Raw genomic sequence first — 71,130 nt, forward strand, 5'->3', positions numbered from 1 at the left:
CATGTATGCTACCATGTGTATAATGGGAAGTTGCTGTATAACAGGGAGCTCAGTCCAGTGTTCTGTGACAACACAGAAGGGGGGTGGGGAGGGTAGTTCCAGAGGCGGGGGTATATGTATACTTATTGCTGACTCATGTTGTACGGCAGAAACCAACACAATATTGTAAAGCATTTATCCTTCAATTAAATTTTTAAGAAAATGAATCCTGAATATTCACTGGAAGGGCTGAAGCTCCAATATTTTGGCCACCTGATGCAAAAATCCAACTCATTGGAAAAGACCCTGATGCCGGGAAAGATTGAAGGCAGGAGGAGAAGGGGACAACAGAGGGTAAGATGGTTGGATGGCATCACAACTGAACCACAACAGCCTCTAACCCACAGAAACTGAAAGAAGAAATATGTACTGTTACAAGCCTCTATATTTGTGATACTTGTTATACTGCAATAGAAACCTGATATATTAAGGATCCCTACCACTTCCATCTGGTTTGCTTTTTTCTGATTCACTCACTGTGGGTTCCCTTTCAGGGGGTCTGATCCAATTTCCCACCTTGATGCAGCCTTTGACTAGGTTTCCTGACCTCATACAAGGCCTGTAGACCCAATCTTCAGGTCACCAAAAATTGGTGGCTCTTCCTAGAATAAACAGCAGCTCCAGGTCTCAACTGTGATTTTTGAGGATTTCCAACATCTAGTTCAGCCATGCATTTTATATATATATATATTTTTTTTTTTTTGAGGATAACTGCTTTATAATATTGTACTGGTTTCTGCCATACATCAACATGAATCAGCCACATGTATACAATATGTCCCCTCTCTCTTGAACTTCGCTGCCATCTTTCACTCCTTCCCACCCCTCTAGATTGTCACAGAGCACTGGATTAAGTTCCGTGTCACACAGTAAATTCCCACTGGCTATTTTACTTATCAGTCGTGCATTTTTAAATTGTGTGCTCTAAGTCGCTTCAATAGTGTCCAACCCTGTGCAATCCTCTGGACTGTAGCCTGCCAGGCTCCTATGTCTATGAGATTCTCCAGGCAAGAATACTTGGGTGGGTTGCCATGCCCTCCTCCAGAGCATCTTCCCGACCCAGGGATTGAACCCATGTCTCTTATGTCTCCTGTATTGGCAGGCGGATTCTTTACCAGCTGATGTTTCAAATGTTTTATCCAGCCTTTGTTGGTGTTCTTTAACAGGAGGACTTCTTTAAAGATCTAATCTGCTGTACATCTCGGGATTTCCATTCACTCTTTAACTCACTGAAGTGTTACTCTCCACAAGTATCATACCCCAAGCTGCATTAGCAAAGAGATCAGGATCTCTTCATTTCTAAATCCGATCAACTCTTTCCAGTCCTCATCTTAATCAACCTGTCTCTCTGCAGCATCTGGCACTGTTCAGTTGAGTTCAGTCGCTCAGTCGTGTCGGACTCTTTGCAACTCCATGGAATGCAGCACGCCCGGCCTCCCTGTCCATCATCAACTCCAGGAGTTTACTGAAACTCGTGTCAATAGAGTCAGTGATGCCATACAACCATCTCATCCTCTGTCGTCCCCTTCTCCTCTTGCCTCCAATCTTTCCTAGCATCAGGGTATTTTCCAATGAGTCAGTTCTTCATATCAGGTGGCCAAAGTGTTGGAGTTTCAGCATCAGTCCCTCCAGTGAATATTCAGTACTGATTTCCTTTAGATGGACTGTTGGATCTTGCAGTCCAAGGGACTCTCAAGAGTCTTCTGGAACTCCACAGTTCAAAAGCATCAATTCTTCAGTGCTCACAGCTTTTCCTTCTTTTCTTCCCTGGTCCCTACATTTGCTATTACTGCTGTCTCTGTGTCTTCTCAATTTCCGTAACTGAGTCCAGGTTTTATTTCTTAAAAAAATTTTTTTGTTAATTTATTTTTAAATTTTTGGCTGTGTGGGTCTGTGTTGCTGTGCTGGCTTTTCTCTGGTTTCGGAGAGTGGGGGCTGCTCTCAAGTTGTGGTGCTCGGGTTTCTCATTTCAGTGGCTTCTGTTGTGGAGCAGGGGCGCTCGCGTGTGTGGGCTTCAGTAGTTGCAGCACATGGGCTCTAGTGCACAGACTTAATAATAGTGGCATATTAGTTGCTCCACAGCACGTGGGATCCTCCCAGATCAGGGACTGAACCTGTGTCTCCTGCATTGGCGGGTAGATTCTTTACCAGCAAATCACCAGGGAAGCTCCTCCACTTTTTCTGACTCGCTCTTAAGTAAGTGGTGTTCCTCAGAGTTCTAGGAATGTTTTATTCTCATTCTACAAACTGTTCCTGGATAATCTGATCCATCCCCGTGGCTTCTACTGTCACATGTATGCTGATGGCTTCCTAATCTATATTCCAAGTTGTATTAGGCAGGATAAGTTAGGTCAACTGAGGAAAGAAACTGCCCCAAAATCTCAGTAGTGTAATGTGGAAAAGTTTATTTCTTGCTCATGCAGAATCCACTGTAGGTCCACGTGACCCACTGGAGAAACTATCCTCCTTATAGTGGCTCAGCGATCCACTTTAGAGCTTTCAACCTTATCTTCTCATCTCAAAAATCTCTGATCACCCTAAAGGGGAAGGGGTCAGAGGAGGTCTTCCTTCAGTAATTAAACGCTTCAACTAACAGGGAACTACATCACTTTCATTGGTCCATTGGCCAGAGCTTATCACACGGCACTACTAAACCATAAGAGCGTCTGTGCCAGGAAAGGAGATCTGGTTTGGGGTGAGAACTAGTACTCTCTACCACACAGCTCTGACTCTTTCATGAGCCCCTGACCTGTGTATCTGACTACCCTCTTGACATCTCTCGGTAGTACAATCCACAGGCACCCTAGACTCAATGTGTTCAACAGCAAGCTCATTATACATGTCCAATCCTACACTCACCTTCTTCTATATTCTCACCATTAATTGCTGATTCAAGACAGAAACCTGGGAGTTATCTTGAGCTCTCTCCCCCTTACCTTTCTCTCACAACTAGAAAAAGAGATTCATCACCTTTCTGCCCTGCCTCCTCTTCCCCAAGGCCAGTGTCTCTGATTAGATCATCCTTGTTTCTCACCTGGAACTCTGCCATACTAAAGGGCTCCCTGCCCCTGTCTGGCATGCACAAGTCCCTCCTACACTCTGTTGCCCAAACCAGAATGTGATCATGTTTCATCCTTCAGCAGTCTCTCCATTGTCTCCAAGGAAAATCTGTTTAAGGTCCTCTATCATGTGACCTTGCTCTTCCTCTACCATCTTTCTTTTTCCATTAACCCACTGGAAAAAGATTCCACCCACTCTTAATCTCTGTAGCATCAGCAATGATGAAATACTTGCATTTCGCTGAACATTACAAACATGACAAAGCATGTCTTTGCTCACATGGTCCCTCTGCCTGGAATACGCTTCCTTCCTCTTTCTGCCTAGAAAATGTGATTCATCTTTCAAGAAGCAACTCAAACATCATCTCCTCTATGATGTTTTTCTTGACACCCACTCCCTTATTGTGTGACGTGATCCTTTTTCTCTTGAGTCCTACTCCATCCTGTGTGTCTGACACAGCTTATTTCCTTGTCTCTTTCTTTACCCACAGTTTATTTTATTTGATGTGATACAATCTTCCTTACAGGTCATGTTTGGAATTCACACAAGAATTCCAAAATCTTTAGTTGTTCTTTATTAATACTTAAAATATACTTTTTGCTTTGATTTAAAGACCTCCACAGTATATCTCAAATCTATCTACACAACTATTTTCTGACCTTTACCAAGGCCTCTCTCTTGAACCTTGCTGATGTCCCAGAAATCCATTGCTCAAAGCCCAGCAAGCAGTCCTCGCGTTGGGAACTTCCTCACACAGTCCATTTCTTCTTCCCCAAGCATACTCCAGGTCTCCCTGCTTGCAGCCTTGCCTGATCCTGCCTGCCCTGCCAGCTCTTCCCTTCTCCCAGGCCTGCGAGTTACTCTGCCCTCTTCTGGAACTGTCTTCCCCAGGCTCTCTGCCCAACCAGCTCGTCCCCATCCTCTGGTTCTCAGGGTAAATATCACTCCTTGGACAGGAATTCCTGGGGTCATCCGTTTTATCTAAAGACATCCTCCCATCATTGACTTTCCAGCATTGCACTTGTTTCTTTCTTTCATGTCCCTGAACACAATCTGTAATCAATCTGTTATTTCCTTTTCTATTGTTACTCTTCTCAGTTAGACAGTAGGCCTCATGAGCTTTCCTGCCTTCTCTCTAAAATACCCATAGCACATACCCCATTGCGTCTATTTAATATGTATACTTCTTATTTTATGGGTAAATGTTTACAGGTAAATGTTTACACGTAAATGATCCACCTTCCCTTTGAAGCAATCTCCATGCTATATATATATATATATAATTGTTACTTATTAATTTTGGCCTGTACTGGATTCTCATTGTTGCACACAGGCCATTTCTAGCTGTGTTGAGCAGGGGCTACACTTCCCTGTGGTGTGTGTACGTCTCACTGTGGTGGCTGCTCTTGTTACGGAGCATGAGGCTCTAGTGTGTGTGAGCTTCAGTAGTTGGTGGCACTTGGGCTCAGTAGTTGCAGTTCCCAGGCTCTAGAGTGCAGGCTCAGCAGTTGTGATGCACAAGCTTAGTTGCCACGCAGCATGTGGGATTTTCCCAACCCAAGGATCGAACCCATGTCTCCTGTATTGGCTGGCAGATTCTTTGTCACTAAGTCACTGGGAAAGCTGGCGATTTCCATAGCCTCAAAACACTTAAAGACTGTTTAGTCCGCACTTAACACCATTTGCTTTTCATTTTTCTCTATCAACCTTACTTCCTTGGCTGGAATAAACGAGATTATGACATGCTTGATGACAATGATAATGTCACACCACTGTGATCCCCACATCTGACGTGGTAGTTCCATATTCAATTAATACTTAATTGGAAATAAACTTGTCTTATCCCCGCAATGTTCTGGCATTCACATGTCAAAAGATATAAAAGATCTCTGCTTGCGGAATGAAAAAAAAAAAAAAATACAGAGTTTGCCACAAACAGGAAGTTGGCCCCAGAGTTTAGACAAGATCTTTGCGACACACAGCTTGATGGTGGCAGTGGCAGTAATCACTGTTTCATCATTCTGAGAAATAGCAATGATAACAGAAGCAGCAAGTGAAAAGCTCCGTCTCTGACAATGAAATCTCACAACTGGACTTTGTCTTAAAAGGTAAAGACATTTACCCCATCTTTTAATATAGATGAAATAATGACCAAAACAAAATGTTAATCTAATTTTTAGTGGTTTCACTTACTTTTTTTAACCTTATCTGGTCGGGGAAAGGTTGTATGTGAATGGCTGCATTTAGTTGGTGGCCATAAAGGCAATCAGTAAGTTTCTTTCTCCAATGCTAGACAAAATGTGAAAAAGTATGTATATAGAGTACTGTTTCTATTTTGTGTTTCTGTCAAATGTTTGGAGGGTTGTTTTCAAAGGGTATATGCTTCCTGTTTTTCTCAGCATGGATTCGTAACTAGTGTGGATTCATTAACTATTTCCCTGTGGCACCTTGTGAAAGTTTTGTCTTTCAGGATGGGGGGATCCAGCTTTTGTTTTAGGTGACTGTGCTAACATTTATTTGGGGTGGTTGTAAATTCAGAACCACTCATGGGAAGGTTAAAATTTTATGGAAACCTATGATCCTCCCCTCCGCCACTTCCCCAGTGATACGGTTTAGTACAAATTCATAGGATAAATTCAAACCGTGATTAGTGCAGGCACATATTTCAATATTTAAGAAATACTGCATAAATATTTTACAGTACTCTACTTTGTTTATTTCTACAAAGTCAGCTCTTCTGTTGACTTTTTATTATCCTATGTTTAATTATGTTGCCTTTTAATTTTTATGGGAATATAATTGTTTTACAATGTTGTGATGGTTTCTGCTGTACAACGTGGTGAATCAGCAATATGTACACATATATCCCCTCCTTCTTGATTATTGACTTTTAAATTAGAAAAGGAGCAAAAAGTGCTGGAAAAATTGTTACCCCTATGGATTCTGCTATGGATGATGGACTTTCTATCCCTATGGCTCAGAATTCTCACCAAATTTCCCTGTGGCATCTTTCTTGTTATCCTAGATTACATGATCTTTAAAAGTCTGTCTGATTATAAGGCGTTTGATAATTTTGCTGTTGTAACTGGTACATGGCAATGAGGTGTCCTTCTCCCAATCTTTCCCTATGTCGAAGGACTCGGAAATTAATTCACTTTTGACAGCTGAATAATTAAGTACAAATAATTGATGTCATTTATTGTCTATATAAGTAACCTTAAAATACAGTAGTTATAGCAGAATTAAAAATTCTCCTCATGGGTTTGTCTAAGTATGTAGTAAAACTGTGGCCTCCTAAAATTGTTTGTTATTTTATTTTGTTTAAAGTGGAAATAATTTTTATCAACAGACAGAAAACTAGAAAAGCAAGCTATAGTACATAGTTACAAAAGAAAGACCTATCACCACTCAGAGGCTTATAGAAATTTTCAGTGAAATAGGAAACAGTTTATGATGAAACAGTAAGAAAAGAAAAGGAGATACGAAGAAGCATCTAAACTAGCTTTTAAAAGATGCATGGACCCGGGGCAAATTCATATCAATGTATGGCAAAACCAACCAATATAATATTGTAAAATAATTTGCCTCCAATAAAAAATAAATTAATTACCTATAAAAAAAATAAAATAAAATAAATAAAAGATGCATGGAAGTACAACAAAAAAGAAATACACTAAAATATTAACAACGGATAGTGGAAGTTTGAGTTATTTTACTTTTCTGCTTTTAGGTACTCTATACTTTTTTGTATAAATAAATAAAAGAGGGGAAATACAGAGAGTTTAACATGAAAGAACCATAGCTTGTATAAAGACGTCGTCATGCTTGAAAAGATAATATGTGAACAAAATAGAAGTGTCTGATGCAGGACCTCCAAGAGCAAGTTAGTTTGCCCAGCACTGCAAGAGAAGACTGAAGCCAATGCATCAGACCTACATGACACTCAATATTAAAATCATCCATTCTGCTTCTTTCATACTTCAATTTGATGTTTATCAATAAAAATTATGGTTTTAATTGGCTTCCTCATACATTTTGATGAAATGCGCTAGCTATACAAACATGTTTTTTATGTTATTCTAGTTCATACATTAGTCTCCTATGAGCTGGTTGGTATGAGTCTGTTCTGGAACATTCAGTCAATTCTTGATGTCCTGATGAGATCAAATGTATGGACCTACAGAGCTGAGGCCTGCCTGCTGAACTGTGGTCCTCTCACTGTAAAGTTTGGGACCACTGACCTCACTAGAACCATTTGCCTCCCACCATTTGCCTCTCTCCTTCATTACAGCTCCGATATTAAGGTCACAATCTCAGAATTGGCCCCTCTGCTGCCTCTCCTTTCCAAGCTTTCTAAGATGTACCTTTTTTTTTTTTTAATTCTCAGGGGAAGGCAACATGGGAAACCAAATGCCCAAACCTGAACCAAACTATAGTAAGTCTGCAACAGAACTCATTACTTGTCTTGATGCTGAGTTCAGATGGACAGGAATCACTGGACACTGTCTGAAGGGTTGTCAGGGGATGGTATTTCTGAAGTTGGAAGAATCAGATGCAAGATCTAATGCCAAGAAGAGGGAAAATGGGAACCAGGGAGAACTATCTGATTCTCCAAATATGAGTGAAGGGAGTCCCTGTCCTCAGCATTAGACCATCTTGGTAGTTTATGAGAGCCTGGCTCACTCCCCTTGAGTGTGCGCATGCTCATTCAGTCGTGTCCGACTCTTTGCGACCCCGTGGACTGTAGCCCATCAGGCTCCTCTGTCCATGGGATTCTCCAGGCAAGAATACTGGAGTGGGTTGCCATTTCTTCCTCCAGGGGGATCTTCCTGACCCAGGGATTGAACTAGTGTCTCCTGCTTTGGCAGGCAGATTTTTTAGCATTGAACTACCAGGGAAGTCCCTTCACCAAGGCTGCCTTTGGCTAGTCACTGTTAATAGCTGCCCTAAAAAACAAATGAACCAAAAAAAGGCAACGATTTCTAAGTTCACATTCCCCGGGACTTCAGGAAATGCTAGTTCTAGGTATCACTTTGGTCTTTAACCCCTGGCCTTAAGATTCTCTGCTTAAGTCCCAGGGAGCATATGTCTCTAGGTCTCATTAAAATCTTTGAGGGAGAGCACTGAAATGTTATTACAGGGACAAATGGGACTGCAGAAACACTAGGCTCTCCTTTCACTTGTGTAGCTGGTTATTGTTTAAGCTCCTGATCTAGTTTTCATGTTAAAAAATACAGGCTCCAAGAAACAATGTTCCCTCCTCTCACAGAGCTGTAGCCCCCATGGTTAGACCCTACTGGTTGCTTGGATAAGGGGGAGCACGTGGGGACCCTTGGGCTGGAGGAGATGTGGCCAATGCGCTAATCCCCTTTGTATTCTTTCACAGAGGGACCAGGCACCCACCCCACCACAGCCTCGGCAGTGACCTCTGCACGCTGCCTCTCTGGCCACCCCAAGTAAGCAAGAAATGCCTCCCATTTCATCTCATACCACATGGCATTTGATTCTTTGTTGACCACTTTGCCTTATGGACTTGGGGAGGGAGGTCTAGGGAGAAGGGACCAGAAACAGCAGTAGAGTAAATCAATATTTTACCTTCAGAATGTGGCTCTTAACCTCGGGTCCCCCATGCCTCGAGAGACTCTTGAAGCCCCTAAGTTTATAAAATTTGCTATGTGCAATCCTATGAACATTTTTAAGGGGGAACAGAGCCCGCAGCTTTGACTGACACCTCAAATGGATTCGGAACCTGAAAGCCAAAAGTTGAAAACCAGGCGGAGAGATTGCAAGTTGACTAACCAGTGTGAAAGCTATTTCAGGGGTTTACCCATAGGTGGAAAAGGTTACCCTCTTGTCTTAAGGCCTTCAAAAAGTCCCATGGGTTTTCTGCTCCCTTTCTTCACCACAACAGCAAAGAACATTTGGTCTTAGCCTTTTTTGCTGGGGTTATACTGACACTGCTGCTGATGGCCTTTGTCTTCCTCATCATAAAGATCTACAGAAAATGTAAGTCTCCAAGAGCTGTGACAGCCCTTCTTTCTCTGCCATCGAGAATAGAGGTAGCTTTGAGGGGAGTAAAACAGACAGAGCCCGCGCTATCCACAGATCAAGGACTTGAACCCCTTCACTTCCCTCTCAGCCCTCTTCATCCTCCACCCTTCCCACCTCCAGTACCTCCCCTCTGCCCTGTCCCTTCATCCAAAATTAAAGAAAGAAGCTTCTAATTCCTCCAGGCCCCATGGGTGAGACTTGTTCCTCTTCTTCCTGGCCCTTGCAGCAGGTCATTCCAGTCCCCAGACCCTGGATCCTCCTTCAGATCATCCAGCCAAGGTAAGACAGTCACTCTGTTTCCTGGATTTGGAGGCCTGATGCCACTGGACACTGGGCCACTGATTCTTCGAAGGGCTCTTCTGATCTCTTTGGGTCTTCTCTGATCCAAGCTTTCAAGTTGCTTTTAAATGTCACTTGCTTCTGAGAGACACCTTCCTCCAAATCGAACTGACCCATTCCTCCTCTTCCTTCCTCCTCTACAGCTTTCATCCTCAGAGGAGGCACTTACCTATGCCAGCATGATTTTCAAAGCCCCCAAAGAAAACAGCGACCACCTGACCAAGAGTGTACAGAATGCTGTACACTCGGATCCTGTTGTATATGCTCAGGTTAAAGTGACAAACTCACCTTGCCTCTCCAGTGAGGCTTGAGTCCAGTTCCTTTTATCTCACCTCCATCTTCATCCGTCACTTTCCATTAACAAATTTTGGACGACAACCGGATGAAATCACAGCTGGAGCTGTCTGGGTGTGCTCAGACAATGCTAGTCACCAGTTTGAAGACCAAGGGTCAGTCTTTTCCTGGCCTGAGAAAAGATCTATGGCCCTCCCACTGGGACCAACAGCTTGTTAGACCGTTGAGAGCTGAGACTACCTCCCGTCACCTTCTAAAAAGTGTGATACAGAGCTCACAGCACCATGAGTGTTCCCTTGGCATCACTGATCTACTTGGGAGGATTTCAACCAAATGAACAATCCAGGCTGGGTTACAAATAAAAGCAAACTCTGCAATGCTGACTCCTTCTCCATCATTGACATGTCTTTCCCTATCACCTCTAGAGGTGCAGAGCTCATCCACAGCCAGAAAAGCCTAATGAAAGTGGTGGTACTCTGGAACTAACTCAGAATCGATTGGGGTACAAGTCCCAAACTCTACCACTAACTAACGTCCTTCATTCATTGGGGCAAGTATGCTAAACTTTTGAAGCTTCAATTTCCTCATCTTGAAAACAGAACTAATAACACATCTCCTAGTGTAAAAATAAATGAGATATCATTAAGTACTCTGTGCATCCCTGAGCACTACACAAAACCAGGTCCCTGTTGGATAAAGCACTATTCAAATGAGGATGTCCATCTCCTTGCTATAGCATGAGAGGTATGCATAACAACAGTATAGGGGAACTAGAAATTGATCTAAATGTTAGCCCTCTCCCCTACCAAATTCCAATGGATAACCCCATAGATGGTCCTAGTAAAAATATCAGTAAGATTACTTTTTACTAGGTAACATTATTCTAAATTTCCTTTGTAAGCCATAAACAAGAAAGACCATTCATAAAAATAAGCAAATAAAAGTAAGATGGGAAGGCTGACCTGAACAGCTAACTGAAAGTACTGTTTTATTAAGAATGGCTAATTAAAACATGTTAATGGTTTATGAATCGAAAAATAAAGGGATAAAATAGAAAGACCAGAAATAGACCAAAAATACAAGAGGAAGTTTAGAGTATGATGAAGTTGGTATATCAAATCATTTAGGGAAAATTAGTTTATTCATAAATGGTGTTGAGAAAATTAGGTAGTCATGAAGATGAAAATAAGATCAGATCTATATCTTACTACTTTTTTCAAAATTCCAGATATGTCAAAAATTTAACTAAAAAAATCATAAAAGTACTAGAAGTAAATATGGGAGAACTTCAAAAACAACAGAGTGAAGTATGCCTTTGAATACATGACGCATGGTCAATAAAACAGAAAGGACTGATTAACTTGACTTACAAAGTACCGTTCAAAAGACAAATGGCAAGCTGGAAAAATACTTGCAGAGCATCTCATAGACAAAGGGCTGATTTTCTCAACATATATGAGTTCCTACAAATCAATAAGGAAAAAATAAACAACTCAATAGAAAAGTAAAGGAACGGATAAGGTTAGGCTATTAGCAGAAAAGGAAATATAAATGGCTTCAAACGTACAAAGAGATACTCAACTTTATTCTTTATTTAAGATAAATCATAATTAGAACTGTAATTAGGTAATAAGTTCCATCAGTAAGAGCCGAAAAATTCAAAAAGTTTGCTAACAAACTGGACAAGATTGTGGAGAACTAAAACACATATATACTACTGGTGGGAGAGTGAGTTGATGCAACCACTATGAAAGGCATTTTGGCAACAGCTAACAACATTTTAAATTCTATTTCAAAGAATGTATCCTACTTAAACATGTGGAAGTCACCTATGTCATTTGAATTGCAGCATTCAGCAAATAGACTAAAACTAAGTGAGGCTTGTTATATTCTAAACACCATTCTGAGTGCTTGGCATGTGTTCCTGGAATCCCCACAAAACACCAGGAGGTTGCAGCAGTTATTATTCTCTTTTTTGGTACAGAAATGGAGGCACAAGGAGTCAAACAGCTTGCCTGAGCTCACAGTTACACACGAATACTGAGTTCATACCTGTATTTACGTATGTTTAGTCTCTCTCTGGAAGAAAAATCATTAATGGTTTTAGTAATCGCTATTTTCTGGGGAGGGGAACCTGATAACTGAGGGACTGAGGGGCAGAGATGGGAAGAAGTATGTTTTCCTTTCAGTTCAGTTCAGTTCAGTTCAGTCGCTCAGTCGTGTCCGACTCTCCGTGACCCCATGAATCACAGCACGCCAGGCCTCCCTGTCCATCACCAACTCCTGGAGTTCACTCAAACTCATGTCCACAGAGTCGGTGATGCCATCCAGCCATCTCATTCTCTGCCATCCCCTTCTCCTCCCGCCCCCAACCTTTCCCAGCATCAGAGTCTTTTCCAGTGAGTCAACTCGTCACATGAGGTGGCCAAGGTATTGCAGTTTCAGCTTTAGCATCAGTCCTTCCAATGAACATCCAGGATTGATCTCTTTTAGAATGGAATGGTTGGATCTCCTTGCAGTATAAGGGACTCTCAAGAGTCTTCTCCAACACCACAGTTCAAAAGCATCAATTCTTTGGCGATCAGCTTTCTTTACAGTCCAACTCTCACATCCATACATGACCACGGGAAAAACCATTGCCTTGACTAGACGGACTTTGGTTGGCAAAGTAATGTCTCTGCTTTTTAATATACTATCAAGGTTGGTCATAACTTTCCTTCCAAGGAGCAAGCGTCTTTTAATTTCATGGCTGCAATCAGTATCTGCAGTGATTTTGGAGCCCAAAAAAATAAAGTCTGACACTGTTTCCACTGTTTTTCCATCTATTTCCCATGAAGTGATGGGACCAGATGCCATGATCTTTGTTTTCTGAATGTTGAGCTTCAAGCCAACATTTTCACTCTCCTCTTTCACTTTCATCAAGAGGCTTTTGAGTTCCTCTTCACTTTCTGCCATAAGGGTGGTGTCATCTGCATATCTGAGGTTATTGATATTTCTCCCAGCAATCTTGATTCCAGCTTGTGCTTCTTCCAGCCCAGCGTTCCTCATGATGTACTCTGCATATAAGTTAAATAAGCAAGGTGACAATATACAACCTTGACGTACACCTTTTCCTATTTGGAACCAGTCTGTTGTTCCATGTCCAGTTCTAACTGTTGCTTCCTGACCTGCATACAGGTTTCTCAAGAGGCAGGTCAGGTGGTCTGGGATTCCCATCTCTTTCAGAATGTGCCACAATTTATTGTGATCGACACAGTCAAAGGCTTTGGCATAGTCAATGAAGCAGAAATAGATGTTTTTCTGAAACTCTCTTGCTTTCTCCATGATCCAGCGGATGTTGGCAATTTGATCTCTGGTGCCTCTGCCTTTTCGAAAACCTGCTTGAACATCTGGGAGTTCACAGTTTACATACTGCTGAAGCCTGGCTTGGAGAATTTTGAGCATGACTTTACTAGTGTGTGAGATGAGTGCAATTGTGCGGTAGTTTGAGCATTATTTGGCATTGTCTTTCTTTGGGATTGGAATGAAGACTGACCTCTTCCAGTCCTGTGGCCACTGCTGAGTTTTCCAAATCTGCTGGCATACTGAGTGCAGCACTTTCACAGCATCATCTTTCAAGACTTGAAATAGCTCAACTGGAATTCCATCACCTCCACTAGCTTTGTTAGTAGTGATGCTTTCTAAGGCCCACTTGACTTCACATTCCAAGATGTCTGGCTCTAGGTCAGTGATCATGTTATCGTGACTATCTTGGTCGTGAAGATCTTTTTTGTACAGTTCTTCTGTGTATTCCTGCCACCTCTTCTTAATATCTTCTGCTTCTGTTAGGTCCATACCATTTCTGTCCTTTATTGAGCCCATCTTTGCATGAAATGTTCCCTTGGAATCTCTAATTTTCTTGAAGAGGTCTCTTGTTTTTCCTATTCTGTTGTTTTCCTCTATTTCTTTGCATTGATCACTGAGGAAGTCTTTCTTATCTCTCCTTGCTATTCTTTGGAACTCTGCATTCAGATGCTTATATCTTTCCTTTTCTCCTTTGCTTTTCACTTCTCTTCTTTTCACAGCTATTTGTAAGGCCTCCTCAGACAGCCATTTCGCTCTTCTGCATTTCTTTTCCATGGGGATGGTCTTGGTCCCTGTCTCCTGTACAATGTCACGAGATGAACTCAGGCACTCTATCTATCAGATCTAGTCCCTTAAATCTATTTCTCACTTCCACTGTATAATCATAAGGATTTGATTGAGGTCATATCTGAATGGTCTAGTGGTTTTCCCTACTTTCTTCAATTTAAGTCTGAATTTCGCAATAAGGAGTTCATGATCTGAGCCACAGTCAGCTCCTGGTCTTGTTTTCGCTAACTGTATACAGCTTCTCCATCTTTGGTTGCAAAGAATATAATCAATCTGATTTCGGTGTTGACCATCTGGTGATGTCCATGTGTAGAGTCTTCTCTTGTGTTGTTGGAAGAGGGTGTTTGCTATGACCAGTGCATTCTCTTGACAAAACTCTATTAGCCTTTGCCCTGCTTCATTCCGTGCTCCAAGGCCAAATTTGCCAGTTACTCCAGGTGTTTCTTGACTTCCTACTTTTGCATTCCAGTCCCCTATAATGAAAAGGACATCTTTTTTGGGTGTTAGTTCTAAAAGGTCTTGTAGGTCTTCATAGAACCGATTAACTTCGGCTTCTTCAGCATTACTGGTTGGGGCATAGGCCTGGATTACTGTAATATTGAATGGTTTGCCTTGGAAACGAACAGAAATCATTCTGTCATTTTTAAGATTGCATCCAAGTACTGCATTTTGGACTCTTTTGTTGACCATGATGGCTACTCCATTTCTTCTAAGGGTTTCCTGCCCACAGTAGTAGATATAATGGTCATCCGAGTTGAATTCACCCATTCCAGTCCATGTTAATTCACTGATTCCTAGAATGTCTATGTTCACTCTTGCCATCTCCCGTTGGACCACTTCCAATTTGCCTTGATTCATGGACCTAATATTCCAGGTTCCTATGCAATATTGCTCTTTACAGCACCGGACCTTGCTTCTATCAGTGGTCACATCCACAGCTGGGTATTGGTTTTGCTTCATCCCTTTATTCCTTCTAGAGTTACTTCTCCACTGATCTCCAGTAGCATACTGGGCACCTACCGACCTGGGGAATTCCTCATTCAGTATCCTATCATTTTGCCCTTTGTTACTCTTCATGGGGTTCTCAAGGCAAGTATACTGAAGTGGTTTGCCATTCCCTTCTCCAGTGGACCACATTCGGCTGTGGTCCATGTGATCAGATCGACTGGTTTCCTGTGATTATGATTTCAGTGTGTCTGCCCTCTGATGCCCCCTAGCAATACCTACCGTCTTATTTGGGTTTCTCTTACCTTGGTCGTGGAAAATCTCTTCACAGCCGCTCCAGCAAAGTGCAGCCGCTGTACCTTACCTTGGACGAGGGCTATCTCCTCAAGGCTGCCCCTCCTGACCTTGAACGCGGAGTAGCTCCTCTCGGCCCTCCTGCGCCCGCGCAGCCACCGCCTGTTGGACGTGGGGTAGCTCCTCTCGGCCGCCGGCCCTGGCCTCAGGCGTGGGGTAGCTCCTCACGGCCGCACCTCTTTGCGTGGTTCGTTGCTCCGGGGCCGGCGTCTCTCGCATCGCGTCTGCGCCGCCGGGGCCGGCGTCTCTTTAAAAACCCTTTTTTGTAACTTTTGAAGTCCTTCATCTACCTTGTTGAGGATTTTCAGGGAGCCTGATACCTAGTGTTCCCATTCCCCACCTGAATTCTAGACCAAGTGAGAAACAAGAGGACTCGGCAGATAAGAGATCAAAGCAGCATCTTTATTACAAGCATAGGAAAATATAAGCATAAACCCATAGCTGCTGAACCCTGAACTCCGTGCACTAAGGCAAGCCCCTGCCCCTTCCCATAACCCAAACGGCAGCTCAACTGCCCTCAGGAGTTGAGAAAAATACCGTGAGCTCTTGAAATCTGCACCCAACAGATTAAAAAAGGAAGCGGAAGGTCAGAGCAGTCACTTCTGGGTCCTACCCCCAGACTCACTCAGACAGTTCACTCTACCTCTGCCGGGGAGTCCCTCACTAAGTGCCCACCAACGGAACTCAGTCCACGGAGAGGAAAACTTTTTCCACAAATCTCTCTTAAAAATTCATTAGTAATATTTTTGAGAATCAAGGTAAGAAAATTAAGGTTCAAAGAGATGAAATAATTTACCCAGTGTCTCCCAGCTAGTAAGTGGCAGAACAAAATTTAAGTCAGGTCCTCTGACTTCAAATTCCTTGCAACTGGCCTCCACCACAAGCTGTCCCAGAGCCCATACCGTGGCAGAGAAACTAGAAAGGTCAAATTAGATGATCTATTCGAGGGAGTATGTTCGCTTGAGATGGAGCAGCTGCTCCTGACAGCTGGATTTTGAGGGGAAGACAGAGGAAGAGAGTTGATAAAGGCAGGGCTCCCTCTGTGGAGAGCCGGTTTAGGGAGTCTTGGGAAGAGATGGTTGTGCCACCGCGCGGTCGGCCGCACGAGGGCAGCAGAGCGCCAGGAATGCCCTTCTCCCCCGTGCTGGCTGTAGGGTGTGTTGGTAGGGAAGGCCTGGGTTTCAGCTGAAACTCGGAGCAGACTTCAAACAATTCTACCAACCTTGAAGTTAGAAGCCACATCACCTTTCCAGTTCAGGGCCAGTACCTTATGAACAGCTTGCAGGAAGATGTATAACCTTCATCCTATGGCCACCCAATACTTGAAACATCAGATTAATTCCTCTTCCCTGTTTTATTGAAACTTCCTATTTTTAACAGCACAACCCTGCATTAACAAAGTCTTGATTTTTTGTCTCCCTATCATGAAAAGTGGCACACAACTAGCCTTGCTGAAAGATGAAATGAGTAAATAATTGACCACAGATTCAACAAGTCTTTGGTATGTAAGGGAAGAAAACAGGCTGTGGACTCAATCATGGAACCAGAACCAAACTGTAGGATTCCCAAAGGAAATAGTTTTCCAGATAGGTAAGTGTGCATCTTCCAAGATGTCTATGGATGTCTTCATCTGTCGTGGAAAATTGATGTCTGCTCTCTTGCCTTGTGTAGTAGGATGTCCTAACCCACCCAGCCAGTGTTGGATTAAAGTGAAAGTGAAGTCACTCAGTCGTGTCCAACTCTTTACGACTCCATGGACAGAGGAGCCTGCACCAGGCTCCTCTGTCCATGGGATTTTTCTAGGCAGGAGTACTGGAGTGGGTTGCCATTTCCTTCTCCAGGGAATCTTCCCGACCCAGGGATCAAACCCAGGTCTCCTGAATTGTAGACAGATGCTTTACTGTCTGAGCCACCAGGGAAGTCCCAAGGATGGATTGCTGTTTGCAAAACCGGTGGGCTAGTGGCTTCTTTGTGCAAATTCAACACATGGCCACAAGAGAAGGATTAGGATTGTTTAGTGACTGAGGGAAACACACAACACTTTTGATATTGTTTGATCTGGGACTGGGAAGGGAAGGGGACTGGCTGAGTGGGCATACAGAGGATGGCAGGAGTGGAGTCCCCTTCCCTGCTCTCCCCATCAGCCTGCTTGTTGAGTAGCTTTGGGTTCCCTACCTATGCAGAGAGGGCTTAGGGCTGAAGGAACTGTGTTCTCAAAAGACTCTGTGAGAGCCTGGACCTAAACATGCAGGGTATATATAGAACCCTGTCCCAGGCCTGCCCAGACCAGACGCCACCGAGTGTCCTGAGCATGGAGACTGTCCAAAACCCTCTCAGGAGGGACTGGAAGAGCAGGGTTTTTATGAGGGCAGCAGAAGCAGTGGGGGAGAGTCCAGGGTCTGAAATGCAGGAGACACACTCTAGGGGGAGAGGTGGGACGTGCAGGTGGAAGCTAAGAGGCAATCCTGCCGTTCATGACAGTAGCACCTCACTCACACCCACAACTGCGGATGCCCTCGTCTCGATTTGTTTCCTGATGCGAATGACTATTTCTCTGATCACACTTTGGTTTCTTACTGATCGGAAGCAGTGTCCAATCAGTCTGGTGGCAGTTTCCCATACAGTTTCCCGAACCGGTGGCAGTTTCCCAGTCTTTGAGCCAAGAGACTCTTGAGAACCTCTGATGTAGCCTCTCTCCCTTTCTTTGGGTAGAACAGCATGGAATACTAATTCAGAAGTAAACTGGAATTTTATACTTTAAAACAAACTTTTCTAGAAATACTTTCCCAGTGATATCCTGAGAGAAGTTAGTCATACCTTGGAGTTCATTCAACACTGGGTCAGAAATTTATTGGTTAAGGAATACAGCAGAAGGAGATCTGGCCCTCTTCTTCACTTTTGACTAGCTGTTTGCGTGAGAACTAAGATCTTGAGATGTTATCTGACTGTGGCCTTGCTCAGGAGTGGCCAAGCACAACCCCCTGACTGCCTCTGTTCTTGCTGCTGCTGCATTCTTCCCTATCTGCAAATGATCGTTGGCGAGGTTAGAGGGGCCTTCAGAACACCTGAGATCAGAATCAGTCCCCAAGTTGTGGGCCAGTTGTCATGGTGATTCTATTGTAGCATCATTTTATTTATGAACTTATTAAAAGAAATCTTCAGCCCCATCTGTTCAGTATGAGCCATTGCCTTTGGAGTCAGGACACGTGGAAGGGCCTTCAAAGAGTTGTCTACTTTGTTGGAAATAGAAAAAGAGAACTGAATTGAGATTTATTGCCTACCTCTGCTGGGTGTCTCTGCAGTAAAAATGGCAAACTCTGTCATAGGGGCTTCACAGGGGCCCAACACCAAAGTTTGTTTTCAGAGCAAAAATCAGATGTCATGATTTAAAGGTCATCAGCTAGTTAGCAGGAAAGCGTGGTGCACGGGGCCTGCGTTCAGCTCTCACCAAGCTCTGGTGACACGAATGCAGCTGACCTCCTTCAGAGCCCAGAAGGGACCCAGATTCAGGCTGAATGTTCCCATTGCCTGAGTGTGAGGAAGCTGGCCATGGCTAAACCAGATTGTACAATGCCCTGCTAGATAAGAATTAGGGTTGGGTTCCGTTGCCTCAACTTTCATAGCACCATGCGTCTCTCCTTTAGAGTACTTAAAGTTGACAGTTTCACATGTGTGTGTGTGTAAGCGTGTGTCTGAGATGGTTTGCCTACCTCCCACTCTACATTATAAGCTCCATGAAGACAGATGCTGTTTCTTTGACTCAGCTGTGTATTCCAGAATCTGGTGTGGTCATTGTTTACTGAATGAATGAGTGAGTGAGTGAATAAAAAATCCTGGGGGGTACGGGGTCCTCAACTCATATGGAAGTGAACAGACAAGTAATAAGTTGCCCTAGGTCATGCCTTAAAGAAGTGAGAATGGTTTTTGCAAAAACCTAGACTCCAATTGTGTCCCAAAGGGAGTGTGTGTGTGCTTAGTCACTCGGTTATGTTCAACTCTTTTCGACCACATGGACTGTAGCCCAGCTCCAATACTTTGGCCACCTGATGCGAAGAACTGACTCATTGGAAAAAATCCTGATGCTGGGAAAGATTGAAGGCGGGAGGAGAAGGGGACGACAGACGATGAGATGGTTGGATGGCATCACCGACTCAATGGACATGAGTTTGAGTAAATTCTGGGAGTTGGTGCTGGACAGGGAGGCCTGGTATGCTGCGGTCCATGGGGTCGCAAAGAGTCAGACACGACAGAGCAACTGAACTGAACTGGACTGTAGCCCACCAGGCCCCTCCACCCATGGGATTCTCCAGGAAGAATACTGGAGTAGGTAGCCATTTCCTTCTCCAGGGGATCTTTCCAACCCAGGGATTAAAACCCAGGTCTCCTGCATTGCAGGCAGATTGTTTACCGTCTGAGACCCCTGGGAAGCCCCCCAAAAGGTGTGATCTTGGGCAAAACCAAGCAAGATGTTGCTTTGTCTATATCCCACACCTCCACAGCTCTTAGATGGCAAAAAGCCAGGAATGCCATGGGAGCCACTGCTTTGAGTTCTTAGAGCTCCTGCTCTGGCCCCGGAGCCAAATTATCACCAAGCTTTGGGCTTCAGATTTGTCTGACTATAGACCCTTGTGTTTTATTAACAGATGTTTCTGGTTTGTTTGTGTTCTCTCATCCTCCAAAATGTTGTTTTCTACATTTCCATACCCAGAGGAGGTTGGAGTTTGTTTTATAGTTATACCCACAGTCTCTCCATTGCCCAAGGTATTTCTGTGGCTTCTGAGCATAAAAACAAACAAAAACCTATTAGCCAACTAGTGGCACTTGTGTCTGATGCTGTCTCTACCCTGTGTGTCCACTTGAGAGGATAGCCGATTCCCCACGTGGTGGCCTTGGGGATTCTGGCTTCTCTGAAGCAGCCCCACAGGAAAGGTGGGCATATCTACATACCCTCTTCTGAGCACAGTCCCTATGTTTAGGAACAGGGAGCCCTGTAGGTCAGGGAGCAGTGGGTGCGGAACCCAAGATAGAAGAGTCGAGGAGGGAACTTACCAGGGGTGTGGGGCTCACAGAAGCTTGGCTGGTTTTCTGGTTTCTCGTTAGGCCTTTACCTGCAATCGCCCAAGGGAAGAAGGAGGCACAAAAGCTTAAGGGCCACTCCTCCCGTGGTTCGAGGCCAGGCCTGAGGCCCTTGGGCTTGTCCTTTTCCACTCCCGACCACTCCCAGCCCCTCTTCTCAAGACCTCTCTATGCCTGCTTGGCCAGGTGCCCCAGAAGCTCCCCGGTGTCTCAGTCCCCCTCCTCCCTGGTCTGCACATGCCTCCACAGTGCTCTCTGCCACCTCTCAGGGTGCCTTTGTGACCATGAAGCAGCACTGCCCTCAGCCCGGGGGCAGGCTGCATGCGAATCCAGGGATCCAGGCAATAGGAGGAGGATCACGTTCACCCATTTGAGAGCTGTTCCTTGACCCCTTTCATTCTCCCCAATTTCCACCACCCCTGCCCCAAACTTCTACCTACCCCTTCTGTTTCTTTGGTTTCTCCTCCTTCGGGACAAACGACTGAATATGGAGATGAGCCCTAAGCCCGTGATGAGTATGCAAATGATGAGAATGGACATCCTGGAAGGAATCACAGACAGTGTCCGTATCTCTTGGAAGAAACCACGTTTAGGTTCTCTACTCAGGATCCCCTTTCCTGGGACCCATCCCCTCTCCCAGCCCCTGCTCCCACCCAGTTCCAGCAGCCCCTGCAGATTCTTTAAGAGCACCCATCTCCTCCAGATCACACGTGATCACACATGATTGGACCTGGGGTGGCTGTCTGACACCAAGCCAGGCCCGGCCCCCTCCTCGGAGACTAACATGGGAGTGGGAGGATGTGATCTTAGGCTGGGGGAACAGGGGAAAATAAACTCAGCAGCTACAAGTGGATTATTTTCTCCCAGGGCAGAAAAAAAAAAAAGAAATATAGTAGGGCAGTGGGGAGAGAGAAGAAGCAAACACGCAAAAGTGAAGCAGATTGAAGACAGAGATAAATCCTAATGATGCTCCCCATTTCTGAGGGCGACCACATCTCTGCCTCTGCATTTCATCAGATACTGCTTTCTCCTTATGATGAAATCTCTTTAATCAAAATAGCTAGAGGGCATTTTTGCTGCTTTCAATCAAGAGTCCTAAACTGTATTCTTTTGAAAGAAAGCAAACAGTCACTCTGAAGATGGATAGTTCAAGAGGAGAAAACAATACACAGCTGATAAGTAGAGGGTGCAAACCCACTGCCATGTTGCATTGTTACTGCCCACCCCAAGTCCACTTGTCCCGTAAAGTTGCTCACCTGGAGTGATCTGCCTTGTGGACAACCTTGGAAGCCCTGCAGCTTCTGTTCTTGTTGCCCGATAGGTCTGTGTCAGAAAGGATTTGTTGAGAGTCAAATAAGGCTCAACCTCAGGCCCTTCCTTTGCCTTCTGCATCTCTGCACCTCTGCCTATCCTTCTCTCAGTCTCCAGAGAGTGAGTGCCCTGGGGGAATACTGGGTTAAGTTCACCTGCACAGGGCAGAGTGAGTGAAAGTCACTAGTCGTGTCTGACTCTTTGCAACCCCATAGACTATACAGTCCGTGGAATTCTCCAGGCCAGAATGCTGGAGTGGGTAGCAGTTCCCTTCTCCAAGAGATCCTCCCAACCCAAGGATCAAACCCAAGTCTCCCACATTGCAGGTGGATTCTTTTACAGCTGAGCCACCAGGAAAGCCCAAGAATACTGGAGTGGGTAGCCTATCCCTTCTCCAGAGGATCCTTCTGACCCAGGAATCAAACGGGGTCTCTTGCATTGTGGGCAGATTCTTTACCAACTGAGCTATCCGGAATCCCGGACAAGGCAGAAAGCAGATGGAACAAGCAAGGGCTGAAATTCAGCCCATACACTGTTTGCCAAACCATATATCCTGCCATTGAGTTCCATGAACTGGGAGGAAGGGCACCTTTTCCAGATTTGCAGAAAGGTTCTATGCTGACTAAATATGGCCTTTAGTTAGAGAGGCTGACGGCTATGAGAGGGGACCATCAGAGGCACCAGAGGGCCAGTCCTGTCCTTAAGGAACTGATCAGTAGGTAACATCATTGCCACATTGTGTTTCTGACACCTATCAAAATCCAGCAAGAGAAGGGCCACCACGGTCACCCGCCTTGCCCCCTGTGAGAAGATCAGGGGATGGGGTGTGTGTCTACGTTTCATTTAAACTGAGGAGCTCATTTAGGTGGGACTTCTCTCATCCTGAGCCTAAAACTCAGGACAGACTACACACTCAAGTAAAAGCAGAACCACACAAAGTAGAAACACGATAGGTGTGAAGGATGTCACGCTTTCAGTAAGATGTGTGCTGAAGACATTACCAACCGGTCAAATGTGAGCAAGGCTCTCCAGTGTCAGGAGGAGGCTTCCCTGAGCCTCCCTTATGCCCTTTGCTGTGTTTTCCTACTGGCATTGTCCTCTGATGAAGCTAGAAAAAGATTCCCCTTCTAATTTTTATTTATTTATTTATTTTTGGCTGTGCTGGATCTTCATTGCTGTGAGGGCTTTTCTCTAATTGCGGCAAGTGGAGTCTACTCTTATTTGAGGTACATGGGCCTCTCATTGCAGTGGCTTCTCTTGTTGCAGAGCACTGGCTTCAGGGCTCATGGGCTTAAGTAGCTACGGTTCCAGGTTCACGGTTTGTGGGATCTTCCTAGACCAGGGATTGAACCCGTGCCTCCTGCATTGGCAGGAGGATTCTTATCCACTGAGCCACCAGGGAGCCCAAGACATCCCTTTTAGAAATGGAAATAAGGAGAAGCCACAGGAGGGGGGAAAAAAAGGAAGGAAAAAAATGTAGAGCAATGTGCCTGAGAGAGGTTTTCTGGTGTAAAGGGAGGTTTTCAACTTTGGACAGAAGGACTTTGGGAGCAAACGGAGCCCCTATCCCTTCCGCCTAGCCCAAAGGAGCAACATACTGGCTTAGACAGACTTGCCCCTCCAGGCTGTTCCACCCATCCCCTTCCAGCTGCCTCCAGGAGCAAAGTGTACCCCTTAAAAGAAAGCATTGACCTCTTGGACCATATTTATATCTGTATATTATAAAATTATTTAAGTGCACAGTTTTTGAGGGTACTTGCCCAGGTGCCTGTGTGCTTGCTTAGTCACTTCAGTCATGTCCAACTCTTTGCGACCCTATGGACTGTAGCCCACCAGGCTCCTGTGTCCATGGGATCCTCCAGGCAAGAATACTGGAGTGGGTTGCCATTCCCTTCTCCAGGGGATCTTCCAGACCCAGGGATCGAGCCTGCGGTTGTTACATCTCCTGCATTGACAGGCGGGTTCTTTACCACTAGGGCCACCTGGGAAGCCCATCCAGGTGCCTAGACCACTTTTTATAGCCTCAGCCACCTCTCAAGAAGTGAATATTCAAGATTCTAGTTCACAAGGCAAAGCTCTCACACCAGTGAGCTGCCCAAATCAGATGGCTGTGAGGGGAGAGAGGTCCTTAAGAGCACCCTGGGGCCCAGGCACCCTCCTCTTCCCCCAAATTCCCAGTTAATCGTCAGCACCATCAGCAGCCACCCAACTCTGGAGGGAGGGAGGGACCAGGTTAACCCAGAGAACCAAGTTGGTGCTCAATGAGTATTTACTTCACCAGCTCCCACCCACCTCCGTGGGTTCACACCCAGCTAGACCCACAACAGGTTCCTTACCTTGCCCGGACCAGAAATTGTTGGTGATGGCTCTTCTGTCATCGGTCACAACCAGCTCTGTAAAGTCCATGTCATCTCTGGCAAAGCCACGCTGGATGCCACACCAGTACCAGCCCGTATCCTCCTTGGTCAGGCAGGACACAGTGACAATAAGTTGGTTTCCTGTGTCCCTTAGGGCCACGCGGTCGGTGCTGTTGGGTGTGAAGGCGATGATGTTGCAGTAGTCCCGGAAATAGCCTCGGCACCAGTACTTGGGGTGGTCCTTATAGTGGGTGTTGTAGTTGCAGATGGCGGAAGCTGTGTCCAGCACAAAGCTTTCCTTGACCTTCTCGTCCATGACCATGGCATCTGTGAAAACACACACAGACAAACACCATTGTTCATTTAAACACGTCTCAGCCCCTGTAGCCTGGAGGAAAATTACTTCAAGCATTGGAGGCAGATTTTTGCCTGTTTGGGAGTTGGCAACTAACTGTTAGAGGTTGAACAGTGTTCCCCTAAAATTTATATGTTTTTTTTTAATTTATTTATTTTAATTGGAGGCTAATTACATTATTGTATTGGTTTTGCCATACATTGATATGAATCTGCCCCAGGTATACATGTGTTTCCCCATCCTGAACCCCCTCCCACCTTCCTCCCATCCCATCCCTCTGGGTCATCCCAGTGCACCAGCCCCGAGCATCCTGTATCATGCATCAAAACTGGACTGGCGATTCGTTTCGCATATGATAATATACATGTTTCAATGAAGTGGTAACCACCCAGTGCTTTTTTAAAAAATCTTATTTATTTATTTTTGGCTGTGCTGGGTCTTCACTGTTGCATGTGGACTTTCTCCAGTCGCGGTGAGAGGGGGCTACTCTCTAGTTGCGGTACTCAAGCTTCTCACTGTGGCGGCTTCTCTTGTCATGGAGCACGGGCTCTAGGGCATGCAGGCTTCAGCAGTTTCAGCTCCCAGGCTCTAGAGCACAGGCTTAATAGTTGTGGCCCATGGGCTTCATTACTTCACAGCATTTGGGACCTTCCCTTATCTGGGAAGGATTGAACCTCATCTGGGAAGGATTGAACCTGTCTCCTGCACTGGCGGGTGGATTCTCAACCACTGAGCCACCATGGAAGCCCCACTCGGTACTTTAGAATGTGACTGTATTTGGATTTAGAACCTTTAAAGAGGTAATGAAGTTAAAGTAGGGTCATTAGAATAGGCCCCAATCCAATCTGACTGGTGTCCTAATAGAAACGGAGATCCGGACACAGGCGACAGAGGGATGACTTTGAGGACAGTGAGAAGGTGGTCCTCTGCAAGCCAAGGAGAGAGATCTCAGGAGAAACCAAACCTGCTGACACCTTAATCTTGGACTTTTAGCCTCCATCACTGTAAGGAAACAAGCATCTGTTGTTGAAGCCACACAGTCTGGGATTGTTACAAGAGGCCTAGCAAACTAACACAGCAAACCTGGAGAAGCATTCTTCCTGCTCTAAGAGCAGGTGAAACACGCATGCCCCCCGAAAGACTTTAGGAGGCCACGTGTGTTGCTTGGGGGGAAGGTTGAAGAGCCTGAGGCTCACTGTTAGTAGAGTCTCCGTCCCTGGCTCCCCACTCCCTGCCCCACTTCACCTCGGCACACTTGAAAGGAAAGTAAGGAGGTTTGAGACAGAAACAAACTCACAGACATAGAAAACACTACCGTTACCAAAGGGGAAAGGATGGGGGGGAGCGGATTAGGAGTTTGGGACTAACAGATACACACTGCTGTATATAAACAGCTAAACAACAGAGGCCTATTGTATAGCACAAGGAGTTATATTCAGTATCTTGTAATAATCTATAATGAAAAAGAACCTGAAAAAGAATGTGTGTGTGTGTGTGTGTGTGTGTTCATTCAGTTGCTCAGTGGTGTCCGGCTCTTTGCGACCCGACCCCATGGACTGTAGCCCGCCAGGCTCCTCGGTCCATAGGATTCTCCAGGCAAGAATACTGGAGTGGGTTGCATGCCCTCTTCCAGGCGATCTTCCCAACCCAGGGATTGAACCTGCAGCTCCTGCATTGCATGCAGATTCTTTACTGCTGAGCCACCAGGGAAGCCCCAAATCAACTATACTTCAATAAAAAAAATTTTTTTTATTTAGAAAAAGAAAAAGTAAGGCAGTTTTGAGGCTTCTGCTGGCTGTACAGGACTGAAGCCAGAGGCATCCAGTTCTGTTCTATCCTCAGGGGCTAAGAACTTCATGTTTCCTCTGTGCCAGACCGGTGTGGGCACCTCTGTCATCTCAAAATGTTGCATAAAAAGGAAGTCATGCAGGCCTCATCCAGCTTGACGGTGGCTGGGGAAGTGATTGACCAAGGAGATGAGATGGCTAAGAGAGCCCAGCCCTCCCTTCGCCTTCCAGATGCACACTGGGGCCCCTCAGAGCTGCCTCCAGAGTAGCCTGCGGTGGGTGTGACCAGCCCACAAAGCAGACTCGTGTCTTGATGTCACTTGACAGGCTATGATATTCTGTTCTCATATGGACCCCATGAGAAAGATCATGTGATAATCAGTTTACCAGCCTGGATGCTGACCCAGAGAGAGGTGCAGTAACTTCAGAGATCACAAGGCTGGAGGCGGGCAGAGCTGGGCCCAGCCTGATCCTCTGACCTTCTCATCTTTGGGGTCAGGTACGTGCAGAAAGTGGGAAGTCCCGTCCTCATATATCAGCACAAATGTTTTGTTTTTTTTTGTTTGTTTTGTCTTTTTTTATTTTTTTTGTAATTAATTTATTTTTTATTGGAGGCAAATTATTTTACAATATTATATTGGTTGGTTTTGCCATACATTGACATGAATTCGCCCCGGGTTTACATAAGTTCCCCCTCCTGAACCCCCCTCCCACCTCCCTCCTCCCACAAATGTTTTAAAAGGAAGAAGGGGAAAGGGAAGGGGAACTTACACTGAGAATACAGAGCCCTCATTTTAGCTCAGGGTTTCAAATTCCCCACAACCCTTTATCAGCCTGAAGAACAAGGACTAATTTGGACAAGATTTATTATTTCACCACCTTTTATTTTCCCACCCAGCTCCTTCGGTGGCCTGCACTTATTAATAAGCAGGAACTGCAGGTAGGAAAGGAAAAGCACTAAGTTCAGGGTTAGGATGCATAGCCTCTGGGAAGCTTGGAGGCCTGGAGATGATCCTTCCCCATCTCTTACCTGAAAAGACAGTCAAAGAGAGCAGAATGAAGAGCCTCATGACTGGAAAGAAGTGAGTCTTCAACTGGGATGACCAGATGGACCCAGGGGCCTTAGGAATCCTGGATCTGTATAAAGGAAACAGAGAGCTTTGAGCTGAAGATGCTTTTATCCTCTTTGGAGAGACCAGGAAAAGAAGGACCAACCAGATAATCCAAGAAGTGCTGCTCTGTGCAGGTATCCCCGTTGCGCACTGCACAAGGGCGCTTCAGCAGAGGGAAACCATCTGCAGACATAAACTTACTTACAGAGTAAAATGATAAAATTCTGGGCTTCCTGGTAGAGCCCAAAACACAGAGGAGCTCTCCCTCCTGGATGCATCCACTCTGGCACACAAGGCACACTCAGAAGGGCACATGAGTCCAAACCATCACTGACACACCTTCATCTTTGCAACTGTGCCCTGTCCTGCACCACCCAGGCACCATCCAAGGTCAGGCCTCTTGTCTTGTTCACCACTCTTGGAGGCCCAATTCCTGTTTAGCTGAGAGGAAGACCAATAAGGACATTCATAACTATCCTGCCTTCCAGGAGACTCTTCCAGGGAATGTGGCTAGAGGGTAGAGCCTGAAGCAGACATGCTGGCAACCGGAGCATGTGAGCAGGTGAAAGTGTGGGTTCTGGGGCATCAATAGCCAGGCTGCAGCCTACAGACACCTTGAAAGCCTTCTTGGAACACATCAGGGCTGTCCGTGCGATAGAAGCCTCCCCTGATTCCACATGGGACCCATATGGTCTGGCTACTGATTTTTAAAGTTTGAATTATGGAACCACACTCAGGTGAATTTAAGCTGAATACTTATGTATCACACCCAGAGCTAGCACTTCTCATCAAGGGTTGGATGTGGTGATTGTCCAGGTTTTCAATAATGTCCTCTCCTGAGCAAGGAGAGCCTTTCTCTATTCACACCAAGTCAGCATTGGGCCAGCAGCAGGCCTGCATCACGGGAGGGATTTTGCTTATATTGCTTCATTTATTCCTCAAGAAACCTTCGTGAGGTCAACAATTAAACTGCCAGGGGGACAAAAGGAAGCAGGACTCTATAGATTCAAAGGGGCTTAAGAGACATACTCCCTGGAGGAGGGCACAGCAGCCCACTCCAGTATTCTTGCCTGGAGAATCCCATGGACAGAGGAGCCTGGTGGGCTACAGTCCATAGGACAGCAAAGAGTCAGACATGGCTGAAGCAACTGAGCACGCATGCAAGAGAAACATACTAACAAATTGTAATATATGGAACTTGGTGATACGAGAAAATTCTGGGTTTTGGATCCTGACAGAAGCAAACAAGTGAGAAAATTTGGACAGTGACTAGATAGATGATGATATTAAGAAATTATTGCTGTGGACACCGTGGGGGAAGGAGAGAGTGGGACGAACGCAGAGAGCAGCATTGACATATGCACACTGCCCTGTGTAAAATAGATGGCTGGTGAGAAGTTGCTGTATGACACAGGGAGCCCAGCCTGCACTCTGTGATGGCCTAGAGGGGCGGCATGCGGAGAGGGACAGGCAGCTCGAGAGGAAGGCAACATGTGTATAATTATGGCTGATTTTCACTGCTGTATGGCAGAAACCAACACAACATTGTAAAGCAATTTTCCTCCAATTAAAAATAATTTTTTTTAAAGTGAGAATAGAGGAAACACTGTTACACTTTTATCCAGATGTGATAATGACATTGTCATAGCCCACCTCTTAAGATGGCTCCTAATATACGTGCCACTGTGTAATTCCCTCCAGACTTGAATCAGGGCTGGCCCAGGTGATCCATAAAATACAGAAGTGATGGCATATGGCTTCCAAGGCTAGATCATAAAAGATGTGCAACTTCCACCTCAGAGGTTGTACTGCTTTCTTTCTTTCTTTCAGAAGTCAGCTGCCACATGTGGGGACTCTCAAGTGGAACTGTGGAAAGGCCATGAGGAAAGGAACCAGCTTGCTAGACGTGGACGACCCGCCTTGAAAGTAAATCCTCCAGCACCATCAAACCTCCAGATGAATGCAGACCCAGCAACTTTGTGAGAGACCTCAAGCATGAACTGCCCAACCAAGATGCTCCTGAATTCCTGACCCATCAAAACCACAAGAGATGATAAAGAATTATCATGTTAAGCCTCTAAGTTTGGGGTGTTTCATTAAATCACAATCAATAATTAATATTGATATTGTGGGGTTTTTTTAAGTAGGCCCTTATCTCTGAGAAAACCACATATAAAACATTCAGAATTGCTCAGAGCTTGTACCGTGAAACCAAAGAAAGTGCTAACCAAAGAAGATTGTGCACAGATATCAGGAAAATACCCAAGACATGGAAAAGTAACACTCTAAAGCAAATGACAGGCTCAGAGTGCAGAGAATAAACAGACGCATCTATTAGCATTCTGACTGTTATTTGGTATGATTAGTTCTCGTGCTCCCTCTTAGGGGGAGAATTAATTTTCACTCTATTTGATATGTAAATAAGAAAGTAAACGGGTAATAAGAATAAGCTACATTTTGAAATACCTTTTAAAAATACAAACCAAAATGCTGACAGATGAAATAATTTGATGTCCAAAATTTCAAAATAATCAGGTCAAGTGGGGAGGGGCCATTAATGAAACAAGGTTGGCTGTGAGCCGATCATTATTAAAGCAAGATAATAGTTATACGAGCCTTTGCTATTCTAGTCTCTCCACTGTTGTGTGTTTGAAATTTTTCATAATAAAAAGTAAAAAGCAAGAAAACAAGTGAAACATTGACACAGATATTACTAGTGTCACTTTAAAAATAAGAAAAATTGAGGCTTAGTTTAAATAAGGCTAAGTTTAAATTCATACAGCTACTATAGCCACCATGAGCTAATGGTAAATCTGAAAGAAAAAACTGCTGTCCATCACTTGATTCTGCTTCCCCAGTAGTAATAAGACTGTAAAACTGTAGAGCACTTCAGAGATGGCAAAGAGACTTTACATATGCCATGTCCACCGCATGGCCGGGGCAAGATGCAACCCGACTTTTCCCGTTCCCATCATACCCATTATAGTAACTAAGGGCAGAGTTTCTGTAGAAAATGTGCATTTAGTTCTAATAAACAGAAGGTACAAGTGGACCATGGCCAAACCATATATAAAAATAGAAGTCTGGCCCACAACCAGCCCAGGAAACCAGCCCCTTATCTATAGTAACTGGCCCAGGAAGCCAGCCTGATATAAACCAGACAGATCGGAAGTCAGACCATTATTTCTAGTAACAATCCAGAAAGCCAAACAATAATCCCTGTAACAATTGGCCCCGCATGGCCAGGGCTAGATGAATAACTGACAGCATCCCTAATTTTTGTCCTGCTTCCAACTAAAGACCAACCAGAGAAAGTAAAGTATGCCCCCTAACTCACCACGCAAGAAGCCCCACTTTTAGTTAGCCCACTGCAGTCTCCCAGACCAATGGTCTCCTGTCAGGTGCACCTGAAGCCTTCTTTCTTCCACTATAAAACCATCCCACTCTTCTCCTGTCTTTGAGACTCTGTCAGAGAGCAAGGGGCAGTGGTTTCCCTGGTGGCTCAGAGGCTAAGGGATCTGCCTGCAATTCAAGGGACCTGGGTTCAGTCCCTGGGTTGGGAAGATTCCCTGGAAAAGGGAGCAGCTACCCACTCTAGTATTCTTGTTCATGGAGTCACAAAGAGTTAGACACGGCCTAGTGACTAAATCTTAGTGGCTGATTCCTTCGCTCTAGAAAGCTCAGAATAAATAGCCTTCATTTGTTCTCATTTTGTTGGCCTTCACTTATTTCTACTGTTAATAAAAAGAAAAAAAAAATCAGGGAAATAAGCCAACTACTCAGTATCTGCCTTTGGTCCAGTGAATCTGTGTGGAGAAGGAGGAGGAAGAAAACCTTGATTTTGTCTGGGTGGTCCCTTTACCTTATTCTTTTAAAATGAAAGCCCAACAGCCACCTTTGACAATGTTTAGCTGAAGGGAGGAGCCAGGAGACAGACTCAGGGAAACTCCTGTGACACTAATCTTTAAACCTGAGACCAGGGTGGTTCTCACTACCTCTAGGCCAACTCCTCACCAGTGAGTCTTGCTTCCTCTTTTTTGAGTTCAGGCCCAAATATACTTCATTGAAAGGCCTCCTCTGGGCTGGTAGAGCCCCTGAGCTCAAGAGATTCTCAATGACTCCCAAGATATGAATTCCTACAAGCTTTCAATGGGTTTGCTAAGCAGTGAATATCAGAAAGGAAAAGAGAGAAAAGGAGGGGAGGAGGAAAAAGGGAAATATAAGTTTTTCTGAAACTCAGAAGCTTCAGCTTGTCTGATGACACCAAATGATCAGTTCCTTTAAATCAAGTCTTCCAAAAAAGGCATAGCTCAAATGTTGCTACAGCAAGTGGGTTAGAGGCTGAGAAATAACCAGCATGTCCCTCAAGTCTCAAATTGGACAAAGGTGAGTTGTTGGCAGACCAGTGTGCCAGGAACACCCATCACCCCCAAGTAAACCCAGGGCCTCATCCTGGAGGAGCATTTTCACTAAACCATAAAAATTAATACAGGGGTAAAAGGTTGAAATCAAACAAAGGGATACCATTAAGAAAAAACTGGAGGTGGCAGAGATTTGGTTTTTTGAAACAAAAAAGATCCCCCAAAATGTTTGATGGGGGACAAAAGTCCCCTTCTATATCCAGGGACCCTCAGGAATGGGGGTGGGCATTCCAGTCTTCTTCCTCTAACACAGGAGTGTGAATGGTACCAGGAAGTGGGTGGGTGGGGTGACCAACTGGGTTTGGCATTAGTAGAAAAGAACATGCAAACTTTAAACATCCCAGATAGTGTTGATTCTGCCTGGGCTGACAAAAGGAGACACAAGAACATTTCCCTGAAGTGAAATGTTAACAAGATAAATATGGTTATCAGGCTCTGGCCTAAGATTAGGGTCAGGATAATCTCTCAGGACTAGTTGAGAATTAATAAGAAGCACATTTCCAGTATACTTATCCTCTCTGATGTGGTTTAACTGAAATCCCCAGCTTGCTGTTCTCATCACGTTAATATATGTACTGCATTGACTTGGGACTGAGAGTCCATAGCTGCAAATTTGGACTGCCTAATCAGAGATGCCACCTCCAAATTCCAGGGCCACACACAATGCCAAAATGACATGACTAGCATGCTGTTCCTGTCTGGTGTCCCAGCAGGAAACAGCAACTAAGGCAAAAACAAAAACAAAAAACCAGCAGTCCTCAAGTATACAAATCATAGCTTGTACTAGTGATTCTGATAATTGTACATAAGGTGAACTTAAGAGTTTGGGCTTTGTAGAAATTGCAAGTCCCGCTGCATGTCTAAGGATAGGTAGCAAGAATGTTAGGTTCTCCCATAAAGCAGGGCTGCCTTGAAATCCTGGTGCTCATAGTGATTAATTATGTGATTGTGGACAAGTTACTTAAACTCTCTGTACCTCAGTTTTTTCTTCTGCAAAATAGAGATGGTAGTGAGGATGGTACCTTAAAGACTATCAGGACCAAAAGAGAGAACGCGTGTCAAATAGTACATAGCAAGTGAAAGTGTTAGTCGCTCAGTTGTGTCCGATTTTCTGTGACCCCTTAGACTGTAGCCCACCAGGTTCCTCTATCCATGGGCTTTTCCGGGCAAGAATACTGGAGCAGGTTGCCATTTCCTTCTCCAGATCTTCCTGACCCAGGAATCGAACCAGAGTCTCCCGCTTTGTAAGCAGAGTCTTTACTGCCTGAGCCACTAGGGAAGTATATAGAACATGCTCAACAAATAATATTAATAGCTGTCTGGTGCCTCTTTTTGCCCCTCTCCCACTATTTCTATTAAAATAAAATACCAGAGGAAATAATTTAAGACTCCTCTCTAAGAGAGAATTGTTTCTTCTCTAACCCTTGATGAATGGTTCAGAAAGCTGAGAAATACTCTGATCAGCCCAGGAAAAAGGAGCAGAGTGTGCTGGGGCCAGGGGTGAGGGTCCCAGAATTTACACAGAATTTATAGGAGAAGGTGTCACATGGCATCACATATCAAGCAGGCTGAGTGCCAGGAGCAGCCAGCTGAGTCTTCCAGCCCCAACTGACCCTGACCCTCAGCAAAGAGTCATAAAAAAGTTGGTTATCATCTTTTATTCACTCAATACATTTACAGCTGAATCCAGAAAGTGAAGTCCCCGTAAACTCAATTCAGTCCTTGCACTCCATCATCTTCCAGGCAACTGCTGAAAGCAGGGTTCTCTGCTTAGTTCCACAGTGAAGCAGAACGGAGTCACCACCATGTACATGTCAAGCCCCATCAGTCCCCTTTAGTCAGTAAGTCAGTGAAGCAGCCTTCAGATTCCGTAACTTCTGTTAGAGGAGAAGACATGTAGCAGTAACAATGGAGCACTGTCCTCAAGTCAGATGCCCAGAAAAGAAGGACATGAAAAAAAAAATGAATTAGAGAAAGAAGGCATAGGGAAGGGCATAGAGGCAGCCAGCCAAATGCTTCCCGCATCAGCAGAGGGAATCAAAGACGTGAGAGCCCCAACCCAGGTGCAAAGGCCCTCAAGTGCCGATGCCGGATCTGAAGGTCAGTGAGATGGACAGCCATCTTTCACGGGTAACTACTCAGAAGTCTGCTCAGTGCTTGGGTCCATGGACTTAGAGGGCTGGCAGATCACACAGGCTTTGAGGATCAAGAGATAGGTTTCCTTGAACTTCTTTATTTTATAAGCATAGACGATAGGGTTCATCATGGAGTTAGCGTGGGACAGCAGGATGCCCAAGTACAGCACAGTTTGTGGCACTTCACCATTAAAGTAGATGATACAGTTGATGATGGACAAAGGCAGCCAGGACAAAGCAAACAAGAAAAGAACCAGGAACAGAGACTTGGCTGTCTTGAACTCCCGTCCGTAAAATGCACCCGTCTCTTTGGAGCCAGAAAAGTTCTGACTGAGTCGGTTCCGGATGACGTAGAAGATATCAAAGTAGATGGCACACATGACAACCAGGGGAACGAGAATCCAAATGAAGAAACTGAAGTAGACCATGTAATCCATCCTCATGACCGAATGGAACTGGCAGCGTAGCAAGGTGAGGTTTTTGTCTGCTGAGGTCAGTTTCATGTTCCAGCCAAACATGGGGGTCAATCCCACCAGGAATGACACCAGCCAGCAAAGGCCCAGAGCCAACCATATTCTTCTTTGCGTGGTGACTCTCCTGTATCTGTTTGCACGGAAGAGAGTCAGTGAGTTCACAGCAGAAATTGCTAATGAGTTGGGGGAAATGGAGCTGGACTGTTGGGATTCTATGGTGATTTCAACTAAACTCTACTGGATATGAAGACAAGCTGAGCAGAGAAAAATCCAGCAAAGTTCTCTGGGCACTTTTCTAAAGAAGTACAATCTACAATACGTCAGGAGTATGTTGCCAAGGGCCTCCCTACTGGCTCAGTGGTAAAGAATTCACCTGCCATGTAGGAAATGCATATTCAATACCTGAGTTGGAAAGATTCCCCTGGAGGAGGAAATGGCAACCCACTCCAGTATTCTTGCCTGGGGAATCCCATGGACAGAGGAGCCTGGCGGGATACAATCCATAGGGTTGCAAAAGAGTCAGACATGACTTAAGTGACTAAAGAACAGCAACAACATGTTGCCAGAAATTGGGGCTTGCATGCCCCTCTCACAGTGCCATTTCCAGCCCAAGAATTCTTCAATTCCTGGGAGGTAAGAATTATTGAAGTCTCCTAGGATCACCTACCTGAGAAGAAATAATCTGCTCAAAGCATGTTTGCCTGCTATGTTGTGCACTATTTTTTTTGGCTGTTGTGCTGACATCCATCATTTAGACTCTGCCTCTCCCACACTTCCCCTCTACCTGTGTCTGTCCCTGCTTCTCTATGCTTTTCAAACACTTGGTGTTTGAGTTAGAGTCCGCTGCTAAGTCACTTCAGTCTTGTCCGACTCTGTGCGACCCCATAGATGGCAGCCCACCAGGCTCCCCCGTCCCTGGGATTCTCCAGGCAGGAATACTGGAGTGGGTTGCCATTTCCTTCTCCAATGCATGAAAGTGAAAAGTAAAAGTGAAGTCGCTCAGTCGTGTCCGACTCTTCACGACCCCATGGTCTGCAGCCTACTAGGCTCCACCACCCATGGGATTTTCCAGGCAAGAGTACTATGGAGCTGCAAAAGTTGTGTTGAAGTTCTTCCAGGACCTTAAAAGACTCACCCAATCAGAAGTCACCATTTCTCCTTAAACTATTCATCCTGATAACATTTTACCCAGACTACAAGAAGAAAGTGGATTTTATTAAGTATTGGCTATGTACTCAGTAAACTTTCTCTCAATGATATCTCATGACAAACAGGGGGTATTTTTATGACAATCTCCATTTCATTGTCGGTAATGGTGAAAATCAGAGTAGTGACAGCTACTATTTGCTGAGCACAGACTCTTTGTTGACATTTTTATAAGAGCTTTACATGTGCTAACTCACTTGACCTTACCAGGAAGGTGCAATTATGATCCCCCCCATTCTATGGGCGAAAAAAGTGAAACAGACAAGCAACTTGTAGAAGCTAAAAGTGGTGGAACTGAAATTGAATGGAGGACAGTCTGAGTTCAGAGCATTGCAATACCATGCTGAAGAACTAAGACACAGAAAGTTAAATATCTTGCCCAAGATCAGACCTCAAGATCGGAGATTTGAACTAATGCTCGTTTGTATCCGAGGTTGTCTGCAGCTCCCTCACCATGCTCTTTCCCCAAGAGAGGAGCAACAAGAGATCAGTGTAATTCAGGACACCTTGCGAGTTAATAATTTGGCAGTCTGTTCTGTTCACATGGTCACACGAAAAGTTGTTACTACTTTCTGCAATGGAGAACTTTTTTGGTCCCCTTCACATCATGGAAGAGGAAGCAAAATTACAATAACTTTAAAATAGCCTACATTTGTAAAGGACAGAACCATCAGTTCATTTCTCTTTTTTTTCCCCTTTCAGCTTATCTTATCATCTAGCATGTTTCTATCATTTCTAATAACCAAGAGCATTTTTCACTAATTAAAGATGGATCAAGTTTTTATCATCTTTAGCCCCTGCCCCAGGGGATATGGAGCAGGTACTCCCATATCAGTGGGGTGTGGGAGGGATTGGAGGATTCCTTCATTCCTTGTTCCCAAGTCTCTGGTTATCATTGCTAAACCCTTCACACATCAAATGGTGAAAAGAACCACTTTCAAGCAAAGAGGCCAATTTGGATTTGTTTCCACTTAAAAAGTCTTGGATCTGGCTATCACCACCCAACACCACTCCTCTTTAGGCAAGTTACCTGACTGTGAGCTTGACCCGCAGGTATCGGTCCACAGCAATGGCTAGCAAGGACATGATGGATGCATGGGTGAAGATCAGCAGCAAGCAGGTCATGAGAAGGCAGCTATAAAAGTGGATTGTGACACCCAGGCTGATGACAATGGCCAAAGGCATAACCAGCATCCCGACAGCAATGTCAGCCAGGGCTAGGGAGATAATGAAATAGAAGGTGGTGGTCTGCAGGCTGGGGTTCAGTTTAACCACCCAGATGACCAGCACGTTGCCTACTATGGCGCAGAGCCCGATGAGAATCTCCACAGTGATGTAGGTAACACAGGCCAAGGACACGGCAGTGCTGTTGACAGGCATCTCGTTTTCCAAGAGGAGCCTCCAAGGTGAGTAGTGTTCCAACAAGATCCGTGTGGGCCAGTCCACCTAGCTCTTGCCACACATCCTGCCAGAGGTCCAGGTGTAGCAGCCACCGTCCAGAACTCACAACTCATCCATTCCCTCTCTTCTCTGGTGGCACCCTGTCTCCTTAGAGAGATTCCGTCACTGGGCCTTCACTTCCAGCCCTGACACAGTCCACACATCTCCAAGCTTGCAGAAGTCTGGGGAGGACAGTTCTCTGTGGCGGAATGTGAAAGTGCAGCTGCTCTTAGTTCCCCTGTCCCTGGAGGGCTCCCCAAGCTCCATCAAGATAAGCAATGCACTTCATTGTTGTTTCAGGAAGTGAGATGGGCCAAGAGGAAGCACAGAGCTAGAAACACTCAGCAAGAAGATGGAAAGAAGGGATGGAGGGATGTCGGCAGCATGGAGAAGCCTCAGCATTTATTCACTCAGGGACTAGATAAGAATGTCACACTGGGTGGGAAAGGACCTAGGAGCACTGACTATGTAATAATATTCTGGCTTTCTGCTGACTTAGCAGAGGCAAACAGAACACACAGAAGAAAAAGAAGTTTTTTTTGCTGTTCAGTCACTAAGGTGTGTCCGACTCTTTGCAATCACGTGGACTGCAACACACCAGTCTTTCCTGTCCTTCACTATCTCCCAGAGTTTGCTCAAACTCATGTCTACTGAGTCAATGATGCCATCCAACCATCTCATCCTCAGTCGTCCCCTTCTCCTCCTCCTGCCCTCAATCTTTCCCAGCATCAGGGTCTTTTCCAGTGAGTCAGCTCTTCACATCAGGTGATCAAAGTACTGGAGTTTCAGCTTCAGCATCAATACTTCCAGTGAATAGTCAAGGTTGATTTCCTTTAGGATTGACCTGTTTGATCTCCTTGCTGTCCAAGGGACTCTCAAGAGTTTTCTCCAACACCACAGTTCAAATCATCAATTCTTTCATGCTCAGCCTTGTTTATGGCCCAACGCTCACATCTGTACATGACTACTGGAAAAACCATAGCCTTGACTAGACGGACCTTTGTAGGCAAAGTGATTTCTCTGCTTTTGAATATGCTATCTAGGTTTGTCATAATTTTTCTTCCAAGGAGCAAATGCCTTTTAATTTCATGGTTGCAGTCACCATCCACAATGATTTTGGAGCCCAAGAAAATAAAATCTGTCACTGTTGCCATTTTTTCCCATCTATTTGCCATGAAGTAATGGGACTGGATGCCATGATCTTAGTTTTCTGAATGTTGAGCTTTAAGCCAACTTTTTCACTCTCCTCTTTTACTTTCATCAAGAGGCTCTTTAGTTCCTCTTCACTTTCTGCCATTAAGGTGGTATCATCTGCATATCTGAGGTTATTGATATTTTTCCTGGCAATCTTGATTCCGGCTTGTGATTCATCCAGCCCCACATTTTGCATGATGTACTCTGCATAGAAGTTAAATAGGCAGGGTTACAATATACAGCCAGATGTACTCCTTTCCCAATTTTGAACCAGTCCGTTGTTCCATGTCTGGTTCTAATTGCTGCTTCTTGACCTGCAAACAGGTTTCTCAGGAGACAGGTAAGGTGGTCTGGTATTCCCATCTCTTTAAGAATTCTCTGCAATTTGTTGTGATCTACATAGTCAAAGGCTTTTAGCATAGTCAGTGAAGCAGATGTTTTCCTGGAATTCTCTTACTTTTTCTATGATCCAACAGATGTTGGCAATTTGATCTCTGGTGGCAGGTTCTTAAACTTAGACAGAATTTACTCCTGAGTACATGCCATAGACTGACTGACTGTGTCACCCCAAACTCACAGGCTGATTTCTGACCTTCAAAGTCAAGGCATTTGGAGGGGGAGTCTTTGGGAGGTTATTAGGTGATAAGAGTGGAGGTCTCATTAATAGGATTAGGGTCTTATGATAGAGACCCCACAGAGCTCTCTTGCCCCTTCCACTATCTATGTACTAGGAAGAAGGCTCTCATCAGACACAGGTTCTACTGACATGCTGATCTAGGACTTAAGAGCCCTCCAGAACTGTGAGAAATAAATTTCTCTTGTTTCTAAGTCCCTTAGACTTTAGTATTTGGTTTATCAGCCCAAATGACTAAGACAGCGCACAACAGTTAATACGGAGAATTCAGTCACATGAGTTGACCCTGTTGGGCATGGCTGAACATGGCAATACATGGCAAGCCTTTGTACTGAAGATCTGTTGCCAAAGGGACAAACTAAGATTCCCTGTTCAGATGAACAAAACGTCAGCACCTCCCATAAGCCCCATAAGCATCACATCTGCTGACCCTCAGCTCCCCTTCTGAGCCCACACTGTGGGCTCACTCACTCTAGCAACCAGCCTGTATCAAATCTATTTGAGGGACGACAGGATGACCAGCGACACAGAAAAGAGGGAAAGAGCAGCATGTGCACATTATCACCTGGCTGACCTGCTGCCCCAAGCCCTGCCCCCACCCTGCAGAAATAGCTACGAATTCTCTGAACGTATGCTGTGCGCTGTCCTAGTCGTTTGGGCTGATACACCAAATACTAAAGCTTAAGCTGCTCACCTGGTTTCAACTCCTGGGAATCAGACACTTGAAATGCAATCGTGATTTGGAGTCCACCCTGATGGCTCAAACTGTGAAGAAATCTTCCTGCAGTGTGGGAAACCTGGGTATGATCCCTGGGTTGGGAAGATCCCCTGGAGAAAGAAATGGCAACCCACTCCAGTATTCTTGCCTTGAGAATTCCGTGCACAGAGGAGCCTGGCAGCTACAGTACATGGGGTCACAAAGAGTCAGACACGACTGAGCGACTAACACTTACTGGTTCAGGGATGTCTCCACGCTGTCCAAAGGGGTTATTTAGAGAGCCAGGAAAAGGAGCAGTTGAACCGAAGCCCACACTGTGGACTGGAGGATTTATAACATTTACCTCTAAGCACCAACCTATGGAGAGCCACAAACAAAATTCGACCGTCACAGGAGTGCTGTTCTGGCGTTTACTAACAAGCACCTCTCACTGGGGCACGGGCAAGATGCCTCGGCATGGGGCCTGCCAGGGTCTGCTTAAGTTGTTCTGCATCACCCATCGATACCCTACCCCAGCTGCATCCCAAGTCTGTCTGGCAGGCCTTGCTCATTCCTGCTAGACTTGCCACATATCCCTGAGCAAACACCCCAGGTAATAAGGGGCGGCCCTCTTCAACTGCATTTCTGTCGCCCCAGCATTTTCCAGCATTCGCTGTGCCTGTACCCCTGCACTTTGGGAATGCGAACAGTATCACCAGCCTCCAACATAAGTAAGTAAGTAAGTGAAAGTCACTCGGTCCTGTCTGATTCTTTGCCACTCCCCGGACTATACAGTCCAAGGAATTCTCCAGGCCACAGTACTGGGGTGGGTAGCCTTTCCCTTCTCCAGGGGATCTTCCCATCCTGGAGATTGAACCCAGGTCTCCCGCATTGCGGGCAGAATCTTTACAATCTGAGCCACCAGGGAAGCCCAAGAATACTGCAGTGGGTAGCCTATCCCTTCTCCAGTGGATCTTCCTGACCCAGGAATCAAACTGAGGTCTCCTGCCTTGCAGGGGGATTCTTTACCAATTGAGCTATAAAGGAAGCCCTAACCTCCAACATGGTGAATGTCTCTGCTGCGGCTGCTCTGTTTATCTCTGCTCAGGAGAAGGAAGTCTTACAGAGCGATTTCTAGGAGGCTGCGTGCTCCCAAAACAAGCCTTTCTGTAAGTCCACTATACAGCAGTTGTTGAATCTTGATTTGTTTTTGTTTAGTCACTCGGTGATGTCCGACTCTTTGCCCACCAGGCAAGAATACTGGAGTGGGTTGCCTTTTCCTTCTCTAGGGATTGAACCCGCATCTCCTGTGTCTCCTGCCTTAGCAGGTGGATTCTTTACCACTGAGCCATGTGGGAAGTCTGCTGCATCTTGGTAACTCACTGCAATAAAAGATACCCCGGCTCTCGGCCCTTGGCTCCCCAGTAGCACCAAATAACCTTATATAAGAGAAAGATCCTCTGGGGAAGGGATGAGATGCTAACTGGTTGTGGTGATGGGATAGCTAAGGAGCACTTTTCTTGGAGGGCTTGGCAACGCATGGGGTTACCTGGGGTGGCTAAGGACAGAGGGAGTTGGCTCATGGCAGAGCAGATCACAAACCTCTGCTCCATGTTGTGACTGGTCAGAGAGTGGCCAGCTCCTACATTTAGAAAGAAAAAGGTTGTGGCCCTTGTATGGTTGTGGGCCAGAAGTTGGGGTAGGGAAAGGTGGTAGAGGCCAGGGAAAGTCCCTGAACCATAGATTCATCACATCAGAAGTGGGCCAAGCCCTTAGGGATGGATGTGACAGCTGGAAACCCGGATTGGTATGTGTTTTCAGGTTCCAGCCCATTTCCTCGCCTTTAACACCCAGGTAAGTCCTTCTGGGTTTGAGAAACCAAGGACAGGAGGGTTTGCCCAAGGACCAGTTGCAAGGGCAGTGTGATGGGGACAAGGTGGCCTGTAGGAGAATAACCCCAAGGAAAAATGAAAGGCAGGCGGCAAACTCGGGGCCGCCAACTCAGCCACCTCACCCCTTAGGAATTGTTCCTTGAATCCTCTGCACAGACCTGGGGAATTCCCTCTCTGTAAATAGAAGACATGAGTTTGAGTGAACTCCGGGAGTTGGTGATGGACAGGGAGGCCTGGCGTGCTGTGATTCATGGGGTCGCAGAGAGTCGGACACGACTGAGCGACTGAACTGAACTGAAATAGAAGAAGCCCTTCCTCTGTATTTCCTGAGTAGACAGAGCTCATCTCTGCTCAGGAGGCTGAGCTGAGGGGTGGTGGGGAAAGGCTTTCATAGTGACTTAGCATTTTCGCCTAGGAGGGGGCACTGAGTGTCCTTTTCATTCTAGATTAAATATCAAAGAGCAGCCAGGGAGAGGACAGAGAAACCAGGAGGAATGGACACCTTCCCCAACCCTGCCCACAGCCATTCTTAGTCAGGAAACCGGCCTCATCACCACTGAGCTGCCTAACCCAGCCCCAGATTCGAATCCCTCCACAGCCTCTGCGTTGCCCGCAGGATCAAGTCCAGACTCCTCGTAATGGCATCCAGACTCTGCTATGGGGTCTCCCAGCCCCTCCAGCCTCCTGTTGCCTGGTTCCCAGGGAAACCATAAGTGCCCTGGGGGCTCTGGGCGTGCTCTTTCACTTCCCCTCCCCTTGCACACTGCTCCTTTCTGTCTAGGAAGGCCCTTCTCCCTTGCATCCATCCAGAAAACAAACCCTTCTCCTTCTAGCCTCTTCTTAAACAGAATATTGAAGAAAACTTTGCAGACACCACCCCTCCTCCCATGGTTGGGGTTATACAATCCCTGTGAGCTCTTGGAGGGCAGGAATCTCCCCTTTTCATTTCTTTCAACCGGGTGCCATAGCACCTGGCAACTAGTAAGTGCTCAAGATACTGACAAACAAATGGATAGAAAAGCACCTCGTTGAACCAGGGGCATAATAAACTCGGCACTAGGTATAGAATACCAAGAAGCCAGCCAGGACCTGTGAAACACTTTCCATTCTACGGCTGCTGTGTTGATGTTTTTATACACCTAATCTCTTGCAATGTTATCTGATGAAATATATGCTATCATTACCATTGAGGCTCAGAACTGTGAAGTAACTTGCCCCAGGTTGCTGAGCTAGAAAGTGGCAGAGCTGGCATTCAAACCCAGGCTCCTGGCTTCAGTAAATCAATAAGCAAGTGAACAAGCTTTCACAAGCATAAGCTATCCCTGGATTTACTGTTGCCGTATTGTCAACTGGAGGTTCTACACTCATGTCTGGAAAGGAAAGTGGCGACCAAGGCCACCAAAACACAGCGCAAGAACAACACATGCCGAGCAGCAAATCTGCGTGAGAAAGGGAAGGAGGATGCAGAGACCCCTAGAGCAGCCTGGGTTCCCAGGGAGCTCTGTGTCAAGAAGAAAACCTCTTGTTGGACCACGGTGCCATACACAAAAAATTTAATAATAAGATAAATTATAAATAAAACGTGGCTCAGGTTGTTTTCCCATCTAATAGAAGGCCCATGTCTGTTTCAGTTCTACTAAAAGAAATCTGAAAACTCTGGAGGAGGGAAGACTCTGGGAGGAACCATGAGCCTGAATGGGAGAAAAAGCAACAGACTTCTAGGCAAAGGCCTCGTGTGTCCCAAAACCTGCCCCGGTGCCACCTTGGGCTGATGCAGCTGGACTTAGGTCAAACATGATGCTGGAGTTCTGCTTAAAATCCTAAGAGGCTGGCCAGAGATGATTCATCGGATCCTCTGCACCTTCTCAGCAAAGCCTGAGAAACCCCAGCAGCCAGCCTGCAGTAACCACAAGGTTCAGTGTTAGGAGGCAACCAGAGACAGCGCTCTGGAGCTGCAGGACTAGTACAGGTGGCGCTGAGACAGGACATCAGGTGGGCAGAAGGTTGCGGCTTCTGCCGGGGGCCTGCTCCCACTGACTCCACTGCTGCCTGCGGAGCTGCACAAAACCATCTTGCTCACTTCCTCTTGGCCCCATTGCCACTTCCCCAAAGCCCTATATTTTTGCAGAGCTTGATGCTTGCGAGCCAACAGCTGAGGCTTAGAGAGAACGAGTGCTCAGAGTCACCCCAGAATGGTGACCCCCTCTCCCGGGCCCTGCTCCCTTCTCTGCCTCTCAGTTAAGCCAGAGGGTGGAGAGTGGGCTGGTTTGAAGCCACTGTCCCTTGGGTGCTTCCTACTAGGGCTTCAGTTATGACCAAAGAGCCAGGGACTCCCTGGAGTCTGAGTTCAGGAGACTCACATAGAGCCAGTGTAAGAGGGGAGAAGAGAGGTCAAGGTTCCTTCACTCTAAGCAACAGGAAATCCTGCCCAGCCAAGGGGAACTGTTCCTGGCGCCTACGCCCCACCCACCCCTACTGAGTGTGTCAGAAGTTCTCTGGGCTCTAGTGGAGAATCTGAGAAGGGTTCAGCTAACTGTTTGTTCCAGGTTCTAGGCACTTAGGAAATGAGGAGGTGTTCCAACTGCAGGAGTCTCAGCGGATAGAGGATTTTTATTCTTGTGGCCCTGTTGGGACGCTATGTGCATCAATGACCACCAGGTGGCAGCACATTTCCACTGCCACTCAGGGTGCTGGCTGAGCAAGAAAGTAAAGCAGGAACTTGGGGGTTTCACCTCCGCAATGTCTAGCCAGCCCCCCTCAGATTGTTCAGAAAAGGAAAGAGAAGACTCAGGGCAAGGGAGACACGGAGAAGACTTCCCTGGAGTCCAGTGGTTGAAAATCTGCCTGCCAATGCAGGGGACATGGGTTTGATCCCTGGTCCAGGAAAATCCCTCATGCCTCAGGGTGAATAAGCCCACATACATGTGTTCTAGAGCTTGTGCTCTGCAACAGGAGAAGCCACTGCAATGAGAAGCTCGCTCACTGCAACTAAAGAACAGCCCCGGCTCGCCACAATAGAGAAAAGCTCAAGCAGCAATGAAGACCCAGCACAGCCAAAAATAAATACATAAATTATTTTTTAAAAGGGAGACATGGAGAGATTGCCATCTGTCTACGTTCTTTCATTTTAGACAGAATATGCATTTTTATTAATAGATCACAGAAATGTGTGAATTCCTGTTATTAATATGTCTGTCATTGAGTATAAAATCAATGAGTTAAATAGCCTGTTCTTTGATTAAGCTATTATCCAAGATCTAAACAGAAAGTTGAACATATAGCAGGTAGTCAATTAATACACTGAGTTAATTACACAAACGTTGAAATTAGACAACTAAGCTTTTGAATTATTTTAAATGAAATTCTGAAAAAAAAAGTTTGCTAATATCTTATTGAACAACTCATGAAAGTTAGCATGCTTTATCAGACTCTGAAGGAGACTTTAAATTGACTTTGAAAAGACTATCATAACTTTTTTTATTAAAAAATGTTTATTCTATCTAGAATAGTTTTAATTGCTCAAAAGTAAGCTGTAAAAATATAAGCAAAGTTTCCCGTGGGGTGTGTGTGTGTGTGTGTGTCTGTATCTACCTATCTGAGAGAATATATACATACACTCTTAAATCAACCTGAGTTGACATTCATTTGCCGTCTGCCTGCATTCAATCCAATCCCAAAGAATATTCCTGGGCAGTACCAAATCCCATTCTCTTGACTCAAGGAGGCTAAGAAGCAGGTTCTCCTTTCACACCTGTGTGTGTTCCAATAAAAGCAATGTTTGTTGCTCTTCATAGTGTGCACAGCACCTCACATGTCCCACCTCACTAAATTAATGTAACAATCTCACCGGGCAGGTATCATTCATCTCACCTCCCAGCAGAAGAAACTGAGGCAGAGAGACGGAGGAATCTACTCAAGGTTGTCCACCTGGTCAGAGGCAGTGTGAGAACGGAGCCGTCTCGCTCAGAGGGGACAGAAATCCCCAGGGGAGGTCCCATCAGGATGCTTCCCTCCTTATGCCTGCGTCACCAGACCCTCCCTCGCTGCCTGCCAATCTCTCACCTATCCTGTCCTTCTATGGGCACAGGGCCCACTGGTCCATTCACAGACCTTTGTTGAAGAGCAGCCTGTCTTTTGGAGCCCATTTCTCAAAACACCTTGGGTCTCTTCATAACTCAGCCTCCTCTTCATCACAGCTCCAGCCTCCTATCACCTGTGCTGGGGTCTCCACTGTCGCCATGGTGGCCAACTGCACAGCCTGCTGCTGACCTCCATGCCCTAAACACCAGAAGGTGTAGGAACAAACTCCAGATAGAGCAACTGTGGATCCTAAATGTTTCCAGCAGGGCCATGCTCTGGTCCCTTCTTTTTGCCTTCTGCCTAACAAATGTGATGCCGCTCCTGCAGTAACTGGGCGAGAGCTCCCCCGTGTTGATGACATATGTGTCACCCCCTCCTACTCCACAAGGCCTTGATATTTATGCTCCTGAGAGCTGCATGATATGGTGCCAACCAACCTGTGCCAGGCACCCTGCCAGGGATTATACACATCATTCTACAGCGACCCTGTAAGTGACTTTTATTAGATCCATTTCACAGATGAGGAAACTAAGGCATGGTGGCCACTGAATGACTTGCTCTGGGCAACACAGCCAGTAAATGGCAGAACTGGGCCCAAACCCAAGCCTGTCTTGGCTTCAGTGCCCTGGCTTGTCTCAGTGAACCACATGAGGACAGTTGCACATCAATTACGCCAAAACCCCAATTGTCATTTTGGGCAGACATTCTCCAGTGTCCTAATAGACAAGACTTGCTTCATAGGTCAGGCCAGCTGCTAGGGGCAGTGTGTCACTGGGTCAACTGTCTGTGCTCCCTCCATCTTCCGCCAAAGCTCGGCTCAGCAGGAGGTTATCCTGGGCCAGTGGTGGAGTGAAGCCAACCCCCTCTGTCTCCACACTCTCCACGCTGCTCCTGCAGGGAGCATATTAGACAATGCTGTCCTAGAACCATATCACTTTAGTTCCCTGCTGAAACGTATTCCCAGGCAATCTTCTCCTTTCTGCTTTTTATTAAACGTAAATACAGAAAGCTGTCAGTGGAAGTATGTCTTGCATTTCATCATGACCAAAGATACTATCTACCACTATGTTCCCTGCAGAAAGTTTCTGAGGATACATTTCTCCAAGCAGTTTAGTGCTAGGGGAAAAAAAAAAAAAAGGCTGCTTTCCTTAATAAACTAGCCTGCTTTGTTGAACTGCTGAGTGGGAGAGTTTTATATAATTTGGTTTTCCGTGGGCAGCCAAGAGGCTCAGCATGGGGGTCCTGTCTCAGTAATCACTCTCTGCTTACGTCTCCCACGGCATCTATATGCCCCGTATCAGCCCTTGGCACCTGGTGTACCAGAACTCTTCATGCCTCTCCTTTTACTATCAACAGTTCCCAACCTTTTTCTAAGTAGGCAAGGCATAAATGATAATTTCACAGAACTATCATTCCAAGGAGGGGCCTCCCTGGTAGCTCAGCCGTAAAGAATCTGCCTGCAATGCAGGAGACGCAGGTTTGATCCTTGGGTCAGGAAGATGCCATGGAGAAGAAAATGGCAACCCACTCCAGTATTCTTGCATGGGAAATCCCATGGGCAGAGGAGCCTGGCAGGCTACAGTCCATGGGGTCTCAAAAGAGTGGGTCATGCCTTAGCGATTGAACAACAACATTACAAGGACCGTTAGTGTTTATTTCAAAGGCAGGCCTGAAGCTTGATTATCTCATGCTGTTACATAAGATTCTTGTCATCCCCCATCCCCCCACCCATGATTTTGGGGCAAGGATTTTATTTGAAAAGTGGGCCATAATCATATTTTACATTATCAGTTTGGACAAGAGAGAGAAAAAAAAACCTATTGAGACTGGAAATGCCCTCTGGGGTTAAGTGAGCACTTTGGGAAAAGCTTTCAATACAATGCCTGAAGCCTCAGTATCTAGTAGGATCTAGTAAATGCTCCCTTAGGAATGATGCTTATAGAACATGATATGATGATTCCCCAGGTAGAACTTGTTTTTATTTATGGCACCCCACCCACTTCCACAAAGGATTGAAATTACTACCAGGCTGAGTCAATAGCTTCCTCTTGTGTCCTCCCACGTCAGCTCACACATTGCTCTGTTGGAGCACTTGTTATACCACTCTGTAGTTATTTATTTACACAACTGCTCCTCTCACTAGCTGGTAAGCCCCCAGTAGATGGTAAACTCCTTAAGTACAGTCCATAACAAATTGTATCTATTCACGTTTTTGTCTCCCTCCCAATCCCCTTATCGCAAAAGTACCAAGAGCCTGAAATAGTACCTGGCACATAGGAAACCTACAATAAATTCTCACTGAATGTGTGATGTATTCTTCTTCTCAGGTCTTTCTGCTCCTTACATTGCAAGAAGGCTGACCATACGTCTCCACGGCCAGTGAGGCATCAGAACGAATCTCGGAGACCGCTTCCTCAACAAAAGGAGCATTTTGCGTCTGACTTCCATTGCACACCAATACAGACAGACAGCAGCATTTCTCCGGTCAAAGTTTGGGTCTGGTCAAAGGGACCCCCAGACAAACTGTCTGATATTTACATTAGAGTTTGTGATTTCAGCATTTAAACATACATGCCTGTTTCATTCTCTCATCTCTGTGATACGTCTAAAACGGTGCCCTCTACAAATACACACACACAAACACACACACTCTCTCTCACACACACACACACTCTCTAACATGTTTCCTACGTTACTCCTTTCACAACCAAAATTCTTCATCAGAGTTTATTCCTTTCTTCACTTGTCAGGTCACTGCTCTACCTGCAGGACCCAGAACCATCTCTGGCCCTAACTGGCCCATTTAATGTGACACGTGATGTAAGGGGCTCATGAAACCCCGGATCATTGCGTTTGGTGTGAGGTTTCCAGGATGTAAGGACTTGGGGTGGGAGGGAGCACCAGAAGAGTCTGATGCCCACAGTCTGATGTTCAAGGTCAAACTTGGAACAAGCACTCCAGGTTCTTCACTAGAAGAAATGTTGAGAATCCACATGGTTGGACATCCATAAGGATGATACATCCCCCAGGTCCTGTGTTTTCTTAGGGCTGATTATCTCAGTCTCTCGGTGGAAGGGTTCTATCGGTGTTCTGCTTCACTGGCTCCTTTGTCCCTCTGGTCCCCATCTCTCTGAATCTCCAAACAGCCTGCAACCCTCCAATCAGGCCTGTATTTGATTTTTTTTTTTTCCTTCTTTCAGGGCTGCACTTGATCCTTGACCACTCTGCCTGTCAGCCCATGCAGTGGGTGCCACGGTGGGTGCTCAGGAGTCACACCTGGAGCACCCCAGATGTGCTTAATGGACGCTCAGCTATGCGGAGACGCTTGAGCGCATTGCACACCTGAGCCTCGCCATCCCGGTGCCAGGCCTGTGCGCGCTCTGCTCCCAGAGAGAAATCACTGGCAGGTCCACCCCTGTGCTGTCAAACACGGCCGTCTGTCCTTTCTGAACTCTGGTTCTAAATGGATGACGGTGGGCAAATTGTTCATTCCATGTCTTCCTTTCCCCCTTGATAACCTGGACAAGGGCGGAGGGAGACAATGTGGGCATGGCAGCTGGTACAGAACCGGGTCCACAGCCTGGCTCACCAGCCCCTGTGCCAGTGTGTGAGCACTACTGGGGAGGGTCTGTGTTGCCCCATTAAGGCTACTCCAGCACCCAGCCCAGTGCTCCCCTTAAGAGGTGCTTGATGAATATTGAACAGAAGGAATCCTTCCATACCTACCACCCTCCCCAAACTGTGAGAAACAGGCTTGCTGGGAACCACTGAGGACACACTCCCCAGACACTGGTCTCTTCAGGGCTGACTCTCCCAGTCTCACGGGAGCAACTCTACTCCCATCCAGCTCCCACATCGGTGCTCCTGGCTTCTGAAACAGGAAGCTTCCAAGGGAGATCTGGAGGAGGCAGTACCCTCTTTTCCTCCCTTCTCCGTGCTTGCCAGGGTAGCCTTGCTTACCCTGTTCTGAGTGGTGTGTCAGCACTGGGAATGGTGCCCACCCACCCAGGGAAGCAGAAGCAAGGGACCTTGCTGGGCTCACAACAGACCCACCCATGACTCTTCTGAGTGCATCAGATCTAAAAATGCTCAGTTCCAGACATGCAGCCTGCTGGTCACTAGCCCCTAAGAGCCACTCAGGGCCCCCACTTGCCACATGTGATGCTCTCCCAGTGCCAGTCTCAGATTATCCCAGGCACTAATCATAGTTTCCATTGCTCATGTGTCATTCATTCTGGAGGACCTGGCACATCACTTGACACTATTCACCACTATGAAGGGCCTCTCCCGCGCAGGGTGTGAGGGTTGCTGAATGTTACAGCCAACTTCTGTCAAAACAGCTGCACGGCAAACACAGGGGGCACAGGAGGTCCATCATTTAACTTGAATTACATTTATTCGTATTTGTCCTTGACCCTAAACACCAAACATCATCCAATCTTTCATTACCCGTGGAATATGTCTTAATTTCAAAGGAACAGAGAAATAAATTTCTTTTAGGTCACGGGTTTAGGCTCAGAGCCAGTTCCAATCACTCCAGTCTTCCAAGATAACATCTCATTCTGTCCATGTCCCTCCAAGAGGAGTCAGTTTGCTCTAGCCATTCCCAGGGGAAGGCTGGACCTTGCCTTAACGACTATGACTTCAGCTGGGGCAACAGAACTCTAGGTCACTGCAAGATGGCCCAGCCCGTGCGCCTCCCTCCCCCCACTCCCATCCCGCGCCTAGTGCCCATGACTAGGGCTTTTTGTGTGATTTGGGAGTTGGCACCCTCTCTCTTTCCTGCCAATAATGGTGGCTGTTGTTTCTGAGCAAATGGAACAAATGACCAACGTGAACTCCATGCAATCTATGAACTGAAAACATCTGCAGGGAGGCGAGGTCAGCCACTGGCTGGGGTGGGACTTGGGGAGGCAGAGGAGGGGCAGGGGAGGGAGATGCAAGAACTCCTGTACCACCTGCCCTGGGCCGCTCTTTCAGTTCCACTTCAAACTTGAGAGCTGGGTGTTGCCAGTCTCTGCAGATGAGAGACAGAGGTGAGCAGCTCAAATCCTGAATTGGACAGTAAGACGGCCCCAGGGGCTGCTCTTCTCCCAAAGAGGGAACCTCTAGAGGAAAGGGCGTGTTCTTGAGTTAGACTCTAACCTGGAAAGGCTTTTCTGAGCATCCTGTGGACTGGTTACTGTCCCCGGGGCGGATGGGGGGACCACACGACACGACATGACATAGAAGAGGTCATAGGGGCTGCCCAGCTAGGACTCCCACCAGGTAAGACTCAGTCCCTGGGTCTGGGAGAGGAGGCACCAGTTTCCTAAACTGCCCCCTGCTGGTCCTCAGCCTGGCTTATTTGATGAAGGAAACACCAGCTGAGAGTTTTCAGGCCCTCGATGTTGGGTCAGCTAGCAGAGGGGCGAGGAAGGGGCTGCGTGCTCCCTCATGTCAGTCTCCCCCAGCAGATGACAAGGAAGGAGGTCCCTGCAAAGATCCACGATCCGTTGCGCTGAGGCCGCGGGACCCATCCTCACAGGCAGCTGAGCTCAGCCGTGGGCCTGAGAACTGGAGGGTGCAAGAGCACGGAGGTGAAGCTCACGGCGTCTTTGGTGTGTGTGTGGGAGCGGGGGTGGGGTCGGGGGTAGGGTCGGGTCGGGGGTAGAGTCAGGGCGGGAGGGGGGGGTTCGTGCCCCGGGCACCCCCCCAGGAGTCACAGGACCATCAGCTCAGCTGCCTGGCTCTAACGCGGTGAGGATGGGTGGGACTGTGGGGCTGATTCACACCATCTGAGGATGCTGGTGGTGCACCCGGCCGCAAGTGCTTCACTGGACGCCGGAGGGGCGTTCCCTGCAGCCGCGGGCGTGAGCTCGTCTGATCCGCATAGCCTGGCCCGCATAGCCTGGCCCAGAGCGCGGCGCCCCCGTCAGGATCAGGTCCAGCCGGGGTGCTCATGCTCTGCGGGCGGCCCCAAGAATCCTGGAACTGCAGTTTCCGCGATGCCCGCGGTCTGCAGTCCCTGGGACGGGTGACTGATTTGGAGGCTGTGTGTCTCCTTTCCCCGCTCCCATCACCAGAGGCGGGGATCCTCCCCCAATCCTTTTGTAAGAGGAGCCAGGCTTGGACTCTGCCTGTCTGGACAGCGCCCTGGGCACCTGCCTAGCCACACAGCCCGCCCTCGCCTTCCACGACCCTGCACCCATCACCTGTGGTCCAGTGGCCTAAGCAGGAAGCTTAGGGCCTCTGAGAAAGGACAGCAAGGAGGAGGGCCAAGAGGAAGTCACAAAGATCAGCTTAAAAATAACTCTCCTCTCCATGTCAGACGCACACATGGAGCCAAGTTCTGACAGCGGTGGCTCAAGGCGGGGTCTGAAAGGCCCAAAGTGAATCAGCAGACACCCATCTGGGAGCACACACTGCGTCCTTATCAGCCTTAGCAAGCCCCTGCCAAAACCCTGTCTTCTCAGAAACTTCCGCCCAACCAGCAGCTGTTTCCTCCCCTATATTTAAACACCCAGGTTAGTGAACTGGGGAGAGCATTGCTGCCCGCCCCAGGAAGAACACAGTTTCCCATGGAACACATAAGGCATAGGATGACTCTGAGGCCTTGTGGCCTGTGCTGGGCTCCTCCCTAGCTTCTGCTGGGTGAGTGGGGCCCAGAGTTCCAAAGAAGGCCTCCAGCCCCATGGTCCCGGCAGTGAGGCAGGAGACCTGGGGGGAGGGTGTGCTCAGATGGTTTTCTGGGTGTGAGCAGTGTGTGATACCTTCCAACACTGAATGGGGTGAAGGGGACCCCCAAGAAAGCCAGAGATCCATGAAACAACGCCTATGTCCCAGCCCCAGCCCTGAGCACCAGGGGGTGCAACTCCTCAACTAGTCTTTGGATATAGTCAGGCCTCTTGGCTATTTTGGGGGGCTTCCCAGGTGGCTCTAGTGGTAAACCACCTGCCTGACAATGCAGGATATGTAAGAGACCTGACACGGGTTCAAGCCCTAGGTCAGGAAGATCCTCAGGAGAAGGGAATAGCAATCCACTCCAGTATTCTTGCCTGGAGAACCCCATGGACAGAGGAGCCTGGCAGGCTACAGTCTATGGGGTCGCAAAGAGTCGGACATTACTGAAGTGACTTAGCATGCATGCATTCTTCTTGGCTATTTTTAGCTTCCATTTCCACCCTTATCTAAACAGAGCTGTTTGTTTAGAGGAAGACCACATCTTTACCAGGGACCTTTTCCTGGTTCTGCTGGCTCCCTGGGCCCAGGCTATTGTGGTCTTATCCCACTAGATACACACACACACACACACAATACTAGCCTCATGAAACATTTAGTGAAAGGAGGAGCATTTTAGGAATCCTCTAGAAAATATCCTCACATGGCAGAAAATACTAATGCTGAGTAATGGTCTACATCTCTCTTAGGATGCCCGGCCTTGGCCATTACCAAGAAATGTTCTCCATGAGTGGTTTGATGCTGCTCAGCAAGGCAAGGAGACTTTCCTGGACTTTCTAGTTGTCACTGGACAAGAGCAAGAACTGCTCCTGTCACTTGTGTCCTGCTCCCCTTTACTTGTCGTCATGTACCCCAGGCTGTTTGTCCCAGCTGGCACTAGAGATAGAGACTTGCCTTTACATTGTTCTTCCCATCCTTAAACACAGAAGTCGCCACCTAACTGAATATAAAGTAGGATACTTTATATCCTGGAATCTGCCCTGAGGTGAGCATTTATGAATTTCAACCCCTCAAAGCACAGGCTAGAGTTCTAACTGGGACTTCCTGGTGGCTCAGCCAGGTCTCCTGCCTGAAATGCAGGAGACCTAGGTTCAATCCTCAGGTCAGGAAGATCCCCTGGAGAAAGGAATGGCAACCCACTCAAGTATTCTTGCACGGAGGATCCCATGGACAGAGGAGCCTGGTGGGCTGCAGTCCATGGGAGTCACAAAAGAGTTGGACATGACTGAGCTTCTAAACCTACCTGAATTCAGAACCCCAGCTCTACTTCTTAGGACTGTGTGGGTTTGAGCAAGTTGCTTTGTTTGGAGCATCTTTCCATATGTGTAAAATAAGACTGAAATTGGCTAATGAGAACCATATCAAAGGTTGTCAAGGGGATTCAATGAGATGATATTTATAAACACCTGGCAACTTGCCCAGCAACTCATGCTGGGTCCTTTGAGGGTTGATGAATTTATATTGCTGTGCAAATTGCCCATTTCTGTTTGGTTTGTGTTCCCCTTCATGGTTCATATAAAAAGTTCAGAGCTTCTGATTAAAATCAGTGCCCCTCTCAGCACTGTCTCCATAACCACTCCCCTTGTAATAACAGAAAATATCAGTTGAGCAGTTGCTAAACTATACAAATGAGTCCTTTGTGTGTCTGACACATCTCTGTGAGGCAGGTATCATTGCTGTCCTCGTTTTATAGAAAAGTAGTCACTTTCACACATTGGAGAAGGAAATGGCAGCCTACTCCAGTGTTCTTGCCTGGAGAATCCCAGGGACAGGGGAGCCTGGTGGGCTTCCATCTATGGGGTCGCACAGAGTCGGACACGACTGAAGTGACTCAGCAGCAGCAGCAGCAGACTAAGGATAAATGACTTGACTAAGAATGTACAGGTAGTAAATGGTTAAGCCAGGATTTGGATTCAGGCAGGCTGGCTCCAGAGTCACTACTTAAATCCTCTTTGCTACCCCTGCATTAATGACTGAGTGCACTGCAGGTAGCTCTGTTGGGGACTTTTCCAGAACCTAAGACAGACTTGCACAGTCCTTTCTTCCCCAGAATATGATTTTCAGTTAGCCACACTGAATTGATCGTTGGGTGATGATAGTACCATTGATCTAGCACCTTCATATTTTATGCCAAACACTTGTATACATTATCTCTCAACCAGGATTTCCAAGCCTCAGCTCTATTGACTTAATTCTTTGCTATGAGAAGCAGTCTGTGCACTGTCGAATGTCTAGCAACATCCATGGCCTCTACCTGCTAAAGCTGATAAAACCTCCCCCAAGTCAAGATGATCAAAGATGTATCTAGATGTTACAAAATGTTCCCTGGGCAGGGTGGGGGTTACAAAATCACTCCCAATTGAGAACTGCTGCTGCTGCTGCTAAGTCACTTCAGTCGTGTCCGACTCTGTGTGACCCCATAGACGGAAGCCCACCAGGCTCCTCCGTGCCTGGGATTCTCCAGGCAAGAACACTGGAGTGGGTTACCATTTCCTTCTCCAATGTGTGAAAGTGAAAAGAGAAACTGAAGTCGCTCAGTCATGTCCAACCCTTAGCGACCCCACGGACTGCAGCCCACCAGGCTTCTCCATCCATGGGATTTTCTAGGCAATAGTACTGGAGTGGCTTGCCATTGCTACTCAGCACTAAATGAGAAGTCTGACCTTCAGAGGTTAAGCAGTTTTCCCAAGGTCATAAGACTGGCAAGCAGCAGAGATAGAATCTGAACCAAAGTTTGCCTACCCCAAAACCAGGTATTTGCCAGTCTCATGTAAAGAAGACATGCTGTCTCAGTAAAGAAGGCAGAATACCAAAGAACCAATGCCTTCGAATGCTGGAGAAGATTCCTGAAAGTCCCTTGGACAGCAAAGAGATCAAACCAGTCAGTCTTAAGGGAGATCAACCCTGAATATTCACTGGAAGGACTGATGCTGAAGCTGAAGCTCCAACATTTTGGTCATCTGATGCTAACAGCTGACTCATTGGGAAAGTCCCTGATGCTGGGAAAGATTGAAGGCAGAAGGAGAAGAAGGTATCAGAGGATGAGTTGGCTGGACAGCATCACCGATGCAATGACCATGAATTTGGGCAAACTCCAGGAGATGGTGAGGGACAGGGAGGCCTGGCTTGCTGCAGTCTATGGGGTCGCAAAGAGTCGGACACGACTGGGCAACTGAACAACTACAACAACATGCTCTCTACTAGTTCTATATAAAGTTAAAGTTAAAATGTTAGTCATTCGGTCATATCCCACTCTTGACCACCTCATGGACTGTAGACCACCAGGCTCTTCCGTCCATGGAATTCTTCAGACAAGAATACTAGAATGGTTAGTCATTTCCTTCTCCAGAGGATCTTCCCAACCTAGGGATCGAACCCAGGTCTCCTGCATTACAATCAGATTCTTTACCATCTGAGCCACCAGGGAAGCCCCAGGTCAGTATAAGGAAGGTGCGAACTCAATACTGAAATCTATTGGCCCAGAGGCAATAGCGTCAATAAACTGGTTCCCCACTCCCTAAGACTGTTCAGATTCTGAACTTACAACTTCTGGCAGCTGCTTATTGGAGCAAAATCTGGATCTTAGACTTTGGCAGTTAAATCAACTGAGATTTAGGCCACTCTGCCAAGGCTGGGGATTTAAGCTCTTCTTTAAAATCCCATCTCCCCTACATGTGCCAAGAGCTTAGTATGGACATCCACCACACTGGTTCTTCTGGAACCGTGGGAAGGCTGCAGTCTTTGGAAAGTCATGGCAGCTCTTCCAGCAGCTTGTCCACAGCCACTTTCTAGAAAAATGCTGAGGCCAGAATCCCAACCCAAACTTCTGCCTGAGTTCTATCCCTTTGGCTCTGAGCTCATTGATTAAAACCTTCATGGACATACTGTCATACTGAGCGTAGTAAGTCAGACAGAGAAAGACAAGCATCTTATGGTACCGCTGTATATGTGGAATCTACAAGATGTGGTACAAATGAACTTATTTACAAAACAGAGATAGAATCACGGATGTAGAGAACAGATTTATGGTTATCAGGGGGGAAAGGGGAAGAGGGATAAATTGGGAGTTTGGAGTTGACATACACACACTGCTGCTGCTGCTGCTAAGTCGCTTCAGTTATGTCTGACTCTGTGTGACCCCATAGACGGCAACCCACCAGGCTCCCTGGTCCCTGGGATTCTCCAGGCAAGAACACTGGAGTGGGTTGCCATTTCCTTCTCCAATGCATGAAAGTGAAAAGTGAAAGTGAAGTCGCTCAGTCGTGTCCGACTCTTAGCGACCCCATGGACTGCAGCCCACCAGGTTCCTCTGTCCACGGGATTTCCCAGGCAAGAGTACTGGAGTGGGGTGCCATTGCCTTCTCCGATATACACACTACTATATATGAAAAAGATAGCTAATAAGAACCTACTGTATAGCACAGAGAACTCTACTTAATACTCTGTAATGGCCAATATGGGGGGGAAAATCTAATAAAAAAAGAGTAGAACTTAACTGTATAAGTAGAACTTAATGTATAACTTAACGGTACACCTGAAACTAACACACCACTATAATCGACTATTATCTTCATAGACATTAAATGGTCTGAGTTTTCACATTATACCAATTCCTGTGACACAGAATTATGCCTAATTTAACAGAGACTGCCAGGCACGTGAGGATAAAGTTGCATACAGAAACATCCTTCCTAGCAGAACTTCAAGCCTAGATTCCTTTCATCGTTTGTCGTTCTTTGCTTCCCTCCCCTGGTTTTTTCTCTTCTTTGCTGAACCCTGTCATGCAGATAGCTATCACTGTTAACATGCTGGATGTTAGAAAACAAAGAATCACTTTTCATATGGTCTTCTTTATGCAAAAATAACTACTAAAAGTAAATTCTGCTGAAAACTAAGTCATCACAAAGAATAGGTTCACTGCCAGAGCCCACTTGCTCGCTTTGATGAGGGAAATGATAACAGCAGCTGCGACCCATGTTCATAAAGCCCAAAAGCCCTGGCAGCCACAGTGACTGTGTGGTCGGTAGCTGCCATCTCACGTTTCCTCAAAAACCCCTGTAGTGTTCCTCTCTCCTGGGGTCATCACAGAAGAATTTTCAATATGAGATCATAAGATCAGGAGTCTCCAGAACAGGACAGTGGGCAGATGGCGGCAAAAGGGTGAGAGTAAGTCTCAGTTTCCAATGCAAGAATTGGAAAGATTGGGACTTTTACTTTATAAAGTTTTATAGTTCTCAACCATGTTAACAGAAGGAGAGATGAAAGTCAGTGGAAAGGCATAGAAATGGACTCAGAGGAACTTGTCAGTGTAAGAGACTGTTTGGGACTCACGCCATCCATTTTTCAAACATATTTTAAAGCAGTGTTTTTCAAACTGCAGATCCCAATCCCTTGTAGAAGTACGAAATCAATTTATGGTTGATATGAGTATATTTTCAATTAAATGGAATGAAATGAAATGTGTGTATCAGATTACACTGCACATAGCAAGAGTAATTTTGTTTCAGTTATGTTCCAGTGTGCAGTGGATAGCAATTGAAAATGAATTCTTTGGTTTTACACCCTTACTGAAAGATAATTAACATGCTAAAAACTTTACATAGGTAATGTACAAAGTTTGATAAATTTTTACATATGTGAAACCATCACCATAATCAAGATAGCATATCCATTGCTCCCAAGAGTTTTCTCATGCCCCTTGATAATCCCTCCTTCACTCATTAACTACTGACCTGCTCTTTGTTACTATGGTTTGTACTTTGTAGAAAATTATATAAATGGGGTCATACGGTAAGTATGCACCCCTTTTCACTGACTTTTTCACATAATTACTTCTAGATTTATCAATGTTCTTATGAGAATCAGTGGTTCATTCATTGTCATTGCTGTGTAGGATGCTGCTGTATAGATCTATCACAATTTGCTTATGCATTGCCTGTTGATGGACATCTAGATTGTTCCCAGTTTGGGACTCTTACAAATAAAAGTGCCATAAACATTCACACACAAGTTTTTATGTGGACACATGTCTTCTTGGATAAAAATATGATTATGGAATAAACAAATCATACAGTAGATGTAGATTTAGCTTCCTTAGAAACTTCCAAAGCATTTTATTTTTTTACCATTTTACACTCCCACCAATAATGAATGCCAGTAATTTTTGCCAGGGTTTGGAATGGGCAGTTGATTTAATTTGGCCACTCTAGTGGTTACAAAGTAGTATATCATTGTTTTAATTTGTCTATCCCTAATTACCAATGAGGACTTCCCTGGTGGCTCAACTGATAAAGAGTTCGTCTGCAATGTGGAAGACCTGGGTTCAATCCCTGGGTTGGGAAGATCCCCTGGAGAAGGAAACGGCAGTCCACTCCAGTACTCTTGCCTGGAAAATCCCATGGATGAAGGAGCCTGGTAGTCTACGGTCCATGGGGTCACAAAGAGTCCGACACGACTGAGAGACTTCACTTCACTTCACTTCACTTCACTTCATCTCTCATATAAGTCAAACTAAGTTGATGGCAGCCCACTGGTATTCTTGCCTGGAGAATCCCCATGAGGAGCCTGGCAGGTTATGTGGGGGTCACAAAGTGTCAGACACAACTGAGTGACTAACCATACAATTACTAATGAGATTGAGCATCTTTTCGTATACTTATTTGACATTTGTCTATTTTTTTTTCAGTGAAGTGACTATTAAGTCTTTTGCCTATTTTTAATTAGATTTCTAATCTTCTTATAGAGTTGTTAGAGTTCTTTATTTTAATTTCAAATCCTTTGTCAGATATATATTCTGCATATATTTTCTCCAGTCTTTAACTAACCCTTCTACTTAAAAAAAAAGAGTGCCTTTGGAAAACAATAGATTTAATTTTTATTGTTTATTTTTACTTTTATACCCAGTTTCCTTATTTTTGGTTGTGTCTTTGGTGCTTTTTGCATATTTAAGAAATCTTTGCCAAGTCCAAGGCTACCAAGACTTTCTTCTGTGTTTTCTCCTACAAATTCTGTAGTTTTAGCTTCATATTCAAGTCTATGATCCATTTCAGGTTGGTTTTTGTATAAGATGTTAAGTAAGGGTTGAGGGTCATTTATTGCATTTGTTATTGTTGTTTAGTTGCTAAATCATGCCCAATTCTTTTGTGACCCCATGGACCATAGTAGCCCACCAGGCTCCTCTGTCCATTGGATTTTCCAGGCAAGAATACTGGAGTGCGTTGCCATTTCCTTCCAGGGGATCTTCCCAACCCAGGGATCAAACCTGTGCCTCCTGCACTGGCAGGCAGATTTTCTACTGTCGGAACCACCAGGGAAGCCCCATTTATTGCATATGGCTATCCAATTGTTCCAGCACCATTTGCTGAAAAGATGGTCCTTTTCCCATTCAGTTGTCTTGTCATCATTCTTGAAAATCAATTGACCATTATGTGTGGGTCTACTTCTGAACTCTGTATTCAGTCCCATCAATGTATGCATCTATTTTTATACCAATATGATATCATCTTAATTGTTGTGCTTTATGTCAGTCTTGAAATTAAGTAGTGTTAGTACTCCAACTTTGTTCTTCTCTTTCAAAGTTGTTTTGAGTAGTCTAGGTCTTTTGGATTTTCATACACATTTTAAAATTAGTTTTTCAATTTCTTCAAAAAAGTCTCTGGGGATTTGATTGAGATTGTGTTAAATGTGAGAGATCAGTTTGGGAGAGAGAACTGCCATCTCAACAACACAGAACCTTAAAATACAGTATCTGGGCTCCAAAATCACTGCAGATGCTGATTGCAGCCATGAAATTAAAAGACGCTTACTCCTTGGAAGGAAATTTATGACCAACCTTGATAGTATATTAAAAAGCAGAGACATTACTTTGCCAACCAAGGTCCGTCTAGTCAAGGCTATGGTTTTTCCCGTGGTCATGTATGGATGTGAGAGTTGGACTGTGAAGAAAGCTGATCGCCGAAGAATTGATGCTTTTGAACTGTGGTGTTGGAGAAGACTCTTGAGAGTCCCTTGTACTGCAAGGAGATCCAACCAGTCCATTCTAAAGGAGATCAATCCTAGATGTTCATTGGAGGGACTGATGCTAAAGCTGAAACTGCAGTACTTTGGCCACCTCATGCGACGAGTTGACTCACTGGAAAAGACTCTGATGCTGGGAAAGGTTGGGGGCGGGAGGAGAAGGGGACGACCGAGAATGAGATGGCTGGATGGCATCACCGACTCTGTGGACATGAGTTTGAGTGTACTCCGGGAGTTGGTGATGGACAGGGAGGCCTGGCGTGCTGTGATTCATGGGGTCGCGGAGAGTCGGACACGACTGAGCGACTGAACTGAACTGAACTGAAGAGAATGTATCTGTTTTATTAGGCGTTCTTTAATTCCTTTCAGCATGATCTGGCTTTCAGTATTCAGATTTTGCATTGTACAGATTTCCAATTGTAATTTGCAATTTGCATTGTAACAGATTTGCACTGTTACAAGTGGTATTGTTTTTAAATTCAATTTTCTAATTGTTCATTACCAGAGTATAGAAGTACATTAATTTTTGCATGTTGAACTTACATAAGATTTTCTACATAGCCAATCATGTCATCTGCAAATAAGGACAATTTATTCATTTTCCAAACAGAATATCTGTTATTTCTCTCCTTGCCTTATTCTGCTGGCTAGGACCTCCTTTACAATGTTGGGTAGAAGTAGTGGCGGTGGCCATTTTGCCTTTTTTCTGATCTTGGGAGAAAGACTTTAGCCTTCCAATGTGATATTTGTTGTAGGCTTCTCATAGGTGCCTAATCAGATTAAGGATGTTCCCTTCTGTCCCTATTGTACTAAGAATTTGTCAGTGATATTAGACTTTTGTCAAATAGTTTTTATGCCTCTATTAACATAATATGATTTCTTTTTATTTCTTAGTCTGTTAATATAGGAATTAAAGATTTGGTTTTGAATTATAGATTGGGCTCTAGGATAAATCCCACTGGACATCAAATATGTTATCCTTTTCAAGTATTGTTAGATTCAATTTACTAAAATTTTAAGAATTTTTGCATTAATTTCATGAAAGGTATCAGTATATAGTTTTCTTGTAGGGCAAATCTGATTTCAGTATCAAAACAGCACCAGTTTCATAGACTCATTTGGGAAGTATTCTCTTCATATTGCTGAAAGAGCTTTGATTAAATTGATGATATTTCATCCTCAAATATTTGATAAGATTTGCTCATGAAGTCATCTGGCCCCAGAGTTTTCTTTATAGGAAGATTGTTTAACTAGAATTTATTTAGCTTTGTCTTTCAAAAATTTTAAACAATTTTACTTAAATTGTTGAATTTATCAGTAAGGTTGTAAATAACATTCACAGATCAAACCAGTCAATCCTAAAGGAATTCAACCCTGGATATTCATTGGAAGGAATGATGCTGAAGCTGAAGTTCCAATACTTTGGCCACCTGATGCAAAGAACCAGCTCACTGGAAAAGACTCTGATGCTGGGAAAAATTGAAGGCAAAAGAAGGGAGTGGCAGAGGAAGAGATGGTTAGATAGCATCACAGACTCAATGGATATGAATTAGAGCAACTACAAGAGATAGTGAAGAGCAGGGAAACCTGGCATGCTGCAGTCCATAGAGTTCAAAGAGTTGGATACGACTTAGCAACTGAGCAACAATGTGTGTGGGACCTGTGGTGATAAGTCTCCACTTTGGTAATTTTGTTTTCTCTTTTTTTCTTGATTAGTCAAACTAGAGATCTGTCGATTTTATTGATATGATGTTTAAAGAGTCAGCTTTTGTTTGATTGTCTCTATTATTTTTGTTTTCTCTTTCATTGCTTTCTGCTGTTATCTTTATTATTTTCTCTCTTCTGCTTGCTTTGAGTTTAATTTACTCATCTTTTTCTAGTTTCTTAAGGTCTCATTGATTTAAGACCTTTCTTATTCTGTAATAGAGATGTTTAGTTCTATAAATTTATTTTTAAACACTACTTTAGCTGTGTCTACAAATTTTGATATTATATTTTTATCATTCATTTCAATATAACTTTTAATTTACCTTTTGATTTCTTCTGTGACTTATAAATTATTTAAAAGTGTGTTAATATCTAAATGTTTGGGGATTTTCCTCATACCTTTCTATCACTTATTTCTAACTTAATTCCATGTGGTCAGGAAAAAGTCTGTAGGATTTAAACCCTTTTCAGTTTTTTCGGGATTTGTTTTGTTTTTGTGGTAAATGTTCTAAGTGTACTTGGAAAGAGTATATATTCTACTGTTGTTGCATGGATAGTTCTATAAATGCCAATTAGGCCTAGTTAATTAATGGTTGTTATTCAGCTTTTCTGTATACTTGCTGACTTTCTATCTGTTCTAATAATTATTGAGTGAGGGGTGTTAAAATTCCAGCTATAATTGTGGATTTGTCTGTTTCCTCTCTCAGTTCTATCAGTTTTGTTTCAAGTATTTTAAAGCTCTATTATTAACTGCATAAATGTTTAGGATTACTGTGTCCTCTTGATGAATTGACCCTTTTATCACTATGAAATAACTCTCTTTACCCCCAGTTATATTCCTTGCTCTGAAATCTACTTTGCTTGATATTAATAGAGCCTGTCCAGATTTCCTTTGATTCGTGTTTCCATGTTGTATTATTTTCCATCTTGTTAATTTTATTCTATTTTTATCTTTATATTTAAAGTGGATTTCTTTGGAGGCAATATGTAGTTCATTCTTGCTTTTGTATATAAACTAATAATCTGTGCCTTTTAATTAACATTTAATTAATTATTAATATGTTTAGATTTAAATCTGACACCTTGTTATATGCTTTCTATTAGTTGCATTGTTCTTTGTTCCTTGTTTCCTCTTTCTGTGTCTTCTTTTGGACTATTTTTTAAGAAGGTTTTTTAAAAATAGACTACTTTTTAGAGCAGTATTCAGTTCATAGAAAGAACGGAGTGAAGTACGAAGTTCACAAATATCCCCTGCCCCACAGTACACACAGCCTCCACCACAATCAACAACCACAGTGTGGGGCTTTTTTGTTATAATTTGTTACAATTGGAGAACCTACAGTTCAGTTCAGTTCAGTTCAGTCCAGTTGCTCAGTCGTGTCCGACTCTTTGCGACCCCATGAATCACAGCACGCCAGGCCTCCCTGTCCATCATCAACTCCCGGAGTTCACTCAAACTCACATCCATTGAGTCGGTGATACCATCCAGCCAGCTCATCCTCTGTCATCCCTTTCTCCTCCTGCCCCCAATCCCTCCCAGCATCAGAGTCTTTTCCAGTGAGTCAACTCTTCACATGAGGTGGCCAAAGTTGGAGTTTCAGCTTTAGCATCAGTCCTTCCAGTGAACACCCAGGACTGATCTCCTTTAGAATGGACTGGTTGGATTTCCTTGAAGAACCTACACTGACACACAATTATCACCAAAAGTTCATACTTTACCTTTCCCTCTTGGTGTTGTACATTCAGTGGGTTTTAACAAATGTATAACAATATATGTCTACTATTATATTACACAAAATAGTTTCACTGCTCTAAAAATCCTTACTGTTCCATCTATTAATCCCACCTGCCAACCCCTGACAACCACTGATCTTTATACTCTCTCCACAGTTTTTCTTTTTCCAGAATGTGATATAGTTAGAATTATGCAGTATGTGGTCTTTTCAGATTGGCTGTTTTCACTTAGTAATATGCCTTTTATCTTCCTTCTTTTCATGGTTTGATAGCTCATTTATTTTTAGTGCCAAGTAATATTCCATTGTCTGGATGCACCACAGTTTATATGTCCAGTCACCTACTGAAAGTCATCTTGGTTGCTTCCATGTTTTGGCAATATGAATAATGCTGTCATAAAAATCCATGTGCAGGTTTTTTCATAGACATGTTTTCTAACTCATCTGGGTAAACACCAAGGAGCACAATAGCTGGGTCACATGATAAAAGTATGTTTAGTTTTACAAGAAACTGCCAAACTGTCTTTCAGAGACAGTACAGTTTTACATCCCCACCAACCACCACCATTTGGTGTCAGTGTTTTAGATTTTGGCCATTTTACTATACGTGTAGTAGTACTTCATTGTTGTTTTAATTTGCATTTCCTCAATGATGTATGACATAGAGAATATTTTCATACACTTATTTGAAAATCTGCATATTTTCTTTGGTGAGTTGTCTTTGGCCCTTTTTTAATCGGATTTTTCATTTTCTTATTGTTGCATTTTAAGTTTTTTGTATATTTTGATTAACAGTTCTTTACCAGATACAGTCTTTTGCAAATAGTTTCTCCCAGACTCTAGTTTGTCTTCTCAGTCTCTTGACAGTGTCTTCTGCACAGCAGAATGTTTTCAGTTTAACAAGGCTTAGTTTACGGATTCTTTCTTTCATCGTTGTGCCTTTGCTGCTATATCTAAAAACTCATCACCGTACCCAAGTCACCTAGATTTCCTCCTATGGCATCTTCTGGAAATTTCATAATTTTGCATTTTACATTTAGGTCCAGTTTGATCCAGTTTGAGTTCATTTTTGTGAAGGGCATATGGTCTGTGCCAGATTTACTTTTTGCTTGTGGATGTCCAGTTGTTCTGGCACCACTTGTTGAAATGATTGTCTTTTCTCCATTGTATCGCCTTTGCTCCTTTGTCAAAGATCAGTTGACTATATTTATGTAGGTCTTTTTCTCGGCTCTCTATCCCATTCCATCTATCTATTCATCTATTCTTTTGCCAGTACTGTGCTGTTTCAATTACTATAACTATATAGTAATTTCATGTAGTATCAGTCTTCCAACTTTGTTCTTCTCTTTCAATGTCATGTTGGCTATTCTGGATCCTTTGCACTTCCACATAAACTTTAGGTTGTTGATAAAATAACTTGAGATTTTGTTTTTTTTTATTTTTATTTTTTACAGTTAAAAGTATTTTTATTAAAAAAGCACAAATGCAAAGAAATGAACAGAGGAAAATTTATGCGTCGAAACTGGACTGGTCACTTATGATAAAATACCTGCTACAATTCCATTCTCCCCAATCATTCCACCTTCACCCTGAGATTTTGATTGGGATCATTGTGAGTCTAAGACTCTAGACAGAAGAACTGATATCTTGACAATATTGAGTCTTCCTATCCATCAACATGAACTATCTTTCCACTAATTTATCTCCTTTTTTATGTCTTTCATCAGAGCTTTCTATTTTTCCTCACATAAATCACATAAATATTTTTGTTATTTATTCTCAAGTATTTAATTTTTTAGGGTGCTAATGTAAATAATATTGTGTTTTCTTTTTCAAATTAAGATTATTACTAATATATGAGAAACAACTGTGCTTTCTATATTGACTTTGTATCTTGCAACCTTGCAATAATTGTATTTTAATTAAAGGAGCTTTTTGTTGATTCTTTGGAATTTTTTACATAATCTTTTATCTTCACAAACTGAGAGTTTTATTTCTTCCTTCCCAGTCTGAATACCTTTTATTTTCTTTTGTCTTATTGCATTAGCTAGGATGGGCTGCCCTTGTGGCTCAGCTGGTAAAGAATCTGCCCACAATGTGGGAGACCTGGATTTGAAACCTCGGTTGGGATGATCCCCTGGAGAAGGGAAAGGCTACCCACTCCAGTATTCTGGCCTGTAGAATTCCCTGGACTCTATAGTCCATGGGGTCCCAAAGAGTTAGACACGACTGAGCGACTTTCACTTTTCACTTTTCCAGTACAATGTGGAAAAGGAATAATGAGAAGGGGCATCCTTGTCCTGTTACTGGAATTACAATGTCAATGACTCCATTTAATGTCCTTGGTTGGCTTATTAGCCATAACGCTTTGTTTTATGATTTTATAACAAAAGATTTGCAAAATACAGTCTACCTTCAAATAATATTATACCATTTAACACATCATATAATGACCTAGAGACAATATATATCCATTTTCCCCTCTCTGGCCTTTGTGCTATTGCCATATATTTTACTTCTGCAAATGTTATAAACCTTTCAATATATTGTTATTATTTTTGCTTTCCAAAGTCAATTATTTTAAAGAACTCTTTAATAATAAAGAAGTTTTTTTATATCTATTTTTACCATTTCTACTACTCTTTGTTCCTTTGATTTCCATCTCATATCAGTCTTCTCCCTGTAGAAATTCCTCTAACTTTTCTTGTTGTGCAGGTCTGCTGGTCGTGAATTCCTTCAGTTTAGTATGCCTGGAAAAGCCATTTTTGAATTATCTGCAAAAGTTATTTTTTAAAAAACAGTTTTGACAGATTTTCTTTCAGCATTGCAAAGATTTTGCTCCATGGCCTTGTGTCTCATCGTTCCTGATATTCATCTTCTTTCATTCTTTGTTGCTCAATATGTAATGTGTCTTTTTTTCCCTTTCTGGCAGCTTTTAAGATTTTATCTCTGGTTTTGAGCAATTTGTTTTTTGCTGTAATTATTTATGATTGTTTTGCATGGGGTTCATTAAACTTCTTGGGCCTCTCGCATTACAGTATTCATTAAGTTTGGAAATTTTCAACCATGACTTTTTTTTTTATTGGAGGCTAATTATTTTACAATATTATATTGGTTGGTTTTGCCATACATTGACATGAATCTGCCCCGGGTGTACATGAGCTCCCCCTCCCAAACCCCCCTCCCACCTCCCTCCTCCCCTTATCCTTTTAAATGTTTTTGCTGTTTATCCCTCTTCTCTCCTTCAAGCTCTCTATTTACATGTATATTGGGCTGCTTGAAGTTTTACAACTTACATTAAATTTTTTTAAATTTCTTTCTCTCTGGTTCATTTGGCATCATTTCTATTGCTAGACCTTCAGGTTTATTGCTCTTTTATACTGTGGTATCTAATCTGTTAATCTCATCCAGTGTATTTTTATTTTTTGTTTTTAATATTTTTTCATTTACTTTATTTATTTTTGGCTTTTTTCCATAACTTCATGACAAATAGATGGGGAAACAATGGAAATAGTGACAGACTTTATTTTCTTGGGCTCCAAAAACACTTTGGACAGTGACTGCAGCCATGAAATTAAAAGACGATTGCTCCTTGGAAGAAAAGCTATGACAAACCTAAACAGTGTATAAAGAGCAGAGACATCACTTTGCCGACAAAGGTCTGTCTAGTCAAAGCTATGGTTTTTCCAGTAGTCATGTATGGATGTGAGAGTTGGACCATAAAGAAAGCTGAGCGCCAGAGAATTGATGCTTTTGAACTGTGGTGTTGGAGAAGACTCTTGGGAGTCCTTTGGACTGCAAGGAGATCAAACCAGCCAATCCTAAAGGAAATCAGTCTTGAATACTCTTTGGAAGGACTGATGCTGAAGCTGAAGCTCCAACACTTTGGCCACCTGCTGTGAAGAGCTGACTCATTGGTAAAGATCCTGACGCCGGGGAAGCTTGAGGGCAGGAGGAGAAGGGGATGACAAAGGACAAGATGGTTGGATGGTATCACTGACTCAATGGACATGAGTTTGAGCAAGCTCCAGGAGATGGTGAAGGACAGGGAAGCCTGGCATGCTGCAGTTCATGGGTTTGCAAAGAGTCAGATATGACTGAACTACTGAACAACAGCCTTTTTGGCTTCACTGTGTCTTCGTTGCTTTGCGTAGGTTTTTCTCTAGTTGCAGTGAGCAGGGGAAGCTCTCTGTGAAGCTCTCTCTAGTTCTGTCCCGCCTTTTCTGCAGATACAAGCCACCTTGTCCTCCCTAGGCTCCCCACCTCTGTCTCCTCAATTGTCAGCCTCTGCCTGGATTTCTCCTCCCTGCTTTGAAACCTAGACACTCTCCCAGAAGTAAGCTGGGAGTAACTGTGGAGCTAACTTCGTTTGTTTTCCTTCTCTCAGGGACCACTGTCTTCACAGCTTGATATCCAGTGTTCAAATATTGTTGTTTCATATATTGTGTTTGATTTATTACTCATTTCTGGCAGGAAACTAAATCTGCTTCCTTTCACTCCATCTTGTCTGTAATTAAAAGTCTATTATGTATTTTTATACAGGTTGTGGGGTGGGGGGAAGTATAAAAATGCTATCTTTGAAGACATATTTCCATACATAATAAAAATTCCATCCATTGCAGAGTTTGGTTTTACAAAGGTCAACCAGCTTTAGAAAATCACCTCTTTAACACAGTGCTCCCAAGTTGTCTTTGTAAAGGCACTCAGTAGCTTGAATAAAGATTGAAAACCTGAATTCAAGTAGCATAAATAATCATTAAGATCATGTACTTCCCTGGTGGCTCAGATCATAAAGAATCTTCCTTCAATGCAGGAGACCCAAATTCAATCCCTGGGTTGGGAAGATCCCCTGGAAAAGGGAATGGCTACCCATTTCAGTATTCTTGCCTGGAGAATTCCAAGGACAGAGTGGACTATAGTCCATGGGGGTCGCAGTCAGATACGACTGAGCATGAGCACGTATGCATGCACAGGGATACACAGGGATAACCCTCTTCTAGGACCTCATGGTATTTAGTAGCTAAGTAAATATAGCTTCCAAAGTTTCCATGTGCAAGTGCCATTCACACAGAATAAGGCAGAGGAGAATCTGAGGTGTCAGGCAAGGTACAACTCTGCATTTACGCTGCAGCTCTGACCACTTATTTATAAAGGAGCCACTTGATTAAAGATATAGTTCCTGTGTTATACCGCAGCTTCCCAGAAACTAACTCTTTTACACATGGTGGTATACATATGTTAGTGTTACTCTCTCAGTTCATGCCACCCTTTCCTTCCCCTGCTGTGTGCACAAGTCAGTTCTCTAAGTCTACTCAGAGCTCTGTGATGACCTAGCGGGGTGGGATGGGGGTGGGGAGGGAAGCTTAAGAGGGAGGGAATATATATATACTTAACAGCCAATTCCCATTGTTGTACAGCAGAAACAAACACAACTTTGCAAAGTAATTATCCTCCTATTTAAAAAAGGAAGCACATAGTTCCTATCTGCATTTGAAAGGGCAATCTAGCGTACTGTATAATGTATATGGTTAATATATGAATTTACCATCTTTGGAGTTGAACAGATCTGGGTTCAAATCCCACCTATGCCACAACTGAGTGGCCTCCCAATAAGACTCCTAACTTCTCTGAAGATCAGTTGTAGCCACTTGTAAAATGATGGTGATAGTCTCTATTGCAGTATTTTGTTGTGAGAAATGTTCAAGTATGATTTCTGGCACATCATATTCACTTAGTAAATATAGTTATAATTATAGTTATGCTAGCTATCTGAGGATGAAACAATGATCATAGGAAGAAGATAGAAAGGTGGGATCTCTTCTTATTTGTCAAGATGAAAATATGTCGTACTCTAAGATGGAATCCATCCAATCCAGTCCTAAACAATTTTTTAGGAGGGGAAAAAAAACAAACCAAGAAAATCTCATGTGTACTCCAAAATTGTCAGAAATATCAGTATCCCAAGTTCTCAAGTGAGAATGGCTATTTTGGCTTTGATTGAAGAGTTCTTTGTTGTTGTTGTTTAGTCCCTAAGTCGTGTCCAACTGTTTTGTGACCCCATGGATTGTAGCCCGCCAGGCTCTTCTGTCCTTGGGATTCTTCAGGCAAGAATACTGGAGTGACTTGCCATTTCCTTCTCCAGGGGATCTTCCCAACAGAAGATCAAACCCCCATCTCCTGCACTGGGAGGCAGGTTCATTACCACTGAGCCACCAGGAAAGCCCAATTCTTTAGAGGGTAGCTTTTGCAGACACAAAAGTGCTCCCAACACCTGGCCCTGGGAGTCACTCAGGGCTGAGCACTACCTGTCCACTGTGTATCACGAAGGCCTGATATAAAAGGCAACTGCATGCTCCTTCCTCCAGAGACCTTGGCTTGAACTCAAGAGAAAACGTGGAGGAGCTAATAGCAGACCTGGCAAAGGAGTTGCTGGGGTCTGCTGGATCAGGGCCACCTCAGAGAAGCTTGTCTCCGGGCCAGCAAGGTGTCCCAGCAGCTGAAACCTGATCCCTTCCCTCTCAGGCTGCCGTGCTTGTAGGCAGCCCTATTTATCCATACTGTTCTGAAGAGCAGAGGATCAGTCTGTTTTCGAATTTTTCAGAGACTGGGAGCCCACTCTTGCTTTAAAACAGCAACCTTTCCTTTAAACCAGAACACTCATTCTCAGGGTAGAAACAACTGTGTTATGTGTTGGAATTCTCCACGGGACTCTCCAGCCATCCACCAAAAGGACAATTACCAGTTAACTTAAAAAATGTGTAAAATATTTCATTTCTGTACATGGAGATGACAGGTTTTCCCCTCTGTTGAGACCTTATATTTAAGTGTGGATCATTCAAGTCAACAGGGTTAGATGCCCCAGTTTCTCTTCACACCTCCATGCACCAATTTCAACTCCTTGCCTTCTTTGTTGCTTCTACTGGCTCCTTAGTCATCTTTCTCCCTTTTCTCTCTTTTCTCTCTTCAATATTTTTTAGTGTGGTAAAATACTCTTAACATAAAATTTACCATCTTAAGTGCATTACCATTTTCAAGTGCACAGGTCAATAGTGTTAAATACATTCACACTGCTGTGCAACCATGCCATCATCCATCTCCAGAACTTTTCATCTTGTAAGATGGAAACTCTACACCTGCTAAGCAACAGCCTCTGATCCCCTCTCCCCCCAGCCCCCCACCACAACACTTTCTGTCTCTATGAACTTGACTTCTCCATGTACTTCACATCCCCCCTTCTCTTTAAGTCACATCCATACTCTTTCCTTTTTACTTATAAATCCAGTGCAGTTCCCATTCTCTCTAAAAACAATCTTCTTAATCTCTTCTCTTGATATTGTTGTTGTTTAGTTGTTAAGTCATGTCCAACTCTTTACAACTCCATGGACTGTAGCCCTCCAGGCTCCTCTGTCCAGGGGATTTCCCAGGTCAAAATACTGGAATGAGTTGCCATTTCTTTCTCCATGGGATCTTCCAGACCAAGGAATCAAACGTGTCCCTCCGACACTGCAGGCAGATTCTTCAGCACTGAGCCACCAGGGAAGCCCGCTTTCTCTTGACTAGGCTACTTCAAA

The 71,130-nt window shown here is 44.7% G+C and overlaps 3 protein-coding genes across 3 annotated transcripts; 1 reads left to right on the plus strand and 2 right to left on the minus strand.

Moving 5' to 3' along the window:
* Positions 1-5,054: 5,054 nt before the first annotated feature.
* C4H1orf162 (chromosome 4 C1orf162 homolog) lies at positions 5,055-10,160 on the plus strand. The gene is made up of 6 exons (XM_055403641.2): positions 5,055-5,207; positions 7,487-7,534; positions 8,486-8,555; positions 9,011-9,105; positions 9,377-9,429; positions 9,633-10,160. Exons 2-6 carry the CDS (start codon positions 7,498-7,500, stop codon positions 9,798-9,800), a joined length of 423 nt encoding a protein of 140 aa, XP_055259616.2. The 5' UTR covers positions 5,055-5,207; positions 7,487-7,497; the 3' UTR covers positions 9,801-10,160.
* Positions 10,161-20,643: 10,483 nt separating this feature from the next.
* On the minus strand, positions 20,644-24,344 carry TMIGD3 (transmembrane and immunoglobulin domain containing 3). The gene is made up of 3 exons (XM_055403649.2): positions 23,937-24,344; positions 21,546-21,612; positions 20,644-20,830 (listed from the first exon to the last, which is right to left on the minus strand). Exons 1-3 carry the CDS (start codon positions 24,277-24,279, stop codon positions 20,722-20,724), a joined length of 519 nt encoding a protein of 172 aa, XP_055259624.2. The 5' UTR covers positions 24,280-24,344; the 3' UTR covers positions 20,644-20,721.
* Positions 24,345-33,281: 8,937 nt separating this feature from the next.
* On the minus strand, positions 33,282-37,129 carry ADORA3 (adenosine A3 receptor). Its single transcript, XM_055403650.2, has 2 exons — positions 36,477-37,129; positions 33,282-34,370 (listed from the first exon to the last, which is right to left on the minus strand). The coding sequence occupies exons 1-2, from the start codon at positions 36,824-36,826 to the stop codon at positions 33,767-33,769; spliced, it is 954 nt and encodes a 317-aa protein (XP_055259625.2). The 5' UTR covers positions 36,827-37,129; the 3' UTR covers positions 33,282-33,766.
* Between the last annotated feature and the right edge of the window lie 34,001 nt (positions 37,130-71,130).

This window comes from Moschus berezovskii, chromosome 4, assembly GCF_049115385.1.
Source record: "Moschus berezovskii isolate FMDL1 chromosome 4, NW_MosBer_1.0, whole genome shotgun sequence".
NCBI classification, from domain to species: domain Eukaryota; kingdom Metazoa; phylum Chordata; class Mammalia; order Artiodactyla; family Moschidae; genus Moschus; species Moschus berezovskii.

What these genes read in the sequence shown, in the direction of transcription:
- C4H1orf162 (XM_055403641.2), top strand. Translation starts at nt 7,498, where the DNA reads ATGGGAAACCAAATGCCCAAACCTGAACCAAACTATA. An exon ending in CAAACCTGAACCAAACTATA is followed by an intron (nt 7,535 to 8,485) that starts GTAAGTCTGCAA and finishes ATTCTTTCACAG; the next exon opens with AGGGACCAGGCACCCACCCC. An exon ending in CATAAAGATCTACAGAAAAT is followed by an intron (nt 9,106 to 9,376) that starts GTAAGTCTCCAA and finishes TGGCCCTTGCAG; the next exon opens with CAGGTCATTCCAGTCCCCAG.
- ADORA3 (XM_055403650.2), bottom strand. Translation starts at nt 36,826, where the DNA reads ATGCCTGTCAACAGCACTGCCGTGTCCTTGGCCTGTGTTACCTACATC. An exon ending in CGGGTCAAGCTCACAGTCAG is followed by an intron (nt 34,371 to 36,476) that starts GTAACTTGCCTA and finishes CCGTGCAAACAG; the next exon opens with ATACAGGAGAGTCACCACGC.
- TMIGD3 (XM_055403649.2), bottom strand. Translation starts at nt 24,279, where the DNA reads ATGGTCATGGACGAGAAGGTCAAGGAAAGCTTTGTGCTGGACACAGCT. An exon ending in CAATTTCTGGTCCGGGCAAG is followed by an intron (nt 21,613 to 23,936) that starts GTAAGGAACCTG and finishes TTTCTGACACAG; the next exon opens with ACCTATCGGGCAACAAGAAC. An exon ending in CACAAGGCAGATCACTCCAG is followed by an intron (nt 20,831 to 21,545) that starts GTGAGCAACTTT and finishes GATTCCTTCCAG; the next exon opens with GATGTCCATTCTCATCATTT.